The sequence below is a fragment of the Nannobrachium achirus genome (genome assembly GCF_963921795.1).
Source record: "Nannobrachium achirus genome assembly, chromosome: 2".
In the NCBI taxonomy this organism is placed as follows: Eukaryota; Metazoa; Chordata; class Actinopteri; order Myctophiformes; family Myctophidae; genus Nannobrachium; species Nannobrachium achirus.
The window spans coordinates 42,412,169-42,484,257 of NC_137811.1; the positions used below are offsets into that span (position 1 = coordinate 42,412,169).

Here is a 72,089-nt window from a genome sequence, read left to right on the forward strand (position 1 = left end):
ATAGACCATTCATTGACAGTGCTCCTTATAGTCCGGTGCGCCTTATAGTCCGGAAAATACGGTACTAGGATCTCCTTTTAGTTGACCTTGTACCAGTGATTTGTACTGTCATAAAACTGTACTTTTTCCTATGCAAACTTCTAATAAATTTGTCAATCAATATAAAGGAATGTAGGCCTACACTACAAATAACCACATGAACCCCAGCTATGCCAAAAAATAGCCGATCTACAAGCTCATAACGTGTCGCGCTGCAACAAGTATTGAGCTTGTAGATCGTCTATTTTTGGTAATGATATGGTGTTTATAGAAATTATGCAGGGGGCCGTTTTTACTGAGAATAGAGGGTTTAATAGGCTACATACATGTGAAATCAATAATTCTGAATGACAGATTCACATAGTTATGACAATAAAGCACAGATGTTCTTTTTTTTTTTGTAGCCCACGTTTGTGTGATTATAGGCCTATATGTGTAACCGGAGAGTTCATAAAAACATATTTTGTATAATATCATTCTACAAATATTTATTAGGCTATATGCTCACATGAGCTATTCAGATGGGAGAACAGTGGACATCAGTCTGGCGATTCAACAACAATAACGACGTTTACATTTATTGAAACACTCGTTCATGTCTTGACTCCCTCTGTATTTCCCTCTGTATTTGGAGAGCTGGATGAGTGAAAGAAAACTACAAGCGAAAAAACGGCTTCACAAGACGTTCTGTCCCATTGGTTTAGTGCGTATCTCTACCGGGTGAGAGTACAGCAGTGCTGAACCATGAAGCCGGAGAGGACATGATGTCACGGAGCCTGTGGGCTCTTCGATCGCAGATGAAAGGAGTCTTCCTGTCTATTAATTTAACATTGAAGTGGATGGGAGCTGCGACTTTTTCTACGCATGTGTGGACGCAGCCCGATAGTACAGCAGTGCTGAACCATGAACCCCCGGCGCGTGGCCGGAAACGACCAACGGGAAACGCCTCGAACGCGTCCCCGGCGGCACGCAATACGTCATGTCCTTTTTTTTCCTTAACATGGGAGTGGACAGGAGTTACGAGCCGAAGCGTTGACAGTGTGACCGTGCCCCAACTACTGACACTTTGATGCAAGGACAACAGGAAACCAAATGATGTTTTTCAGGCCAGCTTTTTCAGCCTCCGCCTCTTTCAGGATATGAACAGGAAGCTGGGGGCAGGGCCAGGAATAACGTGAATAGTGTTCTAGATCCCTCCCTCCCTCTCCCTCTCTCACTTTCTCTCCCTGTGCATCTGACCCCCCCCCCCCCCCCTTCCCTCTTGTAACCTGAGACTTTGGTGATGATTATGACACTTCGCTCTACAGAGGATTGCACAATAGGTATTGCGAATTAAAACACAAACTGTGCGGTAATTATGCATTTTGAAAAGATGACATTAACTCTATTTCTTCCAGCATAGCATGCACTATGTATTTCTGCATAATGTGTGGTTGCCTGGCATATGGTTGTGCTGGAATAGGATGCTGGAATTGGCTTTTGGGGATATTGTCTGTTCAGAGTTAATAAATGCTTTTTTTTTAATTGACATCTCTCTCATTCTTAATCCAGCTGTGCAACTACTCTAAACTGGTATGAAAGTATTTATTATCAGGCATAATTAAGTTATTTACTAATGGGAGTGCTTGACTATACCCGCACAACAAATGTTTGACAGTTGTTTGTCAGTTAATTGGTCTTACCTTTCTGTGGCTATAGCAGGCTTGCACTGTACTGTATGTTACAGAAACACAGCTGGCCTGGTGCTTCCAGTGCATAGATGAGTGCTCCAAACATTTGTTCCACGTTTGGTAAAGTCATGTTCTAACAAACAGTCTATCAGCTCCACCAGAAGACACCAGGTAATATCCTTAAATGTCGTATCTATCTGGGAGTAAATGCAATCTCAGAATCCATGGACTAAAATCGAATGATTTGATGTTTATAGAGATTAAACATGAATAAACTATGGGACAAAAGAGCAGAGGAGTTAAGTAATCTTCATTCAACATTTGTCTCATCATTCTTGTTTTTCATTCTAGTCATGCTACCATAGTTCTTCATTGTCCTAAAATATTTTATGTCATACTCTGGGATCCAAACCCAGGCCTTCTCAGTGAAAGCCTCAAATATTGCCCAAGAAAGCACCCATCTTCACCAGGTTGCGATATACACTCATTCAGTAGGATTGAGGAAACACTTCTTGTCAACCAGTAGGTGTCCTACCTTACATCAGGGTCTACATTTCTCAGTAGAAGAGTACAAAGTATAATAGTCAGGCGGAAATTCTGAAAAAAGGCCTTCTATAAGCAGGTTAGAGGCATTTGGGGGTAAAAGTGGGGAACCAGGCCATCAAACATCAAACATATAATTTTCCAAATGTCTGAGTGTCTGTCTGAGTGTCTGTCTGTCTGTCTGTCTGTCTGTCTGTCTGAGTGAGTGAGTGTCTGTCACAGCGTTTCTCCTCAGTGGCTGGAGCAATTGATCTGAAATCGCATCACCATTAGCATATGAACATACCTAACATAACTGTGAAGCCCGTTTGTCACTTTCACAAATCGTATGCTGTATATTAGCATTTTTATGGTGTATCTATATCTATTCTGCATCTAGCTTGAGGCATTTTTACTCTGCATCTAGCATGAGGTAACATGTTTAACCAGCTTTGTGTGTGTGTGTGTGTGTGTGTGTGTGTGTGTGTGTGTGTGTGTGTGTGTGTGTGTGTGTGTGTGTGTGTGTGTGTGTGTGTGTGTACACTTGCATATTATCATGCAAGTGTAACAGGGAGACCTGCCTCTAGTCAGGGCTCTGTGTCTGTCCACGCCCAAATCGCACAGGTGTAGGTAGTCACTCGTTTACCCCTCCCCTATAAAGCCTGGTGCTCAGGCACTCATTCCTTCTTGGCTCTCTGTAGAGGCGGTTGGCTTGTCTGAGACAGGTAGGCAATGGTGGCGTTTTGGCCTTAACTGTGTAAATGGGTAAATGAGTGTACTCACCTTTAATGGTCCTGTTTCTCAGGGCCCTTGCCTTCCATGTCCCACTGAGGATGAAATGCCACCTCTGTTACAGTAATAAGGTGTCCAGGTGTTTATAGGGCCAAAGCTGGTATAACCAGAGGTATGTGGAATAATGTGCATGGCTTTGATATACTGTATATGCTGCCCTACTGGGTTTAACACTATTTTATATTTGTAGGCTTCAGCCAGTGTGCCCTTGGTGTTCCCATCCCACTGTGTCCCAGACAGTATACTGTGAACTGCCATGAGTCATGACCTTGAATGCTGAGGTAAAATAGGAGTTTGTATATTGATGTGTTTAATGTATATAATTATAATACATGGGAGCTAATTGTATCTTTGTTTGATCCTATAGGAATAAGCTCCGTTTATGCTGCCTTTGCCCCTTTTCCATATAGTTGTTTTCTTTTGCATTGTATTTTACTTTCATTGATAACCCAACTGCTATAGCCTATATTAATTGTTGTTTCTTTACTTACTCAGATTGAGTTGGAGGTGACTGTGGGGGGAGAACTGTGCGGAGGGCTCGTTGCCCACCCTTCTGTCCACTGCATGCTTTTGCTGTGTGTTTAGTGTGCACCTAACCCACCCAGTGTGTAAGTGTGTTTTATAGTGTGTATTTGTAGTGAAATAGTTTGAACCCTCACCGTAGTAATCCTCTCTATTTCTCTCTACTCCCCCCTAGTCTTAACTCTAATTAGCAACTAGTAACTTTTAACCATCTGACTTGTGATAAATAAAGCTGATATTTTATTGTTACCCCTGCATTGGATTGATCTAACTTTAAACTATTGTTTGGATAACAGATTGGAATAAATCTATATTCTTATACTTGAGAAGCACGTCTCTGTTCCCTTTACTTCACAAACGAACCTGTGTTGCTATTCAATGTGGTTGTATTAGCACTTTATTCTTTAGGGCGAAACTCCCAAAGTGGCGTTGTCGAGGTTATTACTAGGTTATAAATCTGCCATGGTTACACAAGCACCAGTTAAAGTTACTTTCTATCCCTCATATACTGTGTGCACAGTGCATCCCATAACCCACACACTGCACATCATTTCGGAGCTCATATCTTTGAACGGGTAAGGACTAGTGGAGTTTATTCCACAGTTTGGGAGCCAGGAGGGCCGAATTGTCTAAGACGAGTGGATTTTGTCCTGGGCTTTTTAGTGAGGGTTCTGTCAGCATCCCTGTTTTAGCTGATATGAGTGAACAGGTGCGGTTGTAGGGGTTGATCAGGCAAAAGTTGCATTTTGAAAAAAATGTCTACCACAAGCCAGCATGGCGATGATGACCCCTATAAATGACTTGAGTGTTAAGCCATTACAGTTAACTCTCCAAATCCATGGAGTGTTAAAGTATGCAATCATTTGCATAATTGTGCTCGTGTGCCGTTGCTTTGTGGCCAGCCCAAGCTAGTTTTACATAATTCAAGGGTGCAGAATCTGAAAAACCTGGTTACCAATCAAAATTTCGAGTTTTTGACCTTCCAATTTGCTTAACAAAGTGGCTGCCGAATTGTACATTTTGAACTATTTATTCAAGCAATATTTCTTTCAAAAAACTTTTCATAATTTTATCATATCAGGGTTTTGCGAACACCCAGGACAGTTTTTGAGTTGCTTGATTCAATTTAGATTTAGATATTTGATATTCATTTTATCAGAAACGCCCCCTTGTAACTTCGAACTCCATTTCAACCATGATAGATTTAATGAAAACACCCGTCCTTTTTTTCTGGTGACTCCTGATGCCCTCCTAATACGTGAGCAGGTCGTGTTCTTTCGATAACTTCTTTCATTTATTTGTAATTATTTTTTTGTATTTTTTTAATTTTCCCAAATAATTATTAAAAAGAAACTAAAAAAGTTATCGAAAAAACACTGCCTGTTCGTGTATTAGGAGGGCGTCAGGAGTCACCAGAAAAAAGGATGGGTGTTTTCATTGAATCTATCATGGTTAAAATGTTTTTGTATTTAAGTGAAATATCCATTTTAAATTAAAAACAATTCACTAACGGGCAGTGTCCTTTCGAAAACCTTTTTAGTTTATTTTCTATAATTATTTGGGAAAATTAAAAATAAATAAATACAATTAAGAAATTATTAAAAATAAATGAAAAATGTTATTGACAAAACACAACCTGCTCACGTATTAGAGGATGTCAGTAGTCACCAGAAAAAAGGATGGGTGTTTTCATTAAATCTATCGTGGTTAAAATGGAGTTTGAAGTTACAATGGGTTACCTCAAGACCTCAGGAGGGACCCACCCAATACCTCCCCAGAGGAGCCTCTTGTTGGGAAAGAATTCAAACCTCGGTTCGAACTGAAGCGGTGAACCTTTATTCTAGAGTTATGAACTCTGTGATCTATACATTCTTTATATTCTGAATGAATTAATGATTTTATCTGGAGGGCCGAATTGTCATGTGAAGCTTGACCAATCCTCAAAGTATCCAATCATCAGACCGGGACAGACACTACACACATACGGACGGACGGCACGGACGGACGGACGGACCGACGGACGGGCGGGCGGGACAGATAAAACCTGTTCATTCTGAACTGAAATGGCCATATATGGACATGGGACACACATTTTGCTTTTTGAAAAAGCCTATTCATTCAGGACTGATATTCTGGACGTACGGGACAGAAAAAACCTGTTCATTCTGGACTGGAGTGACCATATATGGACATGAGGTGACATACATTTTGTTTTTGAAAAAGCCTGTTCATTCTGGACTGGGATGACCATATATGGACATGAAACACACATTTTGTTTTTGAAAAAACCTGTTCATTCTGGACTGAAATGACCATATCGCTACACATATCGCTACACAGTATGTCTACACTCATGTCATCAACATGGATCAGTCCCATATAGCGCCACCATCAGGCCGCTTTTTACAAACACATTTTTGGACACTCCTCCTACACATTTTGCCCTAAAATCAGGGCAAATCGGTACACACCGTATGTCTACACTCATCTCATCAACATGGATCAGTCCCATATAGCGCCACCATCAGGCCGCTTTTTACAAACACATTTTTGGACACTTCTCCTACACATTTTGGCCAAAAATCACGCTGCGACGTGACGGTCGCTTATCTCCCGATTAGGGAGTCTTACTGGTAGTAGCATTAGTTGTGGATGCAGTAGGTGAGAACTATTGCATGTACAGGACATAAAACCTGAAGGCCAAATTATCATGTGAAGCTTGACCAATCCTCAAAGTATCCATTCATCAGACCGGGAGGGACACTACACACATATTCTGGACGTACAGGACAGATAAAACCTATTCATTCTGAACTGAAATGGCCAAATATGGACATGGGACACACATTTTGCTTTTTGAAAAAGCCTTTTCATTCTGGACTGATATTCTGGACGTACGGGACAGAAAAAACCTGTTCATTCTGGACTGGAGTGACCATATATGGACATGAAACATACATTTTGTTTTTGAAAAAATCTGTTCATTCTGGACTGAAATGACCATATATGGGCATGGGACACACAAAGCCACTCATTGGTAGCAGTTTTCACCGCTTCAAAAAAAAAAAAAAAAAAAAAAATAGAGCAGGAGAGGGGAGTTTAGCCTTGGCCAGGAGGAGGAGATGGGCAGTGATTTGGCCAACACTGCCGACCCGGCCATCAGGAGGGTGTAGTGGAGGGTTCACGGGTCGAAACACCTGATGATCGATAGTTACCGCCTGAAGACATCAAATGTTCCTGGCCAAGGCTACATTCACCAAACGTGAATGGAGGAGAATCATCGTTGGATGTAATTATAATCATAGAACTCTGGGCAACCAGTGACTTCCAGGAAAGTCTGGATGGAAACCGAGGAAGATTGGTGACGCTGGAGAGACAGATGACCACCAGGAAGAGCCTGGCGTGGGTGTATGAGGAATAGCAACCTCACGCACAGCACTCGCGAGAGGGCACCAATCTCAAGCTACAGACATTTATACAGATACCCTCAGAGTCTCCCGAGAGGGAGGGAGTATGTGAGACTCAGGCCCCGTCCAGACGACAACGGATTATTTTTCACCGGGGAGGTAAAACCACGAACACCCATGGGTGTCCACATGCAGACGCATGCAAACGGAGGACTAGCCGAATAGTTTCCAAAACTCCGGCTGCAGTGCATTTTTGTTACCCGGGCGTATTTCTTTTGCCTTGTGGACACCATAAACGGAGAAGTTCTTTGCTTGCATGCTTACGTCACCTTGTGCGCCCCTCGCCTCCTCCTCCTTGCTATGAGAGAATCCCGTGGCGGTCTCTGTAGAATATCCATATTTATGAGCGCATTCACGACATGTTAACATTAGAGAGCTCAGCTGTCTTGTTTAGGGATGGAGCCCTAATGAATGATTGTTTTAATGATAGTCTATTTGTTACTCTTGTCAAATGTCATCTTCATAGATGGTGGTCACTGGCCAGCCACGAGTTGCAAAATATACCAGTTATATTCTGAATGTGTTAACTTGTCTCACATAGCTTTCCATCGGCTCAATAAGCTGGATCGATAAGGTGCTCATTATCAATAACGAGATGCAGCCCTCGTCTTGTTAACGGAGCATATCTGACGCGACGCGCCTGCCTCTTCTCTTTGTCAAAGTTTGGATATCAACTGCCAATATCAAATGATTTCAAGCATAATGGAGACATACGCACGCATGCAGGCATTATTCCAGCCCATTCTCACCAGTTGTCTGACGCTTTGAAGGTGAGAATATGTTGATTATTCACGGCATGTGCTGCCTTTTAAATTATTTCCACGATCAGCACAAGCACAAAAAAAGGCTCTAGTCTAGGCTGTGTAGCCTACATTATCTTCCATCTCTCTCCTATCTCTAACATGTGTGTCTGTCACTCTAATTTAGTAATAGATGCTGCTTTAACAAGTGCACTGAAGCATTCATATGATTATGTTCTCATTTCCAACTTGAGGCAACTTAGAGATCAGATGTTCAAATAGGCTAAACATTTTCCAGGGACTATTACAAATTTAAAAAAGAGTCCCCATTATGCAAGTAAAGAACATTCGATTGTGGTTTAATAAATAGCTATGCAACGTTCTCCTCTGCTGCACCGTTAAACGGTCCCGTCTTCTAAAGCTCTCTCTCTCTCTCTCTCTCTCTCTGATTGATCGAGTTACATTCGTTTAATGCTGAGAGAGAGAGAGCGCTCTCCCCTGCTCTAGAAATAGTTCGCGAATTTATATTAAATTAATATTTAAATAGCAATTGTGCATGTTAAAGTGTGAAGATTGTGAAAGTTGTCAATGCATAGCATATAGATAGATAGCTGCTGCAATGATTGCATGAGAGCAGGGGGACGCGGCCAGCCGGCCACCCGCTTCGGTGACGCGCAGACAGGGATTTATAGCGTTTTGATAATACCGTGTGGACACACACATAGGTTTCAAAACGAAGTCAGAAACGCCCGGGGATTTTTTAGGTATGGACAGGGCCTCAACAATACAAACATAACGGTAACAGCCCTTAACTAATCACAGCTAACGAGATGGCTCACCTAAACAACATCAGCTGGGGAGAAATTGGAAGTAAAGTGTCACTGCAAGAACATCTGCAGGCACACAAAAGGCAAAAATACAACAAGCCAGGACCAAGCGTGGAGAAGAGTTGGTGAGACGAAGGAGAACTCCAGGCAGGAATAACCCCACAGTACTGGAGAACTCTACGCACCTGTGTCACCTCAAGACCTCAGGAGGGACCCACCCAATACCTCCCCAGAGGAGCCTCTTGTTGGGGAAAAAAAAACAAATAGAGCAGGAGAGGGGAGTTTAGCCTTGGCTAGGAGGAGGAGATGGTCAGTAATTTGGCCACCACTGCCGACCCGGCCATCAGGAGGGTGTAGCGGAGGGTTCACGGGTCGAAACACCTGATGATCGATGGTTACCGCCTGAATACATCAAATTTTCCTGGCCAAGGCTACATTCACCAAACGTGAATGGAGAAGCATCGTTGGATGTAATTATAATCGGTTTGTATAGGAAGGGGGCATGTATGATAAAATGAATATCAAATATCTAAATCTAAACTGAATCAAACAACTCAAAAACTGTCCTGGGTGTTCCCAAAAGCTTGATTAGACGATAACATTACTAAAGGTTTTTGAAAGTGAAATATCCCTTGAAGAAATTGTTTAAAATTGACAATTCGGCAGCTATTTTGTTATGCAAATTAGAAAGAAAAAAACTCAAAATTTTGCTTGGGAACCATTTTTTTCAGATTCAGCACCCTTGAATTGTGTAAAATAGACTGGTTTCCAACTTTTACCCCAAAATGCCTCTAACAATCACATTTTTCAGAAATTCCACTTGACTATAAAGGCCTGCCCATAATATCTCCAAAGCGTCCGAAATGTTCGGTGAGTTACAACTTTCCGACGTAATGCTTTTAGAAGTCGCGGGTGATGTCATTTTGTAGTCGAACCCAACCTTTCCGCCGCAAAGTTCGGTTTCAGAGAAAGTATGGACACTTGGACAGGCCTTTAGACAAACTCTTACTGGAAACAAATTACAGAGCTTCAACCATTCAAATGTGCAAGTTATATTGCGTTAACATAATCTACCATAGAGATTAGTTCAAATGTTTCATTAAAATATATATATTTTTTTAATCTTGTATGTCACTGTACGTTTGCACATGAAATGTATCTATTGGGAGCAGTGGGCACCATTAATAGAAGTTCCGTTTTGCAACTTTGAAGAAAACCAACATCAGCATGTTTCTGCTGAATGAACTCTGAAAAACAAAGAGAGACTCACTAGATATGTGGACAAATATCAAAGTCTGTTTTATTTGCAACGTATTAAAGTTAAACGTAATAAAAACATCAGGCTTTTTATTTTTCAAGGTTTTACCTATCACCATAGAGACAAGAATCACTCTGCCAATCTTTTTACCATTTATTATTAAAGGAGCTATAGTCAACTTTTTCTTGAAAAACTGATTATTTTATGCTTTTTGTGGTAATTTTTTAATTGATACATAGATCACATATATGAAGCTTATTCTTTTTATAAAATATTTTCGAAACATTTTAATTTTAGCATCCGTTTTTCAAGAAAAAGTTGACTATAGCTCCTTACAAACTCTAGCCCATATTTTTCATCCTTATGGCAGAAAGAAAATAAAACAATTCTTGGTTTTTCAACAAACCCTGTCTTGCCAAACGACTTGCCCTGTATTACGGCTCATAGTGATAATACTTCAATAGAATGGACAAATGGCTGTCAGACCCAGTCACTGGGAACTAATTTGCAGAACTCTAGCCCATATTTTTCATCCTTATGGCAGAAAGAAAATCAAAAAAATCTTGGTTTTTCAACAAACCCTGTCTTGCCAAACGACTTGCCCTGTATTACGGCTCATAGTGATAATACTTCAATAGAATGGACAAATGGCTGTCAGACCCAGTCACTGGGAACTAATTTGCAGAACTCTAGCCCATATTTTTCATCCTTATGGCAGAAAGAAAATAAAACAATTCTTGGTTTTTCAACAAACCCTGTCTTGCCAAACGACTTGCCCTGTATTACGGCTCATAGTGATAATACTTCAATAGAATGAATAGACAAATATCCAGCTCGATCCCCTCCTCACCATTCACATTATCATATCTGGATCCAAACTCTCTCAGCTCCAGCTGACGTTGTACTGTGTCCACCCTGGTGGGGCAAATAATATGCTTCGGCCAAGACCTGTCCCGGCTGGAATAGGCCTATTGCACCCGGAATGGACCCGCTCCCTTTAATCCTTGACTGCAAGGAAAGGAAACAGGGAGATCAAGTTACAGTAAACAGTTCTGTTCTCAGGTCAGGGAAACGCATAAAGGAGTAGTTCACTGCCAAAATGACCTTTTTTATATTGATTACTCATGCCATGGAGACTTGAGTTCAATAATATTCTTTGGTTTTAGTTGCATTCCTAAGACAATAATTTCATTCCAATAAATGTACCCCCTTGTCTCTATGGCATGAGTAATCAATAGAAAAAGAGTACATTTTGGGGGTGAACTACTCCTTTAATATTGATGAGATCAGGGAACTCCATATATGGGCATAAAAGGGATTCTGTTAGTGTGCCATCACAGTGAAGCCAGCCATTTCAAATTCATCATCCATCCATCCATCCATCCATCCATCCATCCATCCATCCATCCATGCATCCATCCATCCATGCATCCATCCATCCATCCATCCATCCACATCCATCCATCCATCCATCCATCCATATCTTGAAGAGAATAAACTGATCTACGAGTTCCAGTCTGGCTTCAGAGAGTCCCATTCCACAGATACATGCCTCATCTATTTGAATGATTACATCAAACGTGAAATTCACGATGGCAAATATTGCGGCATGGTCATGCTGGACCTCCAGAAGGCATTTGACACCGTCGATCATTCTATTCTGATTGAAAAACTCAAAGCTATTGGTCTTGATAGCACAGCAGTGAGATGGATGCACTCTTACTTGGTGGGGAGGGAACAGATGGTGGAAGTCAACGGAACCCTGTCCCCCCCCCTCCCAGTAAACTGTGGAGTACCTCAAGGGAGTATACTAGGACCACTGTTGTTCTTAATATACGTAAACGACATGTCATCTGCTTGTGACTGCAATCTGTTTCTGTTCGCGGATGACTCGGCTCTCCTAGTCTCAGGCAGAGACATATTGCAGGTTGAAAAGGCCCTTAACTGTGAACTTAACAAGATCTGCACCTGGCTCAATGACAACAGACTCTCAATTCACCTAGGGAAAACTGAATGTATCCTCTTTGGATCTAGTCAGAAACTTAGCCTAGTTGAGAACTTCACAATTAAAGTAGGTGACACTGTGATAGAGAGAAAAAATCACATCTGCTACCTGGGTTGCATCCTGGAGGCTAACCTATCCAGTGAAAAAATGACCACCAAGGTAATCAATAAAGTCAATCAACGAATTCGCTTCATGCAAAGAGTTGCCCCGCTGATCAATATTAAATCCCGAAAGACACTAGGAGGTGCTCTTATTGGGCCCCTCATTGATTACGGAGTCCTTGTCTGGTATCGCGACACCCCAGCTGCCTTAAAGCTAAAGCTCCAAACAGCCCAAAACAAACTAATTAGGGTTGTGCTTGGTCTCCCTCCTCTGACCCACCTTACCGAGCATCACCACGAAAGCGTGGGGTGGCTCAAAGTAGCTGACAGAGTACAGCATCTTGCAATGGGCCTGGTGTACAAGATACACTACACCTCCAAGATTCCCATGTACCTGACAAACTACTTCTTAAAGGTCAAGGATGTTCACGATCATAACACCAGAGGCAGCTCCACTAATCATCATCAGCGTAGATTTAACACTAAACAAGGCGCTAACTCGTTCTCCTGCTATACCATCAACATGTGGAATGCCCTTCCACAAGCCCTAAAGGAGAGCAAAACCCTAGCCTCCTTCAAAATTGGTATGAAAAATCACCTTCAGACAGCAGCTACCCGTGACTTGTAAATAGACTAAGCCCCCATGCTCCCCCCCCCCCCTTTTCTTTGTATTCTGCTTTTTGTATTTGATGTTATGCTTTTGAAACTGATATTATCCTAGATAAAGTACTATGTTCTATCCGTCTGTCTTTCAATGTTATATGAGATACTTAAAGTGTGGTTCCTGTGGAAATAAGCTTCGTCTTTCTAGGATCTCCTTTTAGTTGACCTTGTACCAGTGATTTGTACTGTCATGAAACTGTACTTTTTTCTATTGCAAACTTCTAATAAATTCTTCAATCAATCAATCAATCCATCCACATCCATCCATCCATCCATCCACATCCATCTGAGTGAGTGAGAGAGCCACACTTGCTCACCAATAGAGAGTGTGTGTGTGTGTGTGTGTGTGTGTGTGTGTGTGTGTGTGTGTGTGTGTGTGTGTGTGTGTGTGTGTGTGTGTGTGTGCGCGCGTGCGTGTGCTCCCTGTGTGTGTGTGTGTGGGGGGGGGGGGGGACTTGCTGCCCCACCCTTCCCCCCTGTACCCTTCCCCCCTGTGTGTTTGTATGTGTGTGTGTGTGTGTGTGTGTGTGTGTGTGTGTGTGTGTGTGTGTGTGTGTGTGTGTGTGTGTGTGTGTGTGTGTGTGTGAGTGAGTGAGTGAGTGAGTGAGCGAGTGAGTGATTGAATTGAGTGAGTGAGTGAGAGAGCCACACTTGCTCACCAATAGAGAATGTGTGTGTGTGTGTGTGTGTGTGTGTGTGTGTGTGTGTGTGTGTGTGTGTGTGTGTGTGTGTGTGTGTGCCTGGCCTGAACGAACAGCGCCCCTCCCTTAACATGTGTGGTCAGAAAAGGTACTGCAGACTACATACACGGACGGACGGATGGACGGACAGACGCATACATACCCACAACACGGCCACGTATAGGAGACGGTGTGACCACCGCTCAAAAAACGAAGGTACTTACTGTAATCCTTCTTGACATCATTATCCAGCTGGCTGATTTTCACGTGGTGGATTTCCTCCACTAAGTGGAGTACATCGATTTCATCTTCATCTTTCAGAATCAATGTGATTGCAAGGCCTTGGGTACCGCCGCCCTCTCCTCTGGTCACCTGGAGAAGAGGTCAAATAGTGAACCATTGGGAAAAAAATCGCTGAGCGGTGCAAAGGCGATTATGTATGATCATTAATTCTGCACTGGAGGAAAAAAAAAACATTTAAAAATTGATATTGGTTTGATAATGAACATTATGTTGAAAGCTCATCTATAGTGGCGTTTCCATAAAGCCACTTTTTGCGCATTAACGGCTTATTCGCAAAATGTTTTTATGGAAACACTTCAAAATGCGAATAAACTTTCATTATCCGCAAAAAAAGTTATCCGCTTAGAGGAGGAGGATTTTGAGCCTTTATCGAATAAACTAAATGCGCATAAGTGAATGGAAACGGGTCAGACAATAAATGCGATTAGATTATGACGTTCTAGGTCCATTTCCCCTGCCGCTTTACATCCATGGTATTGCGTTAGCCCACAAAACAAACCGGTTGTTTGTTACACACGGAGTGACACGGACCGTGTGTAAATTCCTCACGTTTTCACCTCAAGCCATCGGTGGCAAACCCTTCCTCATCCCACGGTGTTGCGTGCCTGAAGTGCCCAATCTACAAGCTCACAGCAGCTCGCATCCACGTCTCCATGCCGCGTTGTGATGAGCTTGCAGATCGGCCACCTGACCTTCCAGAGGACACTGAAACTTGCAGGACTGTGCAGCGACGTGACCGTGGTTTTCCCGGTGAACCGGTAGCTTTATGTATTGAGAGGAACTCTTGCCAATTTCGTAAGAGACTCGTCGCCAATTGTAATATATTTAAAAGTTATGACTGTAACCCCTTCTTCCCACTACTAGACAGCGACCAAGTCACAGCAGTCAGACGTGCAGATGATGCAGTGCTCAGGTTCGGTCTAAAAAAAAAAAAACCTGTCCCGCGCATCACTACTGGGAAGGTATAAGTGTAGTGCTTCTGTGTTCACGCCAGAGGGCGTTCTCCCATAGCGAGTATTCGAGTGAATATTTGAAGAAAAACATCTACCGGCATGTCTTTGTTAAGTAAGCTCCGCCCTTAGATTTTCAACCATTTTTAGGAGTTTGTAAAACGCTTAAACATATTTTTATCCTAGGATTTTCGTGTCACATGCACAGAACTTTTTTTACATGAACTTTGGACATCTAAAGATCTGTCTAATCAGATTTCTTTTTCATTTGAAACATTCTTTTTTAATAATTCAATGAATATTGCAGTTTTATGCAAATTATTCTTCTGCCTCTAAAACATACATGCAAAGTCACATTTTCATGACAAAATAGTGTAGAGCAGAGGTCTTCAACGTTTTCAGGCCAAGGAACCCTTAGTTGAGAGAGAGATGAAGCAGGGACCCCCACAACCTGTTCATAGATTCCATATAGTTTCATTGTTTGACAGCACAATCGTCAGTGTATTTTGGATTCATGTCAATTTGTATTTTCAGATATTTAACCACTTGAACCGTCAATACTTAATAAACTTTCACTCTGTACTTGGTCTGCTCTTTTTCCCCTCTACACCAAACCTCTTTCCCAACTGCGAGGCGTTGTGAGCTTGTAGATCGGCTATTTTTGGCTAAAGTTCTCAGAATTTGGACACATGAATTTGGTTCAAGTGGTTAATATAAAAAAGATTTGGAGGACCCCCTGTAGTAACTCTGAGGACCTCCTAGGGGTCCCGGACCCCCTGTTGAAAACCCCTGGTGTAGAGGGTTAGTTCAAATATCACTGAAACCAATCTTACCCCAAATGGCCAAAGGGGGGCGTTATATAATTTTGAACAGTTTGTAAAATGCTTAAACCCGTTTTTAGCCTGGGATTTTTGAGCAATTTGCATGTAACATTCTACACGCAATCTAAGGACCTTTATCTAACATTCCTATGAAGTGCACAGCCTGCGATGTGCATGGGATTTTGCAAGCACATTCCCACTAGGTCAAGGAACAGATGCCACCCTTCTCACATTGGCCTGTTATAGTGCCACCAGCGGGTCAACTTTTGCATAACACATTTTTGGAACAAAATGCTTCAAATCATGCATGCAGCGTCCGATTGCGTTAGTAACGTCAGAGAGCACTGCCTGCGATCTTGACATTTTGTACTTTTATAGCCATTGTTTTTTGGCTTGAAGCGAGCCCACAAGGAACAATATTTTCTAGTTTGGTTTAGAAATGTAACAAATGAGCAGGTTCACACAATCTTTGTCAATGTTTTATCATCAACCAAAATATATTCCCATTTTCTATTTTTTGTCACGTACCCCCCTGCAGTACCCCCATTTGAGAAACACTGCTATAGAGGACGTGCAACTGAAGAGAATAAACTTACCCAGGATCAGACTTTGCCCTCTAACTTTGACTGATGGGCAACGCCAAGAAGTGCTGACCAGACCAAAGGCTATTAACAGTTTATCGGGCACATTCATGGACACATGTATGTGTCATCAAAAGTTCAATTTGGAATTGTCCAGATGCAGGAGAAACTCCCAAATGCCTCATATACTGGACCTTTCCTGAACTTTAAACCGGCACAGATTTAACACCACTCAGGATTTGAAACACTACAGTGGACATAATCTGCAAGTGTAATGTAGGGTGGTCACTGTATTGAATCCTGGTTGGTGTTAGATCTGTGGCTGTTTAAGGTTCAGACAAACAGCCTGGCCATTAAGCACAACAAACTGACCAGAATAAACTTTACCGAGGATATGGAGCCCAGATGCAGGAGAAGCTCCTAAATGCCTCATAACCTGGACCTTTCCTGAACTTTAAACCGGCACAGATTTAACACCACTCAGGATTTGAGACAGTGGCCATAATCTGCAAGTGTAAAGTAGTGTGGTCGCTGTCGTGAATCCTGGGTGGTGTCCGATCGACGCAGGAGACACTTGATTTTTGTTTGTATGTATGAGCCAAATAGAGCTTCTTGAGCGTTATAAATCAAGAAGGAGACAGGGAAAACAGACAGGAGGTCTAACAAACAACCTGGCCATTACGCCTGGACCTTTCCTGAACTTTAAACCGGCATATATTTAACACCACTCAGGATTCAAAACAGCGGCCATAACCTGCAAGTGTAATGTAGAGTGGTCGCTATCTTGAATCCTGGTTGGTGTTAGATCTGTGCTTGTTTAAGGTTCAGACAAACAGCCTGGCCATTACGCACAACAAACTGACGAGAATAAACTTTACAGAGGATATGGAGCCCAGATGCAGGAGAAACTCCTAAATGCCTCATATCCTGGACCTTTCCTGAACTTTAAACCGGCACAGATTTAACACCACTCAGGATTTGAAACAGCGGCCATAATCTGTAAGTGTAATGTAGTGTGGTTGCTGTCTTGAATCCTGGGTGGTGTCCGATCGACACAGGAGAAACTTGAATTGTGTGTGTATGTATAGAGCCAAATAGATTTTCTTGTAGGTTATAAAGCAAGAAGGAGACAGAGGGAAAACAAACAGGAGGTCAGACAAACAACCTGGCCATGACGCCTGGACCTTTCCTGAACTTTAAACCGGCACAGATTTAACACCACTCAGGATTCTAAACAGCGGCCATAATCTGCAAGTGTAATGTACTGTGGTCGCTGTCTTGAATCCTGGTTGGTGTTAGATCTGTGCCTGTTTAAGGTTCAGACAAACAGCCTGGCCATTACGCACAACAAACTGACGAGAATAAACTTTACCGAGGATATGGAGCCCAGATGCAGGAGAAACTCCTAAATGGCTCATATCCTGGACCTCTCCTGAACTTTAAACCGGCACAGATTTAACACCACTCAGGATTTGAAACAGCGACCATAATCTGCAAGTGTAATGTAATTATAATAAATGTAACCCCATTCATTCCGGATGGGGACCCAAATGGATTCGGGTTCCCATCCGGAATCAATGGGGGTAAATTTACTCTAATCAAAACGTTGTCTTGGGAATGCGACAAAAGCCAAAAAATATTATTGAACTCAAGTCTCCATGGCGTGAATAATCAATAGAAAGAAAAAGTCATTTTGGGGGTGAACTACTCCTTTAAGATTCAGACAAACAGCCTGGCCATGACGCACAACAAACAAACAGCAGGATTTTGATTGGCCAAGACAGATCTAAATTGACATGAACAACACAGCATTTGATTTGTCTGTTCTCTTTGGCTAACACATGTCGTCATAAGTAGAACGGTTTCTGATCTCTGTGGCCATTAAACGAAACTGGTTTTTCTTACATTGATGCTCCTACATATTATCATGCAAGCACCAGTTAAAGTTACTTTCCATCCCTCATATACTGTGTGCACAGTGCACACATCCCATAACCCACACACTGCACATCATTTCAGAGCTCATATCTTGGAACGGGTAAGGGCTAGTTACCATTAACTGTTCTGCTGCTGTAGACGAACCTCACCGTCATTCAAATCGGTGACTACATGACGCCGTTGACAGCGCTCACCGTCAATCTTACTGTATTTACAGTAAATGTATTAACGATTTGTTTAAAACGCACGTTGGGCGTGCACGCGAAGTGAAGCTCCTCCATGTTAAGTCAATGGAGAGGCCCATAAAGAAACTTCATTTAATCCAAAAGAGCCATTTTGAGCCATTTTGCACCAGATCTGATGTAAACAATACAAACGGCAGGGCGCAGCCATGTTTCTCTTCTCGGCTCATACTGTCATGTGACTAGATGACGTAATCATTGCCGTCAAGTGATAATCCAAAAAAAACAAAAACAACCCCCTTCCAGCCCTTCAAAATAATAGCGGCGGCCGACGGAGGAAACGGCGCGGCACCAAGGCAACAAGCAACCTTCAGATTAAGAGGCACGGGTTGTGTTAAAACAATGGTTCTGCTGGTGACAAAGTTTCGAGCAACATGTTGTGCTGTTTATCAATACTCACACCCTTCTGGAGCCCAATACAATCCTTGTAGGACAATAAAGATTTGTTTTTGGCTGATTAAACAACAGAGGTACTAGTGATGCGTGGAGCCCGCAGGCCGGGTTGAGCTGGGCCAAGAAATGTACACTTTATTGGCGGGGCGAGTTGAGGCGATCTCGTTCAAATACTATACTATAATGCGCACCAAGTGTCCTTCCCTATGCTCGTCAGCCAAACTGGTCCGTGTCATGTAATTCTAATTAAGTCCATTACTTCCTGTAAGTAGACTTGAAAATAAAACCAGTTGCCTAATCATATTACGGGAGTATACGTATCTTATTTTGAAATCCACCGCTTGAGAGGAAGTGCTTCTGCTTTGTTAGTTATTGGCTACTTGACACAGCCTATCTGCAGCTAAATGTAAACAGAACTCAGAACAACTCACGTGTGGACCAGTGTGGATTGTACAAGCTTTTGACTAAACTAGAGCTGTTGCTTTGGTGTCTCAGCGCAGTGCGCCAGTGACAAGGCTTGTGACTCGATCCTCATCTCTCTGTGATACAGTAGTTGTGTTCCGTGTGTATAGTCATACAGGAGTGTTATCAATTAAAATAAGCATGCATGTTGTCACTCGTCATGCCGTCATGTAGCTAATTAACGGTTCATTGCTTTTAAATGTTCGAACGATATTTTTGTATGGCTCTGTTGCACTGCACTGTTAGGCTATGTGCTCTAAATCAGTGCTCAAAGTTTCTCCGTTCTGTTTTTGCACAGTTAAAATTGGCTGCTAAAAATCCACATTCAAAGACGTATTTGACATGTATTTAATGCAGCAAGAGCCGTTGGCCGCGAAAAAAACGTCCGTGGACGCGATAATGCTTTGTTAACTGTCCCACCTAAGTCCCTGCTAGTCTGAACAAACATCACCTTCCCTCTCATAACACTACTACTACTACCATTAGTACTACTACTACATTTATATAAAGCTGCACTTGCATTTGAATTCAAGTCTGACACAAGTTAAGGTTAACTTAGGTAGTATTTCATTTTGCTGGCTTTTAGGGTCTGTGTGTGAGTGAGTAGGCTCACAAATTATTATAATTCAAATATGACCTTCTTTTTTGCATAGGACAACTCTATCCTGCATCAATTGGTATTTTATAATTGTCAATACCCTATCCATCTAAAAAACAAAATATAATCTTCCCACAGTTCATATTAAAATAATAAACACCCATTAGATATCTCCCTTTGAGTCACAATTATAATAATTTGTGGGCCTACACACTCACACACAGTCCCTAAAAGCCAGCAAAATGAACTACTACCTAAGTTAACCTTAACTTGTGTCAGACTTGAATTCAAATGCAAGAGCAGCTTTATATAAATGTAGTAGTAGTAGTACTAGTAGTAGTAGTAGTAGTAGTGTTATGAGAGGGAAGGTGATGTTTGTTCAGACTAGCAGGGACTTAGGTGGGACAGTTAACAAAGCATTATCCAGTTTCTGTCTGTTGTTGATCCCTCCCCCCACCACCACCCTGATTGGTCCATCAGAGTCATTGTGAGTATTTAACATAGCTCTGTTTAGCTCCATGACACAGTCATGCCACAGTTCCATGTCTGCAAGTTCCTGAGGCTGAACTCTCTTCTGGACTAAAGGTGAAGAATAAATAAATAGACAGACAGACAGACAGACAGACAGACAGACAGAGTCACTTAATGACAATTATAATAATTTGTGAGCCGACACACTCACACACAGACCCTAAAAGCCAGCAAAATGAAATACTACCTAAGTTAACCTTAACTTGTGTCAGACTTGAATTCAAATGCAATTGCAGCTTTATATAAATGTAGTAGTAGTACTAATGGTAGTAGTAGTAGTGTTATGAGAGGGAAGGTGATGTTTGTTCAGACTAGCAGGGACTTAGTAGGTGGGACAGTTAACAAAGCATTATCCAGTTTCTGTCTATTGTTGATCCCTCCCCCCACCCCTCCCCACCACCCTGATTGGTCCATCAGAGTCATTGTGAGTATTTAACATAGCTCTGTTTAGCTCCATGACACAGTCATGACACAGTTCCATGTGTGCAAGTTCCTGAGGCTGAACTCTCTTCTGGACTAAAGGTGAAGTATAAATAAATTAAATAGATAGATAGATAGATAGATAGATAGATAGATAGATAGATAGATAGATAGCATACACTAGAGATCCTATTTGTTTTTTAGATGGATAGGGTACAATTGGCAATTATAAAATACCAATTGATGCAGCTTAGAGTTGTCCTATCCCAAAAAAAGAAGGTAATATTTGAATTCTCCATCAAAACATACATACAATAGACAATTAGACATCCAATTAGTTTTTTAGATGGATAGGGTACAATTGGCAATTATAAAATACCAATTGATGCAGGTTAAAGTTGTCCTATGCAAAAAAGAAGGTCATATTTGAATTCTCCACCAAAAAATACATACAATAGACATCCAATTTGTTTTTTAGATGGATAGGGTACAATTGGCAATTATAAAATACCAATTGATGCAGGTTAGAGTTGTCCTATGCAAAAAAAGAAGGTCATATTTGAATTCTCCATCAAAAAACACATACAATAGACACCCAATTTGTATTTTTTCGCGGCAATTATAAAATACCAATTGATGCAGCTTAGAGTTGTCCTATCCCAAAAAAGAAGGTAATATTTGAATTCTCCATCAAAACATACATACAATAGACATCCAATTCGTTTTTTAGATGGATAGGGTACAATTGGCAATTATAAAATACCAATTGATGCAGGTTAAAGTTGTCCTATGCAAAAAAGAAGGTCATATTTGAATTCTCCATCAAAAAATACATACAATAGACATCCAATTAGTTTTTTAGATGGATAGGGTACAATTGGCAATTATAAAATACCAATTGATGCAGGTTAGAGTTGTCCTATGCAAAATAAAGGTCATATTTGAATTCTCCATCAAAAAATACATACAATAGACACCCTATTAGTTTTTTAGATGGATAGGGTACAATTGGCAATTATAAAATACCAATTGATGCAGGTTAGAGTTGTCCTATGCAAAAAAGAAGGTCATATTTGAATTCTCCATCAAAAAACACATACAATAGACACCCAATTTGTATTTTTTTGCGGCCTCGTCCACGGCCGGCCGGCCGTCTGCGTCCACGGCCGCGGCCTCGTCCACGGCCGCGTCCCCGTCCGTCTGCGTCCACGGCCCCTTTCCACGGCCGCGTCCACGGCCGGGCCGGCCGGCCATTTGCGTCCACGGACGCGACCTCGCGTCCACGGACGTTTTTTTCGCGGCCAGCGGCTGTCTCTCATTTAATGACGGCGGGCCGGGCTGAGCTGGGCTGTGAAAATTGATGCGTTGTTGCGGGGCGGGCTGGGCTGGGTAAGATAATTAAAATTGCTGGGGCCCGCGATCCATAAAAAACCCTAACCCGCGCATCACTAAGAGGTACTGGTAACAGAAAGTGCAGCAAAAGAGGTCGATGTTTATTTAATTCCTACCTGTGATAAGTAGGTAGGTAGGTCCGAGGGCCCGTCGAAGTTAATGGTATTTTTGCAGTTCTCCAAATCTAGATCACTGCAGTCGGTCACCAGGAACTGAAACTTGCCATTCCCGAAATCCCTCAAGACTTTTTCTCTACAGAGGTGATGAGGGGAAGGAGGAATGAACCACAACACCACACAGTGTAAACTACCGTAATTGCTGGACTATTAGCCGCTCCTCGCTCCTCACCAGCTAAATTTAGAACAAAAAACGAATGTTTACAATAAGTCGCAGGTTTCCTTCCTGCTATTGACCTTAAACCGATATATCGGCCACCGATATCACCTTTTTGGCCATATCGGTATGCACCGATATGCGACGATATGACCAATATCACTTTTTTAGGGGCTAGTGAAAGTTACAAGTATGGTTTGTGCAATGCAGAGCACTGCAGATTGGAGGTCTGTGGCTCTTTAATAAAGACATCGGTATAAGAAAGCAGCTGTCTGAATCTGTAGTATAACTGTCTCTGTACTTTTTCATAATCATATTTGTGCATCTTTACACAATCTACATATTCAGAGTAAAAGTCCTGTTGCTCCAGAACGGATGCAAAAGTGGTGACGCCCCCAGTGGAGGACCCCCTCCACTGCAGCTCACATAAAATGCCGTAACTCGGCCTAGGAGCGTCCGGGAGAGCCGCGGCCGGTACCTATTCGTCCGCCAAGGCAACGCGGAGACCCCACCCCTCATTTCTCACATGGCCCTCTTCTAGCGCCACCTACAGGCCGATTTTCACAACACATTTTTGCCCACTACTCCTACAGTTTTGGCCCTAAAATCACGCAAATTGCTACACATGTGTAGTGATTTTCGTGATTTTAGGGCAACATCTGTAGGAGCAGTGTCCAAAAATGTGTTTTTAAAAATCGGCCTGAAGGTGGCGCTATATGGGACAGATTCATGTTGATGGGATGAGTGTAGACAATGGCCCTCATTTATCAACGTGGTGCAGATCAAAATTTTGGTGTACACCAAAATTTAGGGAAGTCTCGACATTTATCATTTCAACTTGACTTTGACTTTGGTCTAGGGTAGGATCAAATCTCACGTCAAGTCCTGAGGTGGTGTAGGAATCATCCTACACCACTTTGTTCCATAGTAGATGTGCGGAGCAGCATTGTCTAACTATCTGACAGGCAATGGACACATGTATCCACTCGAAAATGTATATCCAACACAATAATAAATAATCCTGTGAAAATATAACATTTTATAAAAGCATAGCCTATTATAGCCAGCTACATCATGCACGCCGATTTTATTTCCAAGTTACAATGACAAGCAATTAAAATCTAGCAATATGGAAGCAATCTACTGTTAAGTGCTTTAACAGTCTAAATCTTAAGATTGCAGACCTGGCTCAGAACAATTGCACACGAACGCATTTTCGGGACCAGCGCGGCGCCGCTGTGATCTTACATTACCGTGAGGCGTGAGCCTCCAATTTATAATCCTACAGTCCACGGCCACGGCCCACCGGGGAGAAGACCAGCCCGTGCGGGAACGGTGCATGATTGCAAATTCAAGCTCAAACGCGCATTGTGCTCGTCGCCGAAATTGGGTTAAATTTATATCCAAAACCTAACTGTGGGGTCTCTCAATTTATACAGTCGCTACAGTACTGTAGTAGGCCTACACTATGCTGGAGTTAATGATGAAACCCGACGTGGTGAGCCCGTGACATTCTTTTCGTGGACCGTGAGCTATCCAACTATTATACAAGTGTGTCCTATATATGGAGTTATGTATTAAGGATAAAACCCACCCGACGCTTCAAACCTTCAGATTATAACTGCCTCCTTGTCAGTATCTCTCAGTAACATCGCATGCACGGCATCCCGTGGTTTCGGGAATACCAGATTTTGCTTTCTTTTTTTCTTTTTCTTTTTTTGTAACCACTCAAACGCGCACTGCGCCGTCGCCGATATTGGGTTAAAATTAATATATTCCATTCGTGACAATGACTGGTGTGGTGTCACTCATGTAGGCTGCAAGCTTACTATACAAAATAAATGGTAATAATGGTTCCACAGTGAACCAAAATGCTGCTGGGTTTGGTGGTGTGTGCGTGCGTGCATGCCTGCATGTGTGCGTGGTCTGTGTGGGACGCACATGAGAGTGAACTTGAAGCGTGGAGTAAACTGGCTTTCCTTTCGTTGCTAGGTCGTATTCGGGTTGTTCTAGTCGTAAAAACGGGGCGTTTCGAGAATAATTAAGGGCGTGTTATTTAAATTTCAGCCTGCGCATTTATCAAAGCTGGGATCAAATGTACGCCAGGTGTGTCTGTTTAGGAAGCATTGATAAATGCCGTGCACACGTTGCCCTACGCAAAATTTGGTGAAAAAAATAGACCATTTATTACACTCCATTGATAAATGAGGGCCACTGTCCGACAATTACGGTATGTCTGTGTGGCTGGGAAATAAAGAACCATTTTATGCTCAAAGCTGCAATCAGTAATATCTATTTCTGTCCCAAGATAACCAACCAACAAGCTCTAAACTATGAGCTTGGAGATCGTACATTTTCAGCGCATAACTATACTATACTAGTAAGACACCTCAGGGTGACATGCAACCTCGCCCTTATATAATGAGCCATACCTTTTCCTCCTTCGGCCAGTGATGTATTTGACCTTTTTCCCTGTGTCCTTGATCAACTTGTCCAACTCTTTCACTGATGTGTAATCTACAAAGATTACCGCCTGGAAAACAGCATATTTGTTGTTTGTGGCTGTGAATGATTAGACATGCTGGTACCACATGCATGAGGCTGTGATGCATGAGGTATTATATGCATGAGTTCATTTGTCCTTCTAAATGAGGAATTCATGGATTCTTAAGACAATTCTTTCTGCTTTTGTAATTGACGTTATCATATGCAAAGTCCTATGTTCTATCCAGGCATGAGTTCCCCCCCCTGGTCAAGCCTTTTCCCTGCAGGAAACCCTGCTATCCGTCTGTCTTTCAATGTTATATGAGATTCATAAAGTGGTTCCTGTGTAAATAAGCCATAAAGCTTACTAGGATCTCCTTTTAATTGACTTTGCACCAATAATTGGTACTGTCATGAAACTGTACTCTTTCCTATTGCAAATTCTAATACACTTGAATGAATCAATCAATCCTTTTTTGGGAGGGAATTGACCGACACAAAATCATGGCCTCTGGAACAGCCTTTAGACTATCATGAGTCACAAACAAACACTGGGGGACTCAGTGATCCTCATACTTTCTTTCAGTGGCAGGGGAAACTCAGAGGTAAAGTAGTCTTTAAATTATGTAATTTGTACAAATGAGATGTTGAGTTACTCCAGTAATTAGATTAGATTATTGTAAATACCAATACAGACAGGCTGATTTAAGATATTTAATAAAATAACTATGCGGTAACTTTCCCTTCTACAACGGACTGCCTCCTCCTGTCAGTAAAGTGAAATCGGGCTGCAACTAGTGAACATTTTTATAATCAAATGAATCGATTTGTTTCATCAACTGTTGGAACCCTGAAGAGAAGTCAGCTGAGACAGATCATCTGGTACCTGTTTTGTTGTCAGCGTATCCAGCAGATCTATCAGCTTCTTTATCTTAACGTCGTGCGTTTCCGCGATCACGTAGTACTGATCCAGGCCCTCAAGACACTCGAAATACTTAATGTAGAAATAAGAGAGTTATAAATGCCTTAAAAGCCCTGGCAACTATGGGCAAATGCATTTATCCAGTAAATTAGATGTTCGCTGGGGTACGTTATTGGAAACTTACAGTTGAAAAATATCCACTCAGAAATGTTTATCTACATATGGAACGTGGGGATTTACCTTGGGTGCCTCCACGTCTCTCAGTTTGAGTATGGCTAACCCGTCCTAAAAGAGAAATAAAAAGATTAGGTTATTTTAAGTTCTGATTCAACAGACAATAAACAGAACAAAATCACCTTCTTTCGTCACACAGCATCGCCTTGCGTTGCAAACTTGTAGATCAGCTATTTACACTTACACACTTGATTTCTTTTCTTTTTTGCGATCCCACTGTGACCTGCCCGCAAACCCCATTTTGGGTCACAACCCATAGCTTGAGAACCACTGGGTTAGACACCCATGCGTTAAGTGTATTTTAACCAGGGTTCCTTCCTTTTTCCCAACTGAATCAAATCTGTTAAACAAAATAGCCAATCTACTGTGCAAGCTCACGACATATCACAATGTGTTGTGATTGTGAGCTCGTACATATTTTTGCCAAATGTCAGCCTAGTTTTTCATGATGTGCCATTATGACATTTATTATTTATTCTGTTTGCAGGAGGATGTAAGACGTCACAACTTAGACTACACAAGAATGTAATTATATCACTATTGTTGAAGTTGAACAAATAAGTCAACAAATAAGAATAAGGTTAATTTATGGAACTGTTTTTACGATTTGTTTTGTTTTGTTTTACATTATGTGTTCCTGTAATGGTAATTTAACAAATCCTTTAAAGGTGATACACCATGAAATTTAACTTTTCCTATTTTAAAACCTTTTTTTTGGGTCCCACTAGCACCTTCTATCCTCACAAAGTCCCATTTCTGACCGTTGTGTCTTTCTCTGGTTTTGAGAAGGAGAAGGTTAAAAGTATCCCACGGGTTCTCAAAACAGGCTATCCAGATTTGCTGCCGATTGTGACGTCATCTGCCGATTGTGACGTCATCACAAAAAAAAAAAAAAAAAGATATATATATTTTTTTGAGGGGGGGGGGGGGGGGGGGGCTGCAGTTCAGGCCAAAGGTGGTACTGCAGCTGAAATGCTCAGAGCCATTCAAAAATGAGAGAGGCTCTCTATTCAGGAGTGGTAATTTAGCCTCAAACCTTTTGAAAAACGTTTTTGGGACATAAACAATATGACATAAATACTTTTTAAATGCATGGTGTATCACCTTTAATTGCTAAAATGTACAGTTGCTGACCTCCATGTCTGGAGACTGATATTGTGTTGTGGGGGACTCCAGCAGGGACTGCAGCAGCCTACACTCCTACAGCATGTCAGTTACTATCAAAACCTCCACCGGCTGTATGTCCGTCAGTCTGTCTGTCACATGTCATACTTTTGCCCTACTCATATCTCCGCCACCGTTGCCCAAATCCATGCCAAACTCCGCCCCTGATTACTCACATGCCCCTCTTCTAGTGCCACCATCAGGCTGGTTTTAGCAAAACGCATTTATGAACACTGCTCCTTAAGATTTTGCCCTAAAATCACACAAAGCGGTACACAGTATCTCTAAAGTCATGTCATCAACATGGATCTGTCCCGTTTCCCATATTCCCTCCTGATTGGCTACCATGGCCTTATAGAGTACACCTAGAGAGGGGTGAATGGGAAGCCACACTTTTTGTTGACTGCTTCATTTAGCTTTATTTCCCTTAATAGCTTTAGTTATTTTGCTTATCAGTGTATCAATCATTATGACTTTAAGTTTCCCTTTGTTTTTTTTTTTTAAACCCCATACATTGTAGGCCTATCTGTCTACCAGACATGATTTCTTTTAGTAAACACCGCCTATTTTGTAAATTCATGGACTGCATAAGCAATAAAATATGGCTGCAAGCAGTGATAAAGTAGCCAAGCCAGGAAAACGTAGGAAAGCAAAAAAGCAGCTGTGTTCTTCTGAGAACAGGTCTCCGGCAGGTAAAGTAGGTTTTCTGGCCTCCTGGTGGCCAAAAGTCGGAAAATCAAAGGGCAGATGTGTTCCTCATGTCTTTAAGCCAAACAAGGCATAACTTATGCCTGTTTAAAGTTTGAATGTTCAAACACTTGGTATTGCACCCCCCTTTGGCAAATTGGAATAAGATTGGTTTCAGTGACATTGGGACTAACCCTCTGTATCTTTGCCAAATGTCATGAATATGTGATTTTGCATGTATGTTTTAGAGGCAGAAAATAATTTGCATAAAACTGCAATATTCATTGAATTATTAAAACATGTTTCAATTTAAAAAACAATCTGCCCAACGGATCTTTAAATATTGGTCCAAATAGTGTCCAATAGTGTCCAAACAGTTCGGTATGGCCATGCAAGCGGCGACTTTTATTTAACTCTCGATAACAACAGGTCCGCTCGCTCAAATAAATAACTCCATCTCATTACAGTTCATCTGAACAAAAACAACGATGCGAGCTTAACGTTCCGTCTATCTCTCTCTCCCCGTCCGTCCGTCCGTCCGTCCGTCCGTCCGTCCGTCCCTCCCTCCCTCCCTCATCCCTCCACACACACTCTGACTCTCACACACACACACTAGGGCTGTCAAAATTTGCCAAAAATAGCATTCGAATATTCCCTCTAAAATCCACCGTTGATTCGAATGAATTCGAATATTCGAAAATATTGAATAATTCGAAGCATTCGCACTTCGAAGCTGTTTATTCAAATCTTTTTTTTTTTTTTAAGAAACCTTTTTCTTTAATTATTTTTTTTATTTGCATTGTTATATTGCTGTTGGTGTAATGACATATTATCTTGTTTATTATTGTTTATTATTATCTGCTTATTGTAAATCGCTTTGGATTAAAAGCATCTGCTAAATGCCTAAACTGTAAACTGTAGAGTAGACAGTCGCTTCTATCGCTTTACTGGCTGTCGTGCAGGTGCGCGTTGGTCAGGGACGTGCAAAGAATGTTAAGAGAGGCAGGGGCTGACATTTCTAAAAGGGCATTTTGGTGGACAATACTCTCTTAAAAGGGCAGGGGCTCAAGCCCCGTTTGATGTCTGTGTGCACGTGCCTGCCTGGCGTTAGTAAACGCAAGAGCAGCTGCCAGCATCACATCGTCGTTGTGAAGCGTCACAGCAGTGTGATGGAGTTGGAACAGCCACGACATGAAACGAGCAATTATAATCACACCAATGGATTATGGTTTAGTTTGAACCAAATTAGGTAGTCTACAAGAGTGTGACGGAGGGAGTTTTACCGTTACCGTGGCTGCGTGCGGGGAGGCTGACTCGGTGAGAGAAGAAATCCATGCTTTGTGTTTTCGGTGGAGAAGCCTTGTCTGCCTTCCCGTCACTACCAAATGAGTCGCCCGTTTCAGCTTTGACTCGTTAATCATTCTGAATCAACGTAAGCAAGTTTAAAAGCACTGAGTGTGAACTGTGCAAATGTGTGTGCAGTGTGCACTGTCTGCGACGCGGACGGCCAGTGACAGTGTGAAGGGAAAGTTAAGCAGCTGGAGGTTTATTCTTCGCCGTATGACGGTGTTGCTAAATAGGCACCCTTAATGTACAAGCCCACAACGTATTGGATAAGCAACGCATTGTGGTCTTGTAGATCAGCCCACTTTTGCAGCAGCGAATGGAGACTTCTGCCTTGCGAGACCAGCCACCTTTTAACGTTCCATGCGCCCAGAATCTCGCGAAAAGTGCGGTAGATTTGTTTTAATTAAATATAAATTAATTCGAAGCTACATTTTTTACTTAAGAATATTCTTTTATTGTTAACATTCGAACGAATATTCGAATAAAGAATATTCTTTCACACCCCTAACACACACACACACACACACAACAAACTGCAGCTAGTAGTGGTGGCTGCGTGAGCTAATCTAGGCATACAAACTCACATCATGCCAAAGAATGGCCAGATTAATACACACGCTTTACGTGCTGAAGGACAGGGCACCATGCTATTCCCGCAAAAGTGCTAAAATCAAAGGCTGCTGAAGAAGCGCTAAAAAATGTCCGTGAAGCGTCTATTTTATTTCCCGCATGAAGCGTCAATTTTGCGTGCTATCAACAGTGCTTTTCCGATGTTTCCTCCCTGTTGGTAGCCAGCCACACATATCCACAATATTGCACTACATAATTCATTTAATCATGAGCAGCATGTGTGTCCACTGCAGCCAGCTTGTTAGCGTCCTGTGCTAAGCTCTGAGTCTGATCACCCAATGTTGCCAGGTTTTGTTTTTGAGAGAGAAACAAGCAACCAGGGGGGTTGCTTGTTGATACTGATGACAGTATAAAAACAGAAAGGATTGCCAAGCCAATTTAACCAGCATATGGGTAACAATAATAATGATGATAATAATAGTTAAATAATATTTAAGAATTTATATATTTTTTTAATATCATTTTTGGGGACGGATTACATTAATTTGGGGACGGTTAAATTTGAAGTTTGGGACGGTCCTGGGACGTTGGTGAAAAAAGTTAGTCTGGAGCCCTGGCCTTTACAGTGTGACAATCTGAGGCTTTTGAATATGCACACTACCTCAATATTTACTTTACAATTGCAATGCATGCCATGCACTCACTGTTATTGTGAAAGAAAAATATTACTGTTTTTGCACTAAATTCTCCGTGGTTGCGTGGTATCGAAAATGGCATCGAGTATCGAAATATCAAAATATCGCATCGAAGTTGAAAATCCAGTATCGTGACAACACTAGGTCCAAAGTTCATGTAAAAAAAGTTTTGTGCACGTGATGCAAACATCCCAGGAGGAGATAGATTTTACCTTTTTTTCCCATATAATTCAAAATGGTGGGAGATCTAAAGGTCAGAGGTCAAAAGTTCTAAAGGTCAGAGTTAGTGATGTGACGGTTCCCGGTTTTATCGATTAGATACGGTTTACATGATTATACTGTTTCAATCACAACTGGATACACATGCTAACAATTATTTACAGATGTGCTGGACATTGGACATTTTAGATGCCACACAGATCTTCATCGCGTCTTTACAACAGTAACGATTAACGTCGGGATAAACATGGTGAAATAACCTTTATTGTCCAAAATAAACATTGAGGTTGCAAGCTAGCCTATCATGTATGCTATCTGAGATACATAATGTAGCCTAGCTCTGATGGTCCACCACGGTGACCACCACGGCCGCCTGCGCCTTGCCCTCCCGGATCCGTAGAGGTGTGGCACGTCCCTCTAGGACAGGGGTCCTCAATAGGCGGACCGCGGCCCATGTCCGGACCGCGGCGCACCTCCGACCGGACCGCGCACATTTCTGAGAAATCACCGCGCAGTTGAAAGCGTCGCGGATGCAAAGCGCAGTGGGCTTGTAGATCAATGGTTTTTCTTCCCTCCGACGCAGTCTGCTCTCCATGCTGCTCCCCCCTCCCCACTCTCCACATACTCAAGCTCTGGTCCATAGCGTTAGTGGAGTTCTCCCTAACTAACGCTATGGACCAGAGCTACACTCACTCATGCCGCTCGCTGCCTGAACAAAGTTGCTAAAACCATTGCTCCCACTGGATTAATAACTTAGAGATCTTCTACCTTTGGCTGTTCAATTGGAGAGGAAAACAGCAACACATAATATCCACGATGTAAGGCTCCAACTGCTTGCATTAGACGAGAAATGGTCGCGATGCGTGATCATGCGTCTTTAACAATGTGATGTCGTGGCATATTATTGCCAGCTATCCTAGGCTGTGTTAGGTTAATAACTATGACTCGTTGACCCTGATTTTGACCGGTCATTTGACAGGCAATCAGCACAGTCTGGCTTGTGCAGTATGTGTGTCAACTGAATGTCAAGTAGCCTAATCCTCTCCCCCTCACGCTAAGTTCCACTTTATTTTCCATTCTGAACAAGCCTTATATTGTATTTAGGCTCTTTATTTTCCAATAATTAAACTATATGCCAGTGTTTTATTGCTACACAAAAGTGGTAAATAATAGCCTACTCTACAGGCATAAATAATTATCCATCCATCCATCCATCCATCTTCAACCACTTATCCGGCATCGGGTAGCAGGGGTAACAGTTCCAACTGAGATTTCCAAAGTTCCTTAATAATAATAATTAAAATAAACAATACTAATGATTATAATAAACATACATACAGTACATACTGTATAAATGTATCCGCCTTATTTCGCCTTCACCTTTTTTCGGACCCAGACCGGTTTCAAAAAAATATTCCTGGACCTTCAAGATTTGTATTTGAGGACTCCTGCTCTAGGACCAGCGGTTCTGGAGCTACGGCCATTTAACCAAAAGTAGCGTTTTGACCCAAAGCATAGGAATTTCCTCCATTCCACACAAGCAAGCAGTTACAGTACAAACAGGAGACATTTCATTGAGAAGATCCATATAGATGTATACAAGAGTTACAATGTATGGCTAACTCGTGACCATAAATCTGTCCACCTCTTTATCTGTGTTCCCAAGTGGTCAAACCCGGTATTACCGATTCGGTTAGATTTTTAATTAAATATCGAATCGGTTTAAAAAAATCAAACCATCACATGACTAAGGCAAAGTTGTTCGGCATGAGGAGACCCATATGTGTATACTGGTTTCATGGCTGTATGTCAAACAAAGCATGAGCTATACCTGTTGGTTAGAGTTTTTTATGGTTTCCTCTGCTTCCACCATCTCCGCCAAACTCTGCACGTAGGATGGATAGTTGGTGGCAATGTCGCCATGACTGGAGTTGAAAACATAGCCAGGCTGGCAGAGGCCTTTGACTGTGGCTGCTGGGTAATCATCCATCTGTGGTCAAAGTGATTCAGTTCAGTCTCTGGCTTTCATGTATTTGTTTATTTGGGAGGGACAGCACATATTAACACATTTCGTGCCAGGTAAATAATTAATTAGTGGTCTTGTGGTGGGACCCAGTGCCTCCCTGCCTGGCACTCAGTATCAAGGGTTGAATTGGGGGGTCCCTGCCTGCCTGTCTGCGTCCCTGCAACATACTAGCGTCATGTCCAGGGGGAGTACTTGTTCATCAAGCTGCCTAACGCAATAGAAACAGGAGATATTCTCCTGCCCTATGGGCCTCATGGCTCGGCAAGGCTTACTTATTATTAATTAATTAATTAATTATATAATTAATTATTTAGATGGCTTGCGCCGGGGTTTTTCCATTGATTGTACCTTATTTTGAAGACCCACGGAAGCCATCATCGTGTCCATGATGTGGAAATGTATACTGTTGAAACTTCTATTTAACATGTATTCTTTCGCTCTGAAAAGAAAAATATTTACAGCGACTCTCCGTCAGCAGTGCGCTCTCTCTATCTACGTGTGTGTGTGTGTGTGTGTGTGTGTGTGTGTGCGGTGAGAGACAGAAAATCATTAGCGCCCTAATCCCTCTCGTGCACAATAGGCTATTGGGGATTGTATCTTGGTTGCCACTGTCAAGTTGCAGTTACTATCAAACCAGCTGTCTGTCACACGTCACACTTTTTGCCCTTCTCATATCTCCGCTACCGTTGCCCAGACTTAACACACTTCTCCTACAGATTTCGCCCTAAAATCACACAAAATGCATGTTTGTTTATTATCCTTGCCTGCAGGGTTCGAGTTATGTGGGGGCCAGTGGGGGCTTAGCTCCCATAGTTAAAGTCTGGGACCCCATAGTCAACAACCCCTGTGGGGTCTCTTTTTTTCTAAGTGTGTTTTTTTTCTCGTTTTTTTATTTCATGTTCCATTGGAAGAATGTATATTATTTATGTTAACTAGATATACTAAATAAACATGTTAGACAGTAAGACTGAACAATGACATCACACCGTTTAATCCTACTATTAATTTTATTATTATAAATCAGGCGCATTTAATGTGGGGTGTGAGTCTTCCTTTACCGTCTGGGTTATAACACACTCGCGTCACCACCATTCATTGTGAGTACGACGGGACACCCCCACTTTCATAAAAAAGTAATCTAATCCCCCTCACCTTTTTTGCCGGCCGGGGTGTTTTTTTTTTCCTCCCCTGCGCTGCAAACTAGCTCTCATCAACACAAACGTAACCTCTCAGTGGCATGTAGGTGCTATTTGGCTACTATTTTCCAGGACAATTGCAAAATAAACATGTTGAATGATCGATTGTATAGATGAAAAAAATAAAATAAAGACTCTTGTTTTGAAATGCGCTTCTGTGCAGAGAGGAAATGGCTTTCATAGGACGAGCCTTTAACGGTCGTCCACTTTGTCGTTAGTGCGTATCTTGCGCCCTGATGGACTCGTGGTGAAATTAACAACACAGGCATAATAAAGGAATATAAACAGAACACCAAGACAAGACCATGTAGGCTATAAAGGCATTAAACATCGTCCTGCTCGTGCAGCCAGCTCGTCTCATTGTCACTCAGTCAACAATTGGTGAGTGAGTATATTAGAGTTGGAGTAATAATGGATGCTATGCTGCTAGCTATCACTGTTTTGGCTAGCGTTGTGGACACATTGTATGGGTCCTGAAAATAGCAGATCTAGAAGTTCACAACGCAGCGCGAAGCGACTCCTTGTGAGCTTGTAGATCGGCTATTTTAACTTCTACTTGTTTGGGTTCTCTTGGTTCACGGGCTAAAACGTTTGGGAAGCAATACCATCATGCTTGCTGTAGTAGAACAGTGGTGTAAAATTAAGTAGATAACTGAAAAGCTTTTGGAACTGAATGATTATATGATACTGGTGTTGGTACCAAGAATTCCATCTACTATAACTATATAGACTATCTTGCTGGCTGGTGCATGTGGAGAGGGGCAAAGGGAAAGTGTAGTGTGCCGTTTCCGATTGTTAAGCAAAAGAAAACCCGCGGAAACCTGAATAAAATGCGATAAAAACGCGATCAAAACCGCGAAAAACCGCCAATTTTCGCAGCGCGCGCGAGATGTGGCCCCCATAGTTCTCAGAGTATAACTCGAACACTGCTTGCCTGCATGTACCTCCACCCACCATTTCTCACATGACCCTCTTCTAGCGCCCCCATGAGGTCCGTTCTGTGCTACATGACACTGCCTTGCGCTAGCTCAGGCTGACTCTAGTTACAATAAACACAGATTCTCTGTGGGGTTCAGATCAGGCCAGTTGGCTGGTTAGTTAAGCCCAGTAATACCATGGTCAGTACACCAGTTATTATTAGTTTTGGCTCTGTGGGAAGGTGCCAAGTGCTTACATTTTACAGTTTAGGCATTTAGCAAACACTTTTAATCCAAAGCGACTTATAAAAAAGCAGATAATACATCACTATAATAAACAAGATAACATGTCAGAATATCAGGTGGCTGTGTTGACTCTGGACTTACATAAAAGTGTGGAGCAAAACCAGCATTGCATTGTATTGCTGGTGTTGGTCTTAGATTCTGTATCTCACACAGGTCACCCTCTAAGACCGGGTCCATGCTCAAGTTCCCTCAGCCCTATGTTCCCTCAATGTTAACCACTATGCCTAACCCTAACCTTAAACCTAACCCCAATCCAAACCCTAACCTCAGTGAGGGAACATAGGGTCGAGGGAACATGATCCCGAACCAGGTTAAAATATATATATTATTTTTAATGAGAAATGCATTGTAATTACGCTCCCAAATCCATATTATCGTAGAACATGCAAACTCCACACAGAAAGGCCAAAATTGAACACAGGACCTTAAAGGAGCACTAACAACTGTGCCAAGGACATTGCGTGTTTGTCGAGGCTGCCTCACAATAAAATGAATGCTCCACCAATCATAGTAAACCACACTAACCGGGAAAATAGGATCGAATCCAGTTGGAGCCTGTATACTGTATCATCCTATTTACCATCCGTAAAACGCATTAACATTAACGTGACATGTTAAGTAATGGTAAGCTACTCTGTCCCTGTGGTTTTTATATGCAAACTGCTCAATCAAAAGAAGAGAGATTTATCTGGGTGACTTACAACTATGCGTGCGCCGCGGTGCGTGCATCGTTTCTTTCTGACAACCACCTAAATATTGTCCAATTACCATGATATCAGATGTCAATTTATCTTCTACACAAATTGATAAGAAGTTTGTCCGGGACCCAAACTAGTGAAAACAGCAGATCTACAATCTGAGCTTGTAGATCGTCTATTTTCATTACTTCATAATTATTATCTTTTATTTATGGAATTTCTTAGATGTGTTTCGAACTAAAACAATATTTGACAGATATGACTAACTTATCCATTTTATACAGTTATATTATCAGAGATGGGAAGTAACGAAGTACAAGTACTTTGTTCCTGTAGCTTGCCTTTGATTAAACTTTCGGCCATTTGTGGCTTTAAAGAGATGGTGCCATGATTCCCCCCCCCCCCCCCCTCTAAAACAGGATTATCAGGATTATGATTATACTAGGAGGAAGATCTTTTCCAAAAAAAGTATACAGAAAGAGTTAAAATTGGGTTTTTATGTGGCCACACCCCCAGTTTATTAAGTATGCATGGATGTCATGGTGGGTGGTGACCCAGCTGATATAGCCACACCCCACAGTGTTGGGTGAATGGTAATTGGGGAGGAGTTGATACTGTGACATACTTAGTATCTGTATTTTTTAACTGACACTTTTGACCACAAGGTGGCAGCCTCCAAGAGAAAACAAACAAATACTAAGAGAATACATCATTTCTCAAAAAAAAAAAAAAAAAAAAAAAACACACACACCAGGGGGTCTAATGGAGTACGTTCAACCTCCTAGACACATGAAAAACAGAAAAAGTACAAAACTATGGCACCACCTCTTTAATAAAGCCGTAGCTTGTGCGTGTGTGTGTGTGCGTGCGCGCGCACGTGTGTGGGCGTGCACGTGCATGTGCGTGCATGCATGCCTGTGTTCTTTGAATCGATTGATGATTGATTCAATACTTTATTAACAGTTCGCATAGCAAAAACAGAGACCTGTAGGCTACAGTTCTGATACAAGGTTTACTATTAACTCAATGGCTGCCTGGCGCCGCTAGAGTGCCAGCCATTCTCCCATTCACATTCACTATCACATCCGGGTCGCCAGCCTGAACTGGCTTGGCTTTACACTGGAATGAGTGCTATGCTAGCGAGCCGGAGGAAGTTAGCTATCAGTTAGCAATCGACTATATAATTTTTTAGAAGAGCGATCTAAAGTTATTCAGCCGCCAAAATAACTTGTCTGCTGGCCGCGGAACAGAATCCGGAGAAAATCCGCTGTAAAGATGTGTTTTTCTATTGGAGTGGGCGGCGTGGCGCGGCCTTTTCTTCCCATTGCGGGCCGTGTAAGGATGCTAAATTAGACCGGGGCGTCATTGATGCCTCCGATTATTTAATTCATTACTAAAGGAACCGAAAAATGTCGGTTCTTGTAATCCTTAATACGTCTTGCAAAAACAGCGTTTTTTTGGGGGGGCTCTAAACTTTTTTCTAAACCATTTTCAATGGAATAAATCACGGGACAAGTAGAATGGCTCGTTGGGAAGTGGTGGAGGAGCCAGGACCAAATAGATTAAAAAATTAGTATTGGAATGGAAAAATTAACCGAAAAATTTCGGTTTTGGCACTTGAAGAGTTTTTAAGAGGATTTAAACCCAAGAAAGCAATATGGCTTGTTTACATTGGGGTCCAGACAAACAATAGGCTATATGCTAAACATCTTACAGTATGGCAGTTTAGAATTGCAGGCAGGTTGAGTTTAAAGGAGGATGTTATCTCTTTCTGTTAGTTTGAAGTAGGAGTTGTTAATATTATCTCTTCGTGTGTGCGTCTGTCTGTGAATGTGAGAAGTATTGTAGTGCTACCATAATGTAACAATGAAAATGACATTCATATTAGGAAACATTATCTGTATTTTAATAGTCATAATGGTGGTACTTGGTGGTCAGTGTTGTACCCGAACGCGTTCATGAACACGTTCATATTTTGGGCGAGCGTGAACTGAACGTAATTGTTTTCGTGCACGCTGCAGCTGCACTGTGAATCTCCTCCTCGTTACGTCTCTCTCGCAAGCCTGACTATACTTTGTCGTATGTGTGTTGCACGGCGAAAATAGCTGATCTGTAGATTAGCTATTTTAACCAACCTGGAAACATGCTGTGCGCCAGGTTTAGAAACTTCTGCCTTCAGACCTTCACAATATAGTGGGGTGCCTGGACACTCATTTTAAATTTGTGTTAAACTTTATTTTTCACTTCCAATTTGTAGATTATGGTCTATAGAACAATTTTGGTTCGAGTGTCAAGACACCAGATTGAAGAAAAATATATATTTTTAGCCTATTAACAAAAATAACTAAAATCGGAATTAAGATTGTTTTTTGTCTTAATTTTCCCACAATTGTGCAATATATTTTTCTATTGCTATATCAAGTCAATACTGTGTGAGGAATCAACTGGAGTCAAATATTTGTTTTGAATATTCTGATATTTGACACAAATTAGACAACAGACCCACACGTCTTTGCAAATGTACTTGTGAGAACTAGCTAGACCAGAGCAGACTGTATATTAGATTAGAATGTTTATTCTTTGTTACAATATTGTTCTAGTAGACGTAGTTGTTAAAGCCAGTGGTGCTATATTGTGGTACAGTTAAAACAAATGTAACTGTATTGTTGATGTTGAGTGTAAACCATGTTATTGTCTAATTTGTGTGAAATATCAGAATATTCAAAACAAATATTTGACTCCAGTTGATTCCTCACACAGTATTGACTTGATATAGCAATAGAAAAATATATTGCACAAGCAATTGTGGGAAAACTATGTAAAAAAAAAATCTTAATTCAGATTTTGGTTATTTTTGTTAATAGGCTAAAAAATATATTTTTCTTCAATCTGGTGTCTTGCCACTCGAACCATATATATGTCACGGTTTGATAGAGAAACAGTACGTTCGAGAAACGGAGCACTCGCCGTGCGGCACGGGGCGGAACAAGCGGTCGCTTTGAGCCACAACAACGTAGCGTCGGCAGGAATGATAGCGCCTCACCCCACGGAGGTTAGGGTTAGGCATAGTTTTACTGAGGTTAAGGTTAGGGTTAGGGTTAGAGTAAGGCATAGTAAGCTAATGGCTAAACACTGCCGAGCTAGGCTAGTAAATAAAGAAAGAGAGTCGCAAACGAGTGACGTCAGCGCGACAAAACAAGCGCTCTTACCATGAACGTACTGAGTTACCCAAACGTCCTGTAACATATATATATATACATTTTTTTCTGCATTTTTTTGTTTGTTTTTAAATAGCCAAAAGTATAAAAGAAATATGGTTAAAAAAAGAACGAAAAAGAACCAATGTTAGTTCATTTTGGGGAACCATGAACTTTAGTTCAAAATATACAATTATGAACTATGAAATGAACTAGTTCATTTTAGAAGTTCTGAACTTGAACTTGAACTAGCTGACTAGTTCGCTTTTAAAGTGAACTTTCCCAACACTGCTTGGTGGTCAATTATTGGCACTGGATGAAAAATGGGTTACAAAATCGTGGGATATGTATATATGTATATTTTATATATGTGGTACTCAGTCTAAAACTGTAGAAAACCTTTGCTGTATTTAGATTTCACATCATAGTTAGGAAACCAATCCGTGGCCAGTTAGATGGCAGATCTACAAGCCCACAATGTGTCGCATCACAACACATTGTGGGCTTGTAGATCAGCTATAAATGACCAAAATGTGTATAGGGTTGAAGTGGTTGATATATGTTTTGTAATTACTAATCAAAATCTACAAAGTAACTAGTAACTAAAGATTTCAAATAATTGTAGTCAGGCATTGACACTAAGGCTTGTCCACCTGCCCTGCAGGTAAATAAAACTTTCGGGCAGGTGAAATAAGTTTTCAGGTTGCCCGACCCGGCAAGTGCTCATTGACCTTGAGCTTCTAGCTAGGGGAAACACTGGTTGTGTTGTTAAGAGGAAGATGACAGACACCAGACTCCACCACATAGATGAGCTTAACCCAGGCCTTAACCCAGCTCTATCAAAGCAAACCTGGGCTTCCATAACACCTCAGCTGCACCACAGGCTGATCACCTTCATGCCACAACCCATTGATGAAGACATTTGTTCAAAAGTATTAAGTACTGAGTGCATAAATTAACATAACCTTTCAGAGGTCTGACAATTCTGTATTATAAATCTTTCTTTTGAGTGAATATTCTAATATTTTGAGATATGGGTTATTGATTTTCGTGAGCTGTATACCATACAATCTAAATTAAAACAAAATAAGGTTTTGAATATTTCACTGCATGCATCGATTGCAATGGCCTATCGGTCACAGGAGCTGTCACGACCGTTGGCCGTGATTATTATTGTTATTATCATGTGTTGTATTATTAGTGTCTCACCCTGCATTTGTTTGTACTGATGCAGTGGCCGTGGTAACCTGCAGTAAACCTGGCCACTGGTGATGACTGTGAGAGAGTGACGTGGGTGACTACATCTGACTGGCTGGTGGCTTGATGTCTGATTGTCGACAGCTGTGGAGGGCCCGCCCTGCTGTCTATAAAGCCCTGAAGCAAACCATGCCAACTTGAACCTGTGCTCGCCACTTGTTTCCCCACTGACTCGGCACTATGTTTCTTTTGTTAGTTGTGGGCTCGCCTCACGTATGTTATCTTCATTATTTATTTCTATACTAGTCAGTATCTCCTCAAAACTTTGGCGCGATTCATCTCTTAAACGCTTACACCTTTCAACACCATTCAAATTTTTATGTGTTCAGCTTACTGAGGACATGTGTGCTTGTATTCTTGGTTTTGAAATGTTTTGTAGTATAAATATAAAAAATAAAAATGTTTAACTTTAAGCACCCAATGCATTTCCAATGGGTTTAGTGAGTGGGGACAGAGTGGAGAGAAGGATAATAGACCCCTGTTTATGTTAAGGCGCTGTGGCTGCAGTGTTCACACTTCAGATATGCTATCTATATCATTGCGTTCACACAGGTCTGCCCTCTGATTTGATCCAAATATCTAAGCTTTGTGATGTATATATTCTGAGTTAAAACTACAAATATCTATACATGTCCCTCTCCACTCTACTGATTGAGACAGCTGTGATTAAAGGCCTGTCTGTCATTGGCTGTTCTGTGGTGCTGCAAAGTAACCAATAGGCCTGGGGCGGTATGGACATTTTGTTACCGCGATTACCGTCTTCCCATTTACCGCCGGTACTGCGGTAATTACCGCACCCCCGTATCTATTAATTAAGGTTCGGCGATAAGCCAAAATATTGCAATCATCTTCCCAAAAGTCGCCTCTCAACAGTGGAGAGGCGACACAGCCTGACTGCCTGAGTAATACTTCTCCGTACAGCAAAGCGGGTCTGGCTTTCAAAGGAGCAGATCTACAAGCTCACAACACATCGCATCCGCGACGCGTTCTGAGCTTTTAGATCTGCACTGTCGGGTTACCATAGTAACGTAGGCTAGCTACGTGGGCTTTTCAGACACAAACAACTGTGTGAACAAACCAGAAGAGGAAGGGTAGTCAGATCGTGTACACAGTGATTCTGTAAACTCACGTCACGTCTCAACTCTCAAATCGCAGTGATTGAGTGCTGCTATATACAGGTTTTAGTTACAAGACTTGACAGAAAAGGTTATAAAATCGCAGACGCGCAGCCTGACGGGGCACAACGTGCGACGCGGTGGTAAAAGTAAAATAGTTTCATTTTCGCTTTTAGTCCACGCGGCCCGCGCTCCGCCAGTAATCCGTATGAATAAAAAAAGATATGCCACAACACAAGGTATGTATTAACATCCTTGTGTCGAGTGGATTACAGAGAAAGAAAGTGTATGCTGCTCCGTCATAGAGTTGTGCTCCGTACTCTCCTGCCCTGTGCACTCCACTGTGGGCAGGTCTGTGACTGTGTCTGAGTGTGGCTTCCAACGTGTGGTACACGGCCCAAGAGCAGAGCGGCATGGAGCGCATGCGGTCCTCGCTTCTCCCCCGTTTTAAAACTCGCTTGTTTTCCAATAAAAAATAGACCTTTTTTTTGTCTTTTTACCGCGTTAAGCACAATGACACCGCGGTAGACCTCGGTATACCGCGGTACGGCGGTACGGCGGTTACCGCCTCCAACCCTAGTAACCAAGTACATTTACTCAAGTATATACAAGTACTTGTACCTACAGTACAATTTTGAGGTACTTTTACTCTACTTTCCATTTTTGTTACATATACTCTACTATAAATACAGCATTTGACAGCCTCAGTTACTTGTTACTTTGCAGATTTTATTATTAATAAAAAACATAGATGGACCACTGCTATGAAGTTGATCTACAATGTGCACACGCACGCACGCACGTACGCACGCACGCACGCACACACACACACACACAGCACACACACAGCACACACACACACACACACACACACACACACACACACACACACACACACACACACACACAAACAACTGTTACTGTGTTACTGTGGAGACGTTTGCTTGTATTTGTCTTTGAGACATGTTTTGTAGTGTTTTAGAAATTTTACTTAAAAAGAATAAGGTTTTAGGATCCCGGGCAATGGGATTTACAGTATATATCCTAGAACCCGCAGGGACAATCAGCCGTATTAGTGGTTGTTGTTGGTTTTCAGGGAGATATCACAACCAATGCATTTTCAAATCAGATCCACAAACACAATAAAAGTCATGCTCCACTCCTCAGTCTGGAGTGGCCACATAGAAGAACGCCTTGGTTATAGACATAGTGGAGGACAGATGTGATCTGGGATTGTTAACCTACAGTATATGCACTCAATATACACCTCTAGAACACATAGAATATGTACAGTAAGGTTCAGTAGAGTACAGTAAAAGTACAGTAAGGTTCAGTAGAGTACAGTAAAGTACAGTAAGGTACAGTAAAGTACAATAAAGTACAGTAAAGTACAATAAAGTACAGTAAGGTACAGTGGAGTACAGTTAAGTACAGTAGAGTACAGTAAAGTACAGTATAGTAAGGTACAGTAGAGTACAGTACAGTAAGGTACAGTACGGTACAGTAGAGTACAGTATAGTATAGTACAGTAAGGTGCAGTAGAGTAAGGTACAGTAGAGTACAGTAAAGTACAGTACAGTAAGGTACAGTACAGTAAGGTACAGTAGAGTACAGTAAAGTACAGTAAGGTACAGTACAGTAGAGTACAGTAAAGTACAGTAAGTTACAGTAGAGTACAGTAAAGTACAGTAAGGTACAGTAAAGTACAAAACAATACAGTAAGGTACAGTAGAGTACAGTAAAGTACAGTAGAGTACAGTAAAGTACAATAAAGTACAGTAAGGTACAGTTAAAGTACAGTAAGGTACAGTAGAGTACAGTAAAGTACAGTAGAGTACAGTAAAGTACAGTATAGTAAGGTACAGTAGAGTACAGTACAGTAAGGTACAGTACGGTACAGTAGAGTAGAGTACATTAATAGTACAGTAAGGTACAGTACAGTACAGTAAGGTACAGTACAGTACAGTAAAGTACAGTACAGTAAGGTACAGTACAGTAAGGTACAGTAGAGTACAGTAAAGTACAGTAAGGTACAGTACAGTAGAGTACAGTAAAGTACAGTACAGTAAGTTACAGTAGAGTACAGTAAAGTACAGTAAGGTACAGTACAGTAGAGTACAGTAAAGTACAGTAAGGTACAGTACAGTACAGTACAGTACAGTAAGGTGCAGTACAGTATAGTAAGGTACAGTACAATACTGTAAGGAACTGTACCTTACAGTACCTTAAAGTATCCTATTTGTTGGGTTGGAAGCGAGCCCACACTGTTTCGAAGGAACAGTATTTCTAGTTATTTTGTGTTATTGGCCATAGGAACGCCAACGTTCTCTTTAGTTCTGTTAAGAACCTGTTTTCGTTCCCCCTGTTTTGCTTTGGTTAATTGTTCTTTTGTGATTCTGTAAGTAAGTTCCTTTGTTGTGATTTGTTTGGGCTACAGCCAACGCCCAGGGAACGGCTCGGCCGCTTCCCTATACTCCTAGACACATTATCTAACTTATTACAATATTCGCCTTAACCTAATGAACTAGTAGTAGTCATAGAATTCTAGACGTCTATTTTTGCTACTGTATTTTATCATTGTTAAGAGAAGAATATTTTTGTAATTGTACTCACTCATTTGCAATCACTGTAAATAAATTCAATCTATATATTTTGCAAACTGGTATCTGAGTGCGTCATGTTCAGCCCTTACGAGCCATGGGTCGTAACAGGAGCGTTGCTCCTGAAAGGAGCTAAGCTCCAACATTTGGCTTTGTCCATTGGTCCAAAGTTTGTGTTCCCTGGGTCATATTGGCCAAGCTTCGCAGCATTCATAAATAGCACTGCACACTTCACACTAGGTGTGATTCTTTCCATACGTACCTTCAGTTGAAATCTTAGCGACACCTCTGGCGGATTCTGGCTATTCTCAATGTGGATCATGTGGATGTCTCCACCTGTATACTGATCCAGGGAGGTGGCTACAGCCATAGCGTTCAGAGCCACTGACTTTGCCATCTGAAACTGAAACACATGTTTAGAGATTTACAGACACCATTTTCAGAGTACAAATGGGACACACTCATGAGTTATGGGGGTCCTTGACATTTAAATGTCTGAGAACCACTGATCTAGGAATAAAGAAAACGTCCATTAATAATAAAAGTTAAGCTCCAAGTTAGTAAACTGATAATAGATAGTACCGTAAGACTTACTATAAAACAGTTGTGCAACATTAACTGAAACATTAAAATATTACTGTGAATGAAATAAGATGAATGACCAGGTATCGGATTGGCAGAGACAGACACACTTGCCACTGATACCTGTCCTATACCAGCATCTGAATCTGTGTGTAAGAAAACAAAGCAAAGAATCTACTTCCTTCGCCGTTTAAGATCATTTGGCGCTAGTAGACAGATTCTTCTTGTGTTTTTCACGTCTGTCATGAGTGTTCTTCAGTACTGTAGTACCACCTTGTATGGATGCTTGTCTGCAGCCCTAAAGTCACAACTGCTGCAACAACTGAACATTTGTTCAAAGATAGTTGGACAACCACTTCAGAGACTATATACGACTACGTATGATAACAGCATTCTAAGGTTGGCAAGAAATATTACCTCTAATATATTATATTCATGTGTTGCATAGAAAATATGGGTTGCTGCCCTCAGGAAGGAGATAGTGTTCCTGCACACAATAAGGTCAGACTAAAAAGGTCCTTTGTCCATCAGTCGATATTAAGGCTTAAAGTGATCCCTGAATAGTAGGCCATGTAGGCTTTAATATGTTATAATAACCCTCTTTAACCAAAATATACCTTTTAATACACTCAGAATGTCTTCCTTTGAGAGAAATAAGTTATAATGTTCAACCCCTGGGGGGAGCCATTGAGTTATGACGTATGCAAATGCATTTTGGGTGGACGGGCCCATTTAAAATGGCGGTGTAAACACTTTTAGATGTTGAATTAAGCACTTTACAAGCACGTCAAAACACCCTACTTGATATGAACAGAACAGAAAAGCACCTAACTACTAACTACAGTTAATCTGAGCTTCAAGACAATGTTTTAAATATTGTAAAGAGAACATTGTTCTGACGTTCCATATTAACCCTATGGGCCGGCCAGCCAAAATGCATTTGCATACGTCATAACTCAGCGGCAGACAGTGCAATGGCTCCCCCCAGGGGTTGAACATTATAACTTATTTCTCTCAAAGGAAGACATTCTGAGTGTATTAAAAGGTATATTTTGGTTAAAGAGGGTTATTATAACATATTAAAGCCTACATGGCCTACTATTCAGGGATCACTTTAATCAGGAGTTTGGCCATAGGTAGGCTTAGCGGTGGACACTGCTTTTGTTACCTGTGTCAAATGTTTGTATATTTGTTTTGCATACATGGCTGCTGTGTCACAAGACAAATGTCAGTGTGAACTGACAATAAAGTACTAGATCACTATATCACTATATCATAACCCTGTAGGACTAATTATGGATAGTTCCCCGAAAGAGGCACCGCTTGCTCCACCTTGTGCCTAAAAACGAGCGCTCCTGGTCTCAATCTTACTGAATCTCAAAAAAAAGAAAAGAAAAAACAAACAAACTGTGACATACATATTTATGTATGTATGTATGTATGTATGTATGTATGTATGTATATACAGTATATATATATATATATATATTAGGGCTGTCCAAATTAACTCATTTAATCGCAGTTAACTCACCGCTATGTTAATCGCGATTAACTATTTTAATCGCAATTAATCGCATATTTATTTATTTTAGCCATTTGGCCTAACCCGCGGTTTAGTACAGTGGTTTTCAACATTATTGTTATTACAGCAATTATTTTTGGGGAGGGGGAGGTCCCCATATGATCAGCTTAATGATCTGCACATTTTTAAAGTGACAATTTATTGAATTTTTATTATTTTATTAATACCTCTAAAATGTTTTTCTTTTCTTTTTTTTCATTGTGACAAAACTACTCAACAAACTACTACAGAACTCATATTACTAAGTACATTTAGATTAAGCAAATTAAGCAGATCCACACATCTGCTGCCGCCTGTTTAATGCAGTACCATTATGATTTATTTGGGTTTTTAATTGATTTCCAATAAAGGATTAACATAATTTTGCATAAAACCAGCATATTTTTCCAATCCCATGTTAATAGGGGTATACAAGACTTGAGAAATATCCCTCTAAGGTGCATTGTGAACTGATAAAAACGTATGACTTATGTGCGATTAATCGCACGATTAACTAGATAAATCATGCGATTAATCGCGATTAAAATATTTAATCGTTGGACAGCACTAATATATATACATATACACACACACCCACACGTTTTTTTTTATCTCAATGGGTAAACAATATGGCTTGGCATATACTCACAGGCCAATCCTTTTTGTAGCACTTGTATAAATAGCTCATAGCAGCAGTTTGTCCAGAGTCAGACCCTGAGGAAACACAATATAACACACGCGCACGCACACGCACACGCACACACACACACACACACACACACACACACACACACACACACACACACACACACACACACACACAGAGAACAGGTTTGTCTTAGAGGTGCAAACAATATTCAGTAGACACACTGTGGCCAATTAACTAGAGGCGGATCTAGGTTTCTACTACACTGGGGTTTAGCCACATTTTTAAATATTAATTAATTAATTACAATTTGAATAATTAATTCAACTTTTACAATTAATATATATTGTGAGATTTCCGGTTACTAAAATTGTGTAGTGCAGAGCAAAGCCTTCTTTGCGCTACAGAAGTTATGCAAGAAGCGTAATAAAACCAGAAATCTTGCGATGCGCTAGAATCTTGCTTTGAAAACGGCGTCATTGTTTCCAGCCCATTTCTCATCCGGGTCAATATGTGGTGGACTATCAACACTTCGGGTGGTCTCAGGGAACTATAAATTATTATTACCCTTATTGCCATGCTTTGCTTTATTATACTGTTACTGCTTTTCAACTTTTTTGTGAAGCAATTGTGATGTTGTTTTTGAAGCGGTGAAAACCGCTTCCAATGAGTGGCTTTGTGTGTCCCACCCACATATATGGTCATTTCAGTCCAGAATGAACAGGTTTTCTTAAAAACAAAATGTGTTTAATGTCGATATATGGTCATCTCAGTCCAGAATGAACAGGTTTTTTCAAAAACACAATGTATGTAACCTCATGTCCATACAGTATATGGTCACTCCAGTCCAGAATTAACAGTTTTTTTCTGTCCTGTATTTCCAGAATGAATAGGTTTTTTCAAAAAGCAAAATGTGTGTCCCATGTCCATATATGGCCATTTCAGTTCAGAATGAACAGGTTTTATCTGTCCTGTCCCGTCCGTCCGTCCGTCCGTCCGTCCGTCCGTACGTATGTGTGTAGTGTCCGTCCCGTTCTGATGATTGGATACTTTGAGGATTGGTCAAGCTTCACATGACAATTCGGCCCTCCAAATAAAATCATTAATCCATTCAGAATATAAAGAATGTATAGATCACAGAGTTCATAACTCTAGAACACATAGAATAAAAGTTCACCGCTTCACTTCGAACCGAGGTTTGATTTTTAAGCACTTTGAGCTGCAGTCGCTGTATGAAAGGTGCTATATAAATAAAGTTTTATTATTATTATTTTGTTCATGGCACTTTTCATGATTGTATGACGTCCTGATAGATCATATCACTATCTGCTTCAGTTCAGTTCAGCAGCCATGCAGGTCGGACGTGTTTTTTTTTTCACGCTCCACAAGTCGCCGCCGCCGGAATCGCCGAGCGCCAGTAAGCTACTCACCAGGGACAACGGGATGGATATTTTTATCTTTTCTAACGTTTCTTGTATGGTTTACCGACTCATGCTTGAGTTCACCGTGGATCCCACATAACTTGGATACGATGGATTATGTGCAGGACAGAGAGGAATCACACAATGATTTTTATCTTCACGGTGGATCGGAATCCAAACACCTTGGCTACGGGAGAATGACTGTCTTTGGTACGCTGATCTCTACAAAGAACAAACCCCCAGTTGGCAGTAATATGGATAGAAGGTCCTGTATTTACTTTTTGCTGCTTCTCTGTTGAGATATACAGACCAACCCAGGACCGATTACAACTCGACAGATGCCTCGCAGACTTGCCGCCGTTCTCGCAGCCGCGGATGGTCTTTCCACGGTCGACTCATCATCACCATTGTCGACCAGTGAGATTACCAACATGGCCAACTTGGAGGAACCACGGATCTTCGAGGGACCACCCGACCCACGGAGCGCCTCGGACGACGATGTGTCCACCCCCGCGCCGGCTCCACCACCCGACATCGTGGCTGCAGAGATTACCATCGTGCAGGATGACCCCCCGCTGGCCCCGTCACCCCCCAGGGATCGAAACCAATCGTGGCTGTTGGAATTTCTCGGCTTTGATACAATCTGCGCCGCCACCCCCACACCTCGCGCCGATGAAACAAGCTGGATATCCTATTGTCTAGGTTCGCAGACATCAACGGGACATGACCTCCCCCTCCCCCCCAGCGCCCCCCTACAACCCAGCGCCCCCCTACCCCCACTTCAAACGGACGTGGACTCACACACAGGGGAAACCCTCTCCCCCAGCCCTGATAATGGCTATTTGAACACCTCAGACATGAAAGGTACTTTTGTGAAAAGAGGACTGAAAATGATCCATCTCAACGTCAACAGTTTGAAGCCCAAACTGGAACAAATCAAAGCTATGTTTTTTGATGGTAAGGTCCAAATTTTAACCTTCTCAGAAACTAAACTCGATGACTCATTCTCAGATGCTAGCATTGAAATAGCCTATTACACTGTCATTAGGAATGATAGGAACAGGAAAGGAGGTGGTGTTTGCATGTATATTCACAATGATTTAAATGTAATCATTCGCCCAGACCTACACCACAGCTCTCTTGAAACTGTATGGGTCGAGATCATTTTTGAACATGCTAAAAATATACTAATATGCGCTGTCTATAGACCCCCTGACCAGAATGATTTCTTTGAGCTGTTTGAAGAGAGCTTAGCAAAGGTGGACGGTATTGAGTACTACGCTTTGGGCGACTGGAATGTTGATGCTTTGCGTAAAGAAGCACCCCTGTTCAAGTCCTTTAATGGGTTATGTAATCAATATGGCCTCACTCAGCTTGTTACTGTGCCCACTAGGGTGACGGAGCATTCCCAAACCCTCATAGATCTCATTGTAACCACAGACAAATCCAAAGTCACCGCTAGCGGGGCTATTGTATGCGGTTGTAGCTAGAAGCCTTAAAAACTACTCCAGTGAGGCTTTAAATCACACATTAGCGAATACAGACTTTTCCACTGAACTGCAGTGTACAAATGTCGAAGGAGCATGGTGTGGTTTTAAAACCAAATTGACCAATGCTCTAGATATCGTGGCCCCCTTGAATACCACCAGGGTTAAAGCCCGCCAAGAGCCATGGTATAACTCAGATATTTCCAAATCAGCTGAACTCAGAGACAAAAAGTACGATGAAAAACGTAAGTGCTGCAAAAAGCTTAGAAAAAAATTCAGCCCTGACCTCAATACCCAAATCAAACATCTTACTGCTCAGTGCAAGAAACTCAGAAACCAGACAATCGCCCTAATTAGATCCGCCAAAAAAGACTACATCGACGTCAAAATTGACGAATACAAAAACAAACCACGAGACCTATGGAAGTTGCTTAACAACCAATTAGGCTTAAAACCTAAAACCATAGGCCACAGCATAAACATCAAAACGGACGCCGCTCTCATTTCTGACAAATGTGAAGTGGCTACCCATCTTAACAAAACCTTTACCACCATGGCCCATTCACTGGTTGAAAGACTGGTCGCCCCATCTGGGCGGTATGGTGTAAAATTTGTTAAAAAATTCTACAATAAACTAGGCGTCAGAAAAGACAGTTTTAAACTTGCCACAGTGACAACTGATGAAGTGTTTAAAAAACTGAGCGCCCTACCTCAACACAAGGCCACTGGCCTTGATGAAATTCCAGCTAGATTTCTCAGAGATTCAGCCGTCACCATTGCTCCAATCGTTACCCACATAATTAACCTTTCCATCGAACAGGGTCATGTCCCACAGGACTTCAAACTAGCAAAAGTAACCCCCCTGCATAAAAAAGGTAGCAAACCCTGGAAACTACCGTCCCGTTTCCATTCTTAGCTCCATATCCAAAGTCATGGAGAAAATAGTCTACGAACAGATTGCAAGATATCTCGATGAGAATAATCTGATTTACGAGTTCCAATCTGGATTCAGAAAATCTCATTCCACCGACACATGCCTTCTCTATTTGACCGACCAAATCAAACGCGAAGCGGATGACGGCAAATATAGCGGCATGGTCATGATGGACCTCCAGAAGGCATTTGACACCGTAAATCATTCTATTCTGATTGAGAACCTAAAAGCCATCGGTCTTGACAGCGCAGCAGTGAGTTGGATGCAATCTTACCTGGTGGGGAGGGAACAGGTGGTGGAGATTAACGGTACCCTGTCCCCCCCCCCTCCCAGTAAGCTGTGGTGTTCCTCAAGGTAGCATACTGGGACCTCTGTTGTTCCTAATATACGTGAACGACATGGCATCTGCTTGCGACTGCAACCTGTTCCTGTTCGTGGATGACTCGGCTCTCCTAGTCTCGGGCAAGGACCACTTGCAGGTCGAAAAGACACTTAACTCTGAACTAAGTAAGATCTGCACATGGCTTAACGACAACAAATTATCAATTCACCTGGGAAAAACGGAGTCCATCCTCTTTGGATCAAATCATAACCTCAAAAAAGTCGATAACTTCACAAGGTCATAACACGAAAAAACGAAATCTCTTACTTAGGATGCATCCTTGAAGCTAATCTTTCCAATGAAAAGATGACTTCTAAAGTAATAAATAAAATCAATCAACAAACTCGTTTCCTACAGAGGATCGCCCCGATGGTCAACTTCAACACACTGAAGACCATAGCTGGTGCAATAATCCAGCCCCTCTTTGACTACGGAGTCCACGTATGGTATCGTGACGCCCCACAAGCCCTGAAAACTAAACTCCAAACAGCCCAAAATAAACTAATTAGAGTCCTGCTTAAACTTCCCTATCAGACTCATCTCACCGCTACTCACCAGCTAAGAGTGGGGTGGCTCAGAGTAGATGACAGAGTACAGCAACTTGCAATGTATAATGGGCCTGGTGTACAAGATACTACACCACTATGATACCCAAGTACCTGTCAAAATACTTTATAAACATTAAGGATGTCCATAATTACAACACCAGAGGCAGCGCCACAGATCACTTTCAACCCAGAGTCAAAACCAACAAAGGGTCAAACTCTTTTTTCTGCTATACCACCAAAATGTGGAACGCCTTACCGAAGGCCATAAAGGAGTGTGGATCACTAACATCCTTCAAAATTGCCCTGAAAAACCACTTACAGGCAGCAACCGTTCGCAACTGGTAAAAAATGAACCTAGCCCAACCCTACCCTCCCCTGCCCCTTTTTTGTATATACTGTTTTGTTTAGACTTACTGTATTATTTTGTTTTTCTTTACATATCTACTGCATAGTACTGTGTTCTATTTGTCTGTCATTCAATGTTATATGAGATACTTCAATGGTTTCCAGTGGAAATAAGCTTAGTCTTTTCATGGATCTCCTTTTAGTAGACCTTGTACCAGTGAACTGTACCGTCATGAAACTGTACCTTTTCCTATGCAAACTTCTAATAAAGTCTTCAATCAATCAATGCTCCACTAAGGTGGTGGCTATCATGAACACAATGGTTGCAATCTTGAATTTTTTTAGTGGCCAGCGCCTTTTTCCACAAGAGTAGACCTTAGAGAGTATTTGTGCCAAATGTCATCCTTGTATCACATCCTGAAAGATTACATCACTATCTGCTCTGCTATGGTGGGAGAGTGTTTTCTGCTGGTGATTCAGTCAGAGTGTATCAAAGGGTGCGTTCGTAAATGCACACCGGGTGTGGTTAGGGTTAGGGGTTATGGTTAGGTTTAGGCATAGTTTTACTGATTACCAGCAGAAAACACCATCCCCTGCTATGGTGGCGGCCATCATGAAGAAAACGGTCGCCATCTTGGACTTTTGAGTGGCCAGTGTCCTTTTCCATAAGAGAGAGTATTTGTGCCAAATGTCATGCTTGCATCACAAAGTGAACGATTCTTATGAAATTAGCCATTAATCTACTCTGCTCTATCTACTCTACTCTGCTATATCTCAAGATCTGTAATAGATACAGACATGTAATTGGTACCAATTACATGTCTTGGAGTTATAAAGGAAAAAGAACATGTTTGGACCGATTTTTGAAAAGGGTGGGATTTGAAGAGTATATGTAGGCCTAGCAAGTTTCATGCTTGCATCACAAAGTGAACGATTCTTATCAAATCACCCATTACTCTGCTTAGCTACAGAGAGAGACACTGTCTGGACCATTTTCTTCTGAATCAACTTTGTATGCAGTTTGCGAATCCAAATGATTATCATTTTCCACTGTGTGTGTGTGTGTGTGTGTGTGTGTGTGTGTGCGTGCGTGCGTGCGTGCGTGCGTGCGTGCGTGCGTGCGTGCGTGCGTGCGTGCGTGCGTGCGTGCGTGCGTGTGTGAGCACTCGGCAGGTTGGGAGAGAGAGGTGGAGGGAGGGGATTCAGGAAGGAAGGAGTGCTGACAGAAGATAGATGCCCTCTGAGAAAAGAGCAGATTCAACAAAAAGGGCTTAAAGAAACATTGGACTGACCTATAGCAAAGAATGCTTTGGATTGACATTCGTCGGCGTAGATGGCATACAGCTCTGGATTGCGATCCTTATTCAATCCAGCCACCAGGTAGGACGCCTTAAAATCTTCCATGACATTCGTTCTTCACACACACACACACACACACACACACACACACACACACACACACACACACACACACACACACACACACACACACACACACACACACACACACACACACACACACACACACACACACACACACACACACACACACACACACACACACACACACAGAGAGAGAGAGAGAGAAGGACCCATGTAAAGGACCCCCAATTTCAACCATTGTCAGCCATCTGATTGTGGTTCATTCCAACATTCTGATGCTCAGGACTGTCACAATTACAAATATAGCTGCAAGCAGCGATAAAGTGGCCAAGCCATAAAAAGCAGGAAAGCAAAAAAGCGTCAGTACAGGGGAAAGCAAAGAAGAAATCAAAGAAAAACTAGAAGCAGTGTTCAGATCTCCGGCAGGTAAGGTAGGTTTTTTTGGCCTCCTGGTGGCCAAATAATAATAGACCAAAGTGAAAAAGGGTGCCATGCGTTCTTGGGCCTTTCATGGCACTTTTATTAAACAATTGCAGAGTGCCACAATATTTTAATGATTTTTCCATATTTTGGAGGCTCAAAGTAAAAGTAATCTGAGTAGATGTAAGCGAGTGTTTCTGGAATTTTCCTGCAATATTATTTTCTTTCAAAATTATATAGCGCCCCCCTTTGGCCAGTTGGGTAAAAAGCAGGAAAGCAAAAAAGCGTCAGTACAGGGGAAAGCAAAGAAGAAATCAAAGAAAAACTAGAAGCAGTGTTCAGATCTCCGGCAGGTAAGGTAGGTTTTTTTGGCCTCCTGGTGGCCAAATAATAATAGACCAAAGTGAAAAAGGGTGCCATGCGTTCTTGGGCCTTTCATGGCACTTTTATTAAACAATTGCAGAGTGCCACAATATTTTAATGATTTTTCCATATTTTGGAGGCTCAAAGTAAAAGTAATCTGAGTAGATGTAAGCGAGTGTTTCTGGAATTTTCCTGCAATATTATTTTCTTTCAAAATTATATAGCGCCCCCCTTTGGCCAGTTGGGGTAAGATTGGTTTCAGTGATATTTGGACTAACCCTCTACAGTAGTTCATCATAAAAATTTGACTCTGCATGTATGTTTTAGAGGCAGAAGAATAATCTGCATAAAACTGCAATATTCATTGAATTATTAAAAACATAATGTTTCAATAAAAATAAATCAGTTCTGATAGATCTTTAGATATTGGTCCAAAGTTCATGTTAAAAAGGTTCTGTGCACGTGACGCGAAAATTCAGAGTTTGACGCGAAAAAAACGAGTTTAAGGATTTTACAAACTGCTACAAACTGATATAGCGCCCCCCTTTGGCCATTTGGGGTAAGATTGGTTTTAGTGATATTTGGACTAACCCTCTACAATATTTCATCATGGAAATGTGACTTTGCACATATTTTTTACCGGCAAAAACTGCAATATTCATTGAATTATTAAAAAAGAATGTTTTAATTAAAAAAACATCCGGTGAGACAGATCTTTAGATATCGGTCCTAAGTTCATGTAAAAAAAAATCTGTGCATGTGAAGCAAAAATTCCAGGATAAAAACGGGTTTAAGCGTTTTAAAAACTGCTCAAAATGGCGGAAAATCCACCAGAGTCAAGGCAAGTGTGTAAGCAACTTGCATGTCTTTAAACAAAACAAGGCATGACTTATGCCCGTTTAAAGTTTGAATTTTCACACTTCGTATATCGCTCCCCTTTGGCCAATTGGAATAATATTGGTTTCAGTGATATTTAGACTAACCCTCTACATCTTTGCCAAATGCCATGGACGTGTCACTTTGCATGTATGATTTAGAGGCAGAAGAATAATTTGCATACAACTGCAATATTCAGTGAATTATTAAAAATGTATGTTTCACTTTAAAAAGAATCCGCCGACACAGATCTGACCGCATTGGTCCAAAGTTCATGTAAAAAAGGTTTCATGCACGTGATGCGAAAATCCCAGGAGGAGAAAGATTTTTACTGTTTTTCATATAATTCAAAATGGTGGGAGAACTAAAGGTCAAGTCAGAGTGTAAAAGTTGTTCGGCATGAGGAGACAATTGTATACAGGTTTCATGGCTGTATCTCAAACAGAGCTATACCTATTCAAAGTTTGCATTTTCAAAAGCTTGTGAAAATGTTGTGAGCTTTGTGTTTTAGCCATTTGGCATAGTCCTCTACCATACCATACTGCCGAGTTTCGTAAAAAGCGACTGCACGGTCAAGCCTATAGAGAAAAAGTGGCAGAATAATAATGGGAAAGTATAATATCAATGTGTGGCCACTATTAATAGTGATGAAGTATAATATCAATGAGTGGCCTTTGCCACTGCATGGCTTGGCCACTAATAACCATTGGATTACAAAAGAGCTAATATTAGCCCTACTGAGACTCACCTCTGGTCCTCCTTGTAGATGTTTACAAATGTACCAACAAGTTCGTCCAAATCCTTCAAACCGCTGTCCACTTCCTTTTGAAGCAGATTCTGATGTTTCTCTTTCTTTACTATCCATCCGCTGCCAGCAGTGCTACACACACACACACACACACACACACACACACACACACACACACACACACACACACACACACACACACACACACACACACACACACACACACACACACACACACACACACACACACACACACACACACACACACACAAGGAACAAACCGTTCCGAACAAAATGTTGGTGGGACTTCAGACAAACACAATGATACAATAAAAAAAAGAAATGTAATACAATACTGGATGGAAACAAGAAAAAAACTGACTTTTTATAGTAACTTTACTCAGTTACTGCCTTTAAAAACTAATACTTACATTACTCCGTTACCCAATGAGAAAAGTAACTTGTTAGTTTACTTTTCCGGTACCGTTAATTAAAACCCACCTGCAAGGACATTTGGTAAACATAAAACAGACTACCGTAGTGTTGTGGAGCTATGCTGGACTTAACCGATTTGCTATTTGCATTGACGTTGATCTTCCTTTCACCAGTAAATCCAAAAATAGTGTGAATCCTTCCACAGCCGTACTAAAGCCCTGCCATGTCGTGCATGACTAAATGAATGTAAAATATAGCTGCAAGCAGCGATAAAGTGTCCAAGCAAGAAAAAGCAGTAAAAGTAAGAAAAGTGGAAATAGAAATCAAAGAAAAACTATAAACTAGAAGCAGTGTTCTTCCGAGAACAGGTCTCCAGCACAGATTTTTTGGCCTCCTGGTGGCTCTATAATAGGCCAGAGTGAAAAGGGTGCCACGCGTTCTTTGGCCTTTCACGGCAATCGGACACTGTTCGCGGCAATCGGACGCTGCATGCAGGATTTGAGGCATTTTTTCCAAAAATGTGCTATGCAAAAGTTGACCCGCTGGTGGCGCTATAACAGGCCAATGTGAGAAGGGTGGCATTTGTTTCTTGACTTAGTGGGAATGTGTGTGCAAGATTTCACACACACATAGCAGGCTGTGTTCATGATTTGAGGCATTTTGTTCAAAAAGGAGCAATGCTGCAAACTTTGGAATCCAATGTTAGCCAATTAGATAGAATATGATAGACAAATCTGTCATAATTACATCACTGTAGATATACTGTGTACTGATTTGTGTTATTAAGTGTGCCTGCCATGCAATGGCAAAACACGTATTGTAATCCACCATATTTAAAGGGATATTCCACTTTCAAAAAAACGTTTGGTCATTTTATCGGCTTTTATGAACACCCTGAACAGTTTTTAATTTGCTTGATTCAATATTTAGATATTTGATGTAAATGTTACCAGGCCCTCCAGGCCCATTATAACTTCAAACTTCATTTTAACCATGATAGATTAATTAAAAACACCAATAATTTTTTTCTGGTGACTCATACAACCCTCCTAATACATGAGCAAGCCGTGTTTTTTCAATAACTTTTTTCATTTCTTTTTCTTTTGGAAAATGGAAAAAATTAAATACAATAAATTATTATTAAAAATAACATGGCCTGCTCAGTATTAAGAGGGTAGTATGAATCACCAGGGGTAGGGCCTTCCTCCAATCATGATCGAGTGGAGGCGGAACCAAAGATAATGGGTGTTTTTAATGAATCTATCATGGTTAAAATGGAGTTTGAAGTTACAATGGGTGTGTATGTGGAGGCCTCCTGCAGGAAGAGGGCCTGGTAACATTTACATCAAATATCTAAATATTGAATCAAGCAAATTAAAAACTGTCCAGGGTGTTCATAAAAGCCTGATTAGACAATAAAGTGACCAAAAGTTTTTTTGAAAGTGGAATATCCCTTTTTAAGGCCACGAAGTGATATTCGACTTCATCATAACTGTTATTATTCTTCCACCACTTTTTCTCTAGTGGCTAGACCGTGCAGTCGCTTTTTACGAAACTCGGCAGTATGGCAGAGGACCATGCCAAACGGCTAAAACGCGAAGCTCGCAACAATCGGCCAAAGGGTGGCGCTGTAGGAAGCCTTTGAAAAATGCCAACTTTGAACAGGTAAAGCTCATGCTCGGTTTCAGGTCCAGCCATGAAACCTGTATACACTTACAGTAGGTCCTACTGGAAGCGTTATGTCTTCTTTCAACATTTCTGGAGGCGTTATTTCGTCTTTCTCTGTTGTTATTGGTGTTACCTCCACGACGTTTTCAAACGTTTTCTTAAACTATACACCCATAACAAGAATAGGCCGCTCGAATTACTTTGTCTGAGCTGTTTTGTTTCTGTTATGTTTCCAATGGGACTATAGTTCAGTTCAGCACTGGCTACTTCCGATACTCGCCATTTGGGAGCTGCCGTTCCAGACTCTATATAGCATTCGGAGATTGTGGAATAGTTGTATGGCTACGCAAGACTAATGAGATATAGAGGCACTTCCTGTTTGGCGAGGGGCACTTCCGGTTTGGTGAAGGAAGCACCAATTAAGGTTAAGGACTCTTAATCATGTGATATGACGCCACCCACGCGCCAGTACGACAAACGGTTCATGAGATATAGAGGCACTTCCTGTTTGGCGAAGGGAACTTCCTGTTTGGTGAAGTAAGTTTGAGGCTTCGCCACGGTCATGCCGTTTTACGAAAACTCACGATTTATTTTTCAAAAACGTGATTTATTCGGGGGAATAAGAATAAGAATAATCTTTAAAATTACAATAGGGTCCTTCCTCACACACTGTGTGTACTTGGGCCCTAATGAGTGGCAATACCAATAAGAGGCATTTTCGTGGCTTGGCCACTAACAAGACAGGCACAACAAGACAAGGCACAACAAGAAATGCGCACAAATAAGTGGTCGTATAACACGGTGTTACACCAACATTCGTAACCTGACATAAACTGTAGAATGACTATGCAGCCAACCATCACAGACTGCAACACATTTCTGGTCGGTCACCCTTTTCCGTGTAAAGTGCACCCTACATGCATGCCTACTCAGGCTCCTCTGACAGAGAAGAGCTCATTCATTCAGGATATACCGGTAGCACAAATGTGTCATTATTTCTCCTTTGTGGCAAAAGAAAGTCAGAAAGAAGGGAATTATAGGTCTTAAATGTAACTAATAACGCCATCATTTTTTGGAAAATGTAACTGGTAACGATCCTACTAAATTGCAAAAGTAACTTGTTAAATTAATCCGTTACCCCCAAACTAAGGTAACGACGTTATACCCAACACTGAAAAAAACAAGACATAATTTATAAGCTTAAAGAAGAAATTAAACCGAATTTTCCACTCACTCCACTTCCTTATAGTGACACAGTTCCTCCTGAAACGGTCCAGAAAGGAGGTACAACGCACTTGGGTAAATGTGATTTGACGGTTAAAAAGTAGACAGGCCATAACTCATTGAAGACATTAAAGCAATATTCAAGGATAATGAAAATGTGGCTCCTCTCCAGCAGAGGGCGCGGGAGAGGAGCTCCCTCCCCCCTTTGTGGACCATAGTTATGTTTGTGAACGCGCAGAGCCAAGTTTCCAGACAATGGCGCATCTTGTAAACAAACCGAAACAGCTTACTAAACATATTTACTCTATAGAGCATGGACCGTTCGAGTTCTACACATTCAATTCGGTAAGTGCAATACCTCGTACATTTAACCAGGCGCGGGCCTGCCATTAAGGCGAAAAGGCCGTCGCCTTACATTTATTCTGTTGAAAATGTAAAATATAGCCCCCAAAGCACCCCCAAGCACCCACAAAACTTAAAGAATGTTGCTCAACCCCCCTTGCCCACTCGCTGGGGAAGGCAGCCAGCCAGTTCATTGGGATGTAAATTGAATTCTGGTCGCCTTTTCCTCGCCTTTTGTTCCTGCGCGTCTTTTGTTATAATGGTGTTACGGGGCAGGGGAGGAGATTTTGGGCCATTATCACCTCTACCTGGCTGAAAGGTGGGATACTGTATAAAACAGGCTCTCAGACTAGCCTTGATTCATTACTGACTGAACTCCAACATGAGACCACCAGCAAAGAAGAGGTTCACCCAGAAGACGCTCCACTTCACCGCCGCCAGCAAAAGCAAGCCGCCTTCTGAAGACCTCCCTGCCGCCGCATTGGAGCCGCCTTCGCCGCCTTCCGAAGAGCTGCCTGCAGCCGCACGCAACTCACCGACAGCAGGGACCGAAGCAGCCTGCTTCCCGGACCCAGAACCAGGCTCAAGCGGCAGCAACTCACCGACAGCAGCGGGGGCCGAGGCGGCCTGCTTCCCGGACCCAGAACCAGGCTCAAGCGGCAGCAACTCACCGACAGCAGCGGGGACCGAGGCAGCCTGCTTTCCAGAGCCCAGCAGCCCACTCACTGTCGCGGCGCCCGGAGCAAGAACCGCCGCCGCGGCGGCCTGCGCCTCGGCGGCCTGCGCCTCGGCAGCTGTACCAGCCACCACCAGAGGAGTGGATGGGCCAACGGACCTGTCTGCTATAGATGAACCGGCGACTCAACCGAAACTAAAAAGATTTCCATCTACAGACTTCAACGGAACACTCAGGAGTTTTGCAAACCACTGGTATGATAAATAATAATAATATAAATAAATTGCAAATTGAAATGTGTCACTATTTGGGCATAATGTTTGCCTTGTTTGTAATGCTGTGCTTTTTGAGAATAAAAATCCATACATTGAATATACTTGAATAGTGTTTATTTATTTATCCGCTTTAACGTATTTAAAATGTATTTTTATTTTATTTTTTATGGGCGCCCCCTCCCCCGGGGGGTGGGCTTCTCCATGGTGGTGGGGGGGGGGGGGGGGGGGGAGAGGGGGAGCACCTCGTTGGCATTTCGGCTGGCATTTCGCCATCATAACTAACCCGAACCCAAAGTATGCAGCGACGGGTGAGTCGTTCTATATGGGGCTAGTCTGTAACCAAATGGACGCGTACTGTTGTGCACAACAGTATGCAGCGACGGGTGAGGTTCTATATGGGGCTAGTCTGTAACCAAATGGACGCATACTGTTGTGCTCCGGAGCACAACAGTATGCAGCGACGAGTGAGGTTCTATATGGGGCTAGTTACAGACATGTTTGGTCATTCAGGGCTAGCGCATTGCGCCTCTGGCTAAATGATCTATGCTGCGGGTCTATCGATAAATTAATAGCACTGCAGTATTCAATAGACTGAGGCATTTATTATGTTATTATTTATGAAAATCTAAACGTTCTTTACACTTTTTTAAATACAGGTACCTTGTATTTCATCATCGCTGTTACTGATCTGGAATTCTGGATTGCTGGACTGATCTTCGCTTGTGAAGAGCACATAAACAAGAAAGCATACATATGCGAACTAAAAGGGTCAGGGTACTAAAGTATCGTTAGATTTTCAATAGGAATTGAATTTTAAAAAATCATTTTTCTCTCAATTTTCTAATTTTCTAGCTCCCCCATAAAATCAAATATTGGTTCATTTTTCCAATTTTCTAGCTTGCAAAAAATCTGGAAAATGCTTCAATTTTTTAAATGTGTGATTCGTATTTGTCATTATTTGATTTGGAACCAACAAAGGAAAAACATCTTTAAAAAAGGTATTTTTGAATTCTTTACCACATTACGAATATCAAAAAATTGACCAATTTTCCAATTTTCTAGCTTGCAAAAAAATCCGGAAAATGCTTACATTTTTTGAATGTGTGATTCATATTTTGGCATTATTTGATTTTGAACCGACAAACAAAGAATAGGCTCATTATTCAATTTTCAAGTCCAGGAAAGAAATCATCATCATGAATGTCACGTGACCACGTGTCAAGTCACATGGTACACAACTTCAAAATAAAAGCTGTAGGCTAGTCTAACATCCAAGTAATAGGATCAACAGGCAGGCAGGCAGGGGGTCCATGAGGGGTTTACAAGGGGGTCCATGGCTGGTTCCCAAAGTGTGGTTTGGGGACCCCCAGGGTTTCTATGGCTGGTTCACAACAGCCATGGCTGGTTCCCAAAGTGTGGTTCGGGGACCTCTGGTCCATGACGGATTTCCAAGGGGGTCCATGGCTGGTTCTCAAAGTGTGGTTCGGGGACCTCTGGGGGTCCCTGAGGGGTTTCCAAGGGGTCCATGGCTGGTTAGCAATAAGTGTGGTTCGGGGACCTCTGGGGGTCCCTGAGGGGTTTCCAAGGGGGTCCATGGCTGGTTAGCAATAATTGTAATTGCGACCGTAGGTCGCAGTTACAGTTATAGAAGTGCATTCTATACTATCCAAACCTCCACCGGCTGTCAGTCCGTCCCTCCGTCAGTCTGTCAGTCACACGTCACAGGTCACACTTTTGCCCTGCTCATATCTCCGCAACCGTTGCCCAGACCCATGCCAAATTTTGCACACACCCCCAGGTGTAAAAAATGACCAAATGTGCAAAAATGACCAAATGACCACCCCAACGGGGCTGCTCACGGGGATTCCCGGGGACCACCGACTCCTGGTGCTCCAGAACGGACGCCCCCAGTGGAGGACCCCCTCCACTGTAGCTCATATAAAATGTCGTAACTCGGGCTAGGAGCGTCCGGGAGAGCCGGGGCCGGTACCTATTCGTCCGCCAAGGCGGTGCGGAGACCCCACCCCTCATTTCTCACACGAACCTCTTCTATTTTTGGACACTGCTCCTACAATTTTTGCCCTAAAATCACGCAAATCGGTACACAGTATGTCTACACTCATGTCATCAACATGGATCTGTCCAATATAGCGCCACCTTCAGGCCGATTTTTGAAAACACATTTTTGGACACTACTCCTACACATTTTGCCCTAAAATCACGCTGCGACCTGACGGTCGCTTATCTCCCAATTCAATCAATTCACACATGACCCTCTTCTAGCGCCACCATGAGGCCGATTCTTGCAAAACACATTTTTGGACACAGCTCCTAAATGTTTTGCCCTAAAATCACGCAAATACGTACACAGTATGTCTACACTCATGTCATCAACATGGATCTGTCCCATATAGCGCCACCTTCAGGACGATTTTTGAAAACACATTTTTGGACCCTGCTCCTACACATTTTGCCCTAAAATCACGCAAATCGGTACACAGTATGTCTACACTCATGTCATCAACATGGATCTGTCCCATATAGCGCCACCTTCAGGCCGATTTTTGAAAACACATTGTTGGACCCTGCTCCTACACATTTTGCCCTAAAATCACGCAAATCGGTACAAAGTATGTCTACACTCATGTCATCAACATGGATCTGTCCCATATAGCGCCACCTTCAGGCCGATTTTTGAAAACACATTTTTGGACACTACTCCTACACATTTTGCCCTAAAATCACATTGCGACCTGACGGTCGCTTAGCTCCCTATTAGGGAGTCTTACTGGTAGTGTAATAGCGCAATAAGGGTAATAGTGTAATATTGTAATAAGTGTAATAATATAATAGTGTAATAGTGTAATTGCGACCGTCAGGTCGCAATTACTATCAAAACCTCCACCATTACTATCAAAACCTCCACCAGCTGTCAGTCTGTCAGTCAGACTTTCAGTCAAACTTTTTCCCTTCTCATAGTGATTTTGGCTGCCAAACCACTACCCCCATTTCTCCCTCTTCTAGCGTCACCATGAGGCCAATTCTTGCAAAACACATTTTTGGACACTGCTCCTACAAATTTTGCCCTAAAATCACGCAAAGCGGTACACAGTATGTCTACACTGTCCAAGATAGTGCCACCATCGGGGCGATTTTTTCAAACAATTCTTTTGGACTCTGCTTCTACAGATTTTGCCGTAAAATCACGTGATTTTAGGGCAAAATTGCCCTGATGGTGGCGCTATCTCGGACAGATCCATGCTGATGACATGAGTGTAGACATACTGTGTACCGCTTAGCAGTGTCCAAAAAATGTGTTTTGCAAGAATCGGCCTCATGGTGGCGCTAGAAGAGGGAGAAATGGGGTAGTGGTTTGGCAGCCAAAACCACTATGAGAAGGGCAAAAGTGTGACTGAAAGTCTGACTGACTGACAGACTGACTGACAGCTGGTGGAGGTTTTGATAAGAATGCACTATTACACTATTTCACCTATTACACTATTAAACACACTTATTGCTAACCAGCCATGGACCCCCTTGGAAACCCCTCAGGGACCCCCAGAGGTCCCCGAACCACACTTTGAGAACCAGCCATGGACCCCCTTGGAAATCCGTCATGGACCTCCAGAGGTCCCCGAACCACACTTTGGGAACCAGCCATGGCTGTACCAGGCTGTTGTGAACCAGCCATAGAAACCCTGGGGGTCCCCAAACCACACTTTGGGAACCAGCCATGGACCCCCTTGTAAACCCCTCATGGACCCCCTGCCTGCCTGCCTGTTGATCCTATTACTTGGATGTTAGACTAGCCTACAGCTTTTATTTTGAAGTTGTGTACCATGTGACTTGACACATGGTCACGTGACATTCATGATGATGATTTCTTTCCTGGACTTGAAAATTGAATAATGGGCCTATTCTTTGTTTGTGGGTTCAAAATCAAATAATGCCAAAATATGAATCACACATTCAAAAAATGTAGCAAATTTGAAGCATTTTCCTGATTTTTTTGTGGGCTAGAAAATTTGAAAAAATGGGCCCATTTTTTGATTGTTGTAATGGGGTAAGAAATTAAGAAATAACTTTTTCAAGATGTTTTTTCTTTGTCGGTTCCAAACCAAATAATGCCAAAATATGAATCACACATTCAAAAAATTTAAGACTTTTCCTGATTTTTTTGCAAGCTAGAAAATTGGAAAAATGAACCAATATTTGATTTTATGGGGGAGCTAGAAAATTAGGAAAATTAGTGTTTCTCAAAGCAGATTTCAAGGTCTCCCTTTATATCTGACAGTGTACAAATGGAACCAAATGAACCCTTCAGCGTCCAGACAGAGTTAGAGTTGTATGCATTGACATGCAACCCCCCCCAATTCGCACCTCGCTAAGGCTTTAGTATCACAATGGGATGTTTGAACAAAGAAACAAGCATGCACAGTACCTATGCATATCAATAGACCTGTAAGTAGCTAGGTGTTGAGCGACCCCCTCCAAACATCACTATATTGCACCACTGGGACAACAATTCATATAATGCTCTAACATATAAACCAACAGAATAACGTTCAGATCTTTCTGGAATAGCAAGCGTGGGTCACTCTAACAAATGCGGCGTTGATATCATAGAGGTATAAAATATAGGATGACTTGATAATACTGTATGGGCTATGTTGTGAATATACCTTACAATGCTAAAAGTAGTTCTGTAGATGCGTTTTACGTCAGCCGTATGTTGTGACTCACGTTGTGTTTATTCATGGCTGAAGCTATGGGCTGAATTAACTTACAAGTAAAGTCTATTTGTCCTTTGTGTGGACATTGAAATCATTTACAAATTATAGACAAGATATATGTCTCATTTAATGGCCCCTGTTTATTAGATCAATGTATTGTTTTTAGGGCAGATTCACCCACAATGTGGCTAACTTTAAAACAAAACTTTTTACAAGAAATATAGCCCCAAACCCTTCAAAGATCCCAATGACAAACCCACCTAACAAACGTTTACTTAGGAAATAGATTGTTGCACTCTGACAATTATAAAATATTTCTTATTTACCTCCTTTCTTTGTTCAGCATCTCTCAGCCTGTTGTCCACATTCAACTTCCTGAAACTCTTCCCTTTGTAAAAAGTTAAACTGTCTAAGACACTAATCGATAAAAAATGAACGCGAAATAAAGTAAACATACAAGCAGAGACTTGAAATAGAAAGAGTAAATTAAAAAATAGCAAGTTAAAGCAGTTAAAACTGCCGCGGAATCTAACGTAGCGGCTCCAGTGCCATTGTTTACAGAATGGAGGAACTGTGCACCCGCGCTTCACTAAGGGTGGACACGCAGAGGAACAGACTAGAACGCGCACTGTGGCCATACTCTATCCTGATTGGTGGAGATCTTTGTGGCGAACGGGAAAATTTGAGAGAGCTATGCTCGTAACAGGGGACAGGGTGGAAGTCCTTATATGTGACCGCTCGTGGGGTTTTGAGACACAACGGGGCCATGGTCATTTTTCTACTTTTTACATTTTACGAAACTACAGAATGTAAGCTTTCATATGATGTATCATTAATTGAAATTGGATAATATTTGAAGAAGATACGGTCATTTGAATCTTGTTGATCCAGAAACAGCAAAGGAGAGAAAATGCCCTTCAAAGGTTTCTCATTTTAACACCTTTTCCAGGCCCCAGACAATGGGAGTGACATAGTAGTTAACCCCACCTCTTACCACTCCCCCAACCACTCCCCCACTAGCTGTCAACTGTCTGTCAATACTTGAAATTTCACAAGACAGGCCTTCAAGCCAGTAGATCAAATAATACTCATGAATGGTATAAAGTAATTAAGTAAATGTACTTAAGAAATCTACTTAAGTATAATTTTGAGGTTAGGTATTTGTTCTTACTTGAGTATTTACAGTTTCCAATACTTAGACTCTACTACACTGTGAGCTTGTAGATCTGCTATTTTCAAATTAGTATTTTCTACTTTTTGAAAACAATTTGAAATGAAAGATGGCTACTTCATGATGTATTAATAGGCTACTAGTACTATTTGTACTTTAAGTACATTTTGATGGAAATACTTTTACTCAAGTAAATTCTGAATAACAGACTTTTACTAGTAACAAATATTTCTGCATTATAGTATTGACACTTTTACTTGAGTAAAGATCTGAGTACTTTCCCACCACTACTCTCTTATTTCTTTGCCCAAAAATGCGTCTCTCTCTCTCTCTCTCTCTCTCTCTCTCTCTCTCTCTCTCTCTCTCTCTCTCTCTACAAAGTGATGCTCACTTTACCAGTCGCTCTAATTCACCCATCATCTCTCTCTCTCTCTCTCACGGGGAAGTTCGAGTAGCGACGCAACATGTTTTGTAACATGATGGAGACGGAGGGAGGGACAGAGTTGCAGCGTGTGGCCGTATGAAATGCATGCAATAATAAGAATAAAGTTAATCTGGCGTTGATTTTAAACCAATTGAACCCCGGATCCTTTGAGCTAAACCCACCGAGCCATGACAAAGAAAGAGAGAGGGGGAGCGGGGAGAGAAAGATAAAGAGAAAGAAATGTTCATTGCAAGCAACTCTACAACTCAGTGAAGCTGGACTTTAACTTCGCCGTACGACATGTTGCATTCTGAAACTAGTTGATCTATACAACACGTCGCATTCGCGACGCGTTGTGAGCTTGTAGATCAGCTCTTTTCACCACGCTAAAACTTGCAGGAGGACTCGGAGATAGAGTCACCGCCGCTGTGATTTAGGCAAGGCGTCCTGTTGTATTCCTGGTACATTCACAGCATTGTAACCCACCACTGATTCTCCCCTGTGTCACTGTTTTATTTTGCGTCGGTACATTACATTAAAAGCTTTAAGCAAGCGTGCTGATACAAAGTGAGTTGCAAACTAGCCATTATAAGAAGATACATTACTGTTTAGAAACACGTGTGCTTATGGGCGGTGCTCGGCCAGTGGGGAGAACCACCGGAGAACAATAGGCGAGGCCAATCGCAAGCACTCTATGTAAATATGCGGAGGAATGTTCCACCCCCAAATAACTACGGAAAATGTCTTAAAACAGAGCCATGTTTAAGACTATAAAACGATGACTGTATGAATGTAAAACGCCCATCTCTTGTTATTAAAACCTTCATCAACATTCAAACTGTTTTATTATGCCTAGAAACGAAAAAGATAAAAAAATAAAATCGAATGCATTTAGTGCTATTGTAGAAATCCATTACCGCCGAGTTGTGTCTCAAAACACCATGAGGGGACACATAATGGTCAGCGCACATTATAGTCAGGTGCATTAGTGGAACATTTACACATTTTACTTTTATTTAAATGAAAGCGAAGTCCTGAATATACCTTTAATATGTAAAGACGGGCGGGCTGACGATCGGCACTCAGTATCACAACGTTAGACTGACAAGACAGCGCTTACAGAAACACATTTGTGTTCATAGGACATCAGATGTCGGCCGTGGCTTGTGATTGGCTGGACCAGAGGCAAGCCAATGCAACAGACTGGCTCCGCTGTACAGAGAGGACGAACAGGGAGGCGGGTGAAGGGGGGAGACACGCAAACCAGCGGCTCGCAGGGAGTCGCTGAAGTTGAAATAGATGACGTTTATTGACACCTGTCAGTCAGTCTGACCTCGTGAATTAAACATTTTCTTGATGTTTGACATCACGCAAGATGTTTCTGTTTAGGTGCTGGGCTTAGGGCTCTAATTGTTTCATTATAATACTCAAATACTCACATTTTTCACTTTTTTATCCAGTGTTGGGTATGGCCATATTATCACTACACATATGCTCTAAAAGTGTGAAAAACTTATTTTGTATTTCATTTCGACTTTAAAGGTATATTAAGTGATTGCATTTCATTAAAATAATCTCAAAATGGGTCTATGCCCTGTTGGTGCTTGTTACTATAGTGTCTATATAAGGACTTCCACCCTATCCCCTGTGAGCAGAAAAAAAGGAGAAAAATACAGTTTCAGTTTTCAGTGGAGCCAAACAGTCTTCCTTCAATCAGGATAGAGTAGGGCAGGGTTCCCCAATAGGCGTCCCGTGGGCCGCAGGGCTACTGTCTGGCCCACACCAACCCCAGAAATAATGGTGGTATAAGAGCAGCAACAACACTAGTATATGGTTGTTGTCGGGTGGAAATCTTGTATCTCTAACTCTGTACATGCTTTCGCAAATCATACAAGGCTGTTGCACAAAAGTAGTGAAAACAGCAGATCTACAAGCACACAACGCCTAGATCGGCTGTTTTCACTAGTTTAAATAATTTTTAAAATGATAAATTCAAAAAGAATGGATTTGGACATACATGATTTTCACCCGACAATGCCGAAAACTGTCACTGGAGTAGTGGGAGCGCCACCATCACCCCCTGCGATGTTGTGGCCCTTGGCTTGGTACCCTAGACATAATTTGTCCCTTGGGGAAAACTAATTGGGGAACCCTGGACTCTGGGGTAGGGCCTTCCTCTAATCATGATCGAGTGGAGGCGGAACCAACTCTTCCTTTTCAGGGGTTGACACTAAGGCAGGGGTCTTCAACGTTTTCAGGCCGGGGACCCCCAAACTGATGGAGAGATGGAGCAGGGACCCCCTACCACCTCGTAGGGTGGGGGGGTGGGGGCTACGACATATCGTAGGGTGGGGGGGTGGGGGCTACGACATATTTTTTATTTTAAACATGTACAAGTTACAGCGAGCAGGGTGGGCCGTACCACTACCATTTCTAAATATACTACTTATTATCTGAGAACCAATGTCAATAATAACAATCTGTCAATTGCATAGTAATCATGTATTCAAGCTATTCAAAATGGATAGAATCATGATTTATTTTTTAACATAAATGTGAAAAAAAAAAAAAATCTTTTTTGAAATCTTTTTTTTTTTTAAGCAATAATTTCGCGGACCCCCTGCAGTACCTCCGCGGACCCCCTAGGGGTCGCGGACCCCCTGTTGAAGACCCCTGCACTAAGGTCTCAGAGGCACTTGCCCGTCGGGGAAGTACAGGTAGGGCTGTCACGAATTGTCACTCAAATAATTGGCGATTAACGATTTAATTGTGTTTTTGTCGTTGATAATTACATTTCTGTTTGGCTTTTAGGCTTTGAAGTTGCACATGGTAGATATGACACATAACCTAAATATACAGAAATTACTGACATATTTGACAGCTTACTACTTAAAAAATAACTTTGATAGTGGAAATAGCCGATCTACAAGCTCACAACGCGGCGCGATGCGACGCGTTGTGAGCTTGTAGATCTGCTATTTCCACTATTTTGGACTCTTTTTTTAAATGTATGAACGTTTTTCAACATGGAAACGATTATGACGATTATGAAAAATAATCACGATTATGTCAAATAATCACGATTGGACGATTATGTAATAATTGTGACAGCCCTGAGTACAGGTCATGTTCTACTTGCCCTCAGGTCATGGCCACTTCATAATCGCAAAATCGTAACATTTGAATTAACGTTCATTTTAACGTATTTGTTACCTTCTACTTGCAGTGATGTTGCTAGGTTTTCAATGGGTCACGGGACCAAATAGGTCCCAGAAAAAAATTGTGGGTCCCCAATTAAATGTTTTTTGAGAGTTGTGAGCTTGTAGATCAGCTATTTTCCAACATTTGCATCTTTCTTGTATTATTTTACAATTTGGCTCGTGTTTGTTTTTATAGTATAGTTTGATTACTTTTGATGCAGCCCCCCATCATTTGGGGACCTCTGGGGGGTCTCGACCCACAGGTTGACTCACTTGACTGAAGTGGAAGGGAGAATGTAGTTTTAGTGGATGAATGAAAGTGGAGCAAAGATATTTGTTTCAAGAAAGTTGGAAAGTGTTTATTGCTCTGGTGTTTTCTTTTTACAAACAGTGATTCTCTTCGCAACGTGAATGATCTGAAAACAACGTTGTGCGTCAGAGCGGCTCATTGCTTGTTCCGATGCCGACTACCGTGTGTGGTTCGCGGCTAGCTTTTCTGCGTGGTTCGCTGCAAAGAGAGGCGGCCACGGCACATCGCGACGGTAAAATTGCTCTTTCGAAAGACTATCATTTTGTCCGGAGGGTTTTACCGACTCACCCCACGGTCACGGAGGTTAAGGTTAGAGTTGGGTGTCAAAAAGATGACATGTAGAAACAGCGAAGCTATCCCCGTCGCGACAGACACTCTTTGGAGAGAGGATTGATCCTGCAAACGTATTCACATTTAGGTTTTGCACGAATGAAACCCACTGATTTATACATAGTCAATCCATCATAATGTGATCTTGTAGATTAGCTGTTTTCGACGGAGGCACGGAGCACGCACGTGTTTGCCTGTGTGTGTGTAGCGACTGGGGAGGAGGGGTGGACTGAGGGGAGAGAGCGAGAGAGACCGAGAGAGACGGAGCAGCACTCTAGTAGTGTTCAAGTTTCTAAAGACGGATAATCTCATTATATTACTCAAAATGTGCGCTTACCCGGTCGGGCAACCTGGTAGCAACCTTCACCTGCCCGACCATTTTATTTGCCTGCCCTGGGCAATCTAACCTTAACCCTAACCCTAACCCTAATCCTAACTCTAACCCTAACCTTAACCTCAGTAAAACTAACGCTGGTGAATGCTAACCTGGTGAAATGCTAACCTGCCGACGCTGGTGAGTAGCTAACCTGCCGACGCTGTTGAAAACGAGCGCTCCTTCCCTTAGCAAGCCTAGAGTTTCTCTAGAGAAAACTTGCGGCCAGGACTGTTTTCACTGCCTGTCGCTGACTAGCTGTAGTCTTCAGTGCAGTGCTAGTCCAGTTCATTTGTCCAAAAATTAAGGTTTGTTCAAATTCTCTGGAGATTAGGAAAACTATACATTTTTGGAAACTTCAGACTGTAACAAATCAGAAAATCCATGATTCCATTTGCGCTGAAGCCATATGGTGGTCATCTTGGACTTTAAAAAAAGTACTGTAAGTAAATGTAGTTAGTTACTTTATACCACTGCACACATCTCACAAGTCAAGAACCTGCAGCAGCATCAACAACAAACAAGCCAAACCAAAACCAACCAAAACCAACTCACACTAGCCGGTTTGAACAGTCGAGCGCTCCGCACGCTACAGGATTCTATCCCGATTGCGTGAGGTGGTGTTGTGTGTTGAGTGAGTGGATAACGTAATGTGTTTGTATGTGCGTGTGCGCTGTGCAAAGCACAGCGCTCAGAACAGCCCCCGTGGCATTTGTATCAATTATATTATTTATTATTGCTGTGTTCGAGCCCGACTCAATCGGGATAGAATCCTGTAGCGTGCGGAGCGCTCGACTGTTCAAACCGGCTAGTGTGAGTTGGTTTTGGTTGGTTTTGGTTTGGCTTGTTTGTTGTTGATGCTGCTGCGGGTTCTTGACTTGTGAGATGTGTGCAGTGGTATAAAGTAACTAACTACATTTACTTACAGTACTTTTTTTTTACTTCTACTCCACTACATATCCAAATATTGTACTTTTACATGAAGAAACATAGATTTCTCAGAAAGTTTTTAGAAGACATTTGTAGTTGGCCTCAGGTCTTAATGGGTAAATCGTAGGGGTGTAACGATATAGTAACTGTATCGAAATATCGTTTTTAACTTAAAAAATCGAAGTAGATCGAAATGAAAACAGATAAAATCGAATCGTATCGTTTTATTTTGTATCGTATCGAATCGGCAGTGCAAAGAATCGATTGTATCGATACTGCCTACTTGGGCATGGTATTTAGCATTTTTAAGAAGAAAACATTAAAAGTAGGGGTTTAATTACTTTTCCTTTCCATATAGCTACACTGGTCTATCGATAAATGTGTGTAATCTCTGGGTTCATGTCAAGGTGCAGGTTTG

The 72,089-nt window shown here is 41.8% G+C and overlaps 1 protein-coding gene across 1 annotated transcript; it reads right to left on the reverse strand.

Moving 5' to 3' along the window:
• Positions 1-10,598: 10,598 nt before the first annotated feature.
• LOC308298485 (uncharacterized protein) lies at positions 10,599-53,195 on the reverse strand. The gene is made up of 9 exons (XM_080742093.1): positions 53,083-53,195; positions 46,677-46,741; positions 44,147-44,287; positions 25,897-25,941; positions 25,621-25,728; positions 24,683-24,783; positions 22,034-22,169; positions 13,511-13,658; positions 10,599-10,845 (listed from the first exon to the last, which is right to left on the reverse strand). The coding sequence occupies exons 1-9, from the start codon at positions 53,192-53,194 to the stop codon at positions 10,835-10,837; spliced, it is 867 nt and encodes a 288-aa protein (XP_080598219.1). The 5' UTR covers position 53,195; the 3' UTR covers positions 10,599-10,834.
• Between the last annotated feature and the right edge of the window lie 18,894 nt (positions 53,196-72,089).

Excerpts from the sequence above, each read along its gene's own strand:
- LOC308298485 (XM_080742093.1), bottom strand. The coding sequence starts at position 53,194 with ATGGAAGATTTTAAGGCGTCCTACCTGGTGGCTGGATTGAATAAGGAT. Across the intron at positions 25,729-25,896 it reads GAGACGTGGAGGCACCCAAG|TATTTCGAGTGTCTTGAGGG; the intron begins GTAAATCCCCAC and ends TTCTACATTAAG. Across the intron at positions 22,170-24,682 it reads ACTGGCCGAAGGAGGAAAAG|AGAAAAAGTCTTGAGGGATT; the intron begins GTATGGCTCATT and ends TCACCTCTGTAG.